Source organism: Anolis carolinensis, chromosome 5 (genome assembly GCF_035594765.1).
Source record: "Anolis carolinensis isolate JA03-04 chromosome 5, rAnoCar3.1.pri, whole genome shotgun sequence".
In the NCBI taxonomy this organism is placed as follows: domain Eukaryota; kingdom Metazoa; phylum Chordata; class Lepidosauria; order Squamata; family Dactyloidae; genus Anolis; species Anolis carolinensis.
The window spans coordinates 112,385,761-112,457,849 of NC_085845.1; the positions used below are offsets into that span (position 1 = coordinate 112,385,761).

The window sequence follows — 72,089 nt, forward strand, 5'->3', positions numbered from 1 at the left end:
CTTCCCGCCAGAGTGGTACCTATTGATCTACTCACATTTGCATGTTTTCGAACTGCTAGGTTGGCAGAAGCTGGCGCTAACAGCAGGCACTCACTCCGCTCCTCGGATTCGAACCTGGGACCTTTTGGTCTGCAGGTTCAGCAGCTCAGCGCTTTAACACACTGTGCCACCGGAGACTCCAACATGCTAAATATAGGCAAAAGGGCAAAGCAAGAGAGGTAGAGTCTCCAGAAAGATCCGCGGAGAGAAAGCCTTCAAAGGATAAACACAGAGAGGCAGTGTTTAAAGAAGGGTCTTCAGAGGAAACAGAGTGTCATCAGAAGATCTTCTTCACATTATTCCCTTCACCAAGAACCTAGTTCCCTGCCTTCTCAGTGCTGCTGATGCATTTTCAGCCATCCAGCTTACTTAGACATTTCTTCATGTTAATTCACTTGAGAAAATCCATGTGTCTCTTAGTTTGTAGTGTCTTAACCAGGGGTCCCCAAACTAAGGCCCAGGGGCCAGATGCGGCCCTCCAAGGTCATTGACCTGGCCCCTGTCCTAAACTTTAGACTTAGGGTTGATCTAAGTTTACCTGGTCTTTGGAGGTCTCTTTGCTTAGCTATGGTCTTATGAGATCGTCTAGATGGTCTTTGAAAGTCTCTTTGCTTAGCTACGGTCTTTTGAGACTATCTAGATGGCTTTTGGAGGTCACTTTCCTTATCTATGGGCCTATGAGACCGTCTAGATGGCCTTTGAGGGTCCCTTTCCTTACCTATGGTTTAATGAGATTGTCTAGATGGCCTTTGGGGGGCCTTTTCCTTCTCTATGGTCTTATGAAACCATCTAGATGGCCTTTGAGAGACCCTTTCTTTACCTATTGTCTTATGAGACCATTTAGATGGTCTTTGGAGGTCCTTTGCTTACCTATGGTCTTATGAGATCGTCTAGATCAGGGGTCCCCAAACTAAGGCCCATGGGCTGGATGCGGCTCTCCAGGATCATTTACCTGGCCTGTGTCCTAAACTTTAGACTTAGTGTTGACCTAAGTCTACCTGGTCTTTGGAGGTCTCTTTGCTTACCTATGGTCTTATGAGATCATCCAGATGGTCTTTGAAGGTCTCTTTGCTTAGCTACGGCCTTATGAGACCATCTAGCTGGCTTTTGGAGGGCCTGTTCCTTACCTATGAGACAGTCTAGATGGCCTTTGAGAGTCCCTTTCCTTATCTATGGTCTTCTGATGGCCTGATGAAATCATCTAGATGGCTTTTGAGAGTCCCTTTCCTTACCTATGGTCTTATGAGACCATCTAGATGGTCTTTCAAGGTCTCTTTGTTTACCTATGGTCTTATGAAACCATCTAGATGGTGTTTGAGGGTCCCTTTCCTTATCTATGGTCTTCTGATGGCCTGATGAAATCATCTAGATGGCCTTTGTGGGTCCCTTTCCTTACCTATGGTCTTATGAGACCATCTAGATGGCTTTTGGAGGTCCCGTTCCTTACCTATGGTCTTATGAGACCATCTAGATTAGGGGTCCCCAAACTAAGGCCCAAACTAAGGCCCCTCCAAGGCCATTGACCTGGCCTCTGTCCTAAACTTTAGACTTCGGGTTGACCTAAGTTTGAAATGACTTGAAGGCACACAATAACAACAATACTAATTTTGGACTATTTCATCCAGTCCAGCCTCCCAACAGTCTGAGAAACTGTGAATCGGCCCTCCACTTAAAAAGTTTGAGGACCCCTGGTCTTAACCTTAACTGCATCCTTCTAGCCCCCTTAAAAATAGGATTTTTGGGGGTATTTATACAGTTTTCCTACTTATTCCTTTGAGAAACACCTTATTTTGTATACAAACTGTTCTTTTGGGTTTTATTGTTATCTGTAATTGGTTTTCCTTCAAAATCAGCTTGTATTTTTCCCTTTTCCCTTTGGGAGTGACTCTGGTTAATTGTCCATTTTCAAAGCCTTTAGCTTGTAAAGTCCTGCAGGGAATTAGTACATAAGACAGCTTTCCATCCAAAACTGCAAATCCACATACTGCTGTGATTAGAAAATACTTGCTCAGAGACATGGGCAATAGTAATATACTGCACGGAGACTGCTCCAATTGGGTTCCCTGCACACACAGAAGCAAATTCATATGTGACACCCAATTGGAGCCCCCGGTGGTGCAGTGTGTTAAAGCGCTGAGCTGCTGAACTTGTGGACCAAAAGGTTGCAGGTTCGAATCCAGAGAGTAGAGTGAGCTTCCACTGTTAGCCCCAGCTTCTGCCAATCCAGTAGTTTGAAAACATGCAAATGTGAGTAGATCAATAGGTACTGCTTTGGTAGGAAGGTAATGGTGCTCCATGCAGTCATGCCAGCCACATGACCTTGGAGGTGTCTACGGACAGCACTGACTCTTCGGCTTAGAAATGGAGATGAGCACCAACCCTTATTTATGGAATGTCTTGCCAGTTGAAACTCGAACTATCCGAGACCTACTTGCCTTTCGAAAAGCCTGTAAAACCTTTCTCTTCCGACAAGCTTTCGATGGGTGAAAAACTCGGGGCTATCTCTGTTCTTATTGTTATTTAAAAGCTAATTGTATTGTTTTAATCTACTTCTGTAAACTGCTCTGAGCCAAATTGGGAGTGGCGGTATACAAGTCCAATAAATAAATACATAAATAAATAAAGTTGGACACGACTGGACTTAATGTCAGAGGAAACCTTTACATTTACCTACCCAATTAACATGTACTCACTTGCCCCATACTCAGCAGCTGCCATCCTAGGGAAACAACTAGGACCTATAATGGAATAAATCAATTTTGATCCCTTTGTATCAAGCAGCTGGATCAGGGGTCCCCAAACTTTTTAAGCCAAGGGCCGGTCCACAATCCTTCAGACTATTGAGGGGCCGGATTATTATTTGAAAAAAAATACAAACAAATTCCGATGCACACTGCACATGTCTTATTTATAGTGCAAAAACAACAACAACAACAACAAGAACAATACAATATTTAAAAATAAAAACCATTTTAACCAACATACATTTATCAGGATTTCAATGGGAAGTGTGGTCCTGCTTCTGGCCAATGAGATAGTCAAGTTAATTGGGGTTGTTGTTGTTGTTGTTGTTGTTGGGTGAGCCTAAGTCTAAAATTTATTTATTTATTTATTATTTACTGCATTTATTTACTACATTTGTATCACACCCTTCTCACCCCAAAGGGCACTCAGAGTGGCTTACAAGTTATATGTACATACAATATATTACATTATTAGCATAGCACAATATTAGCATTATATATTACTATAGTGAACTATACCACTATACTGTAATATTATTAGTAATATTATATATAATATAGAATATAAAATTAATATTATTATATGGTATTGTTATTAGTGTTATATTGTATTACATTATAATATTATTATCAATATTATATGTGTATACAATATATTATATTATAAAACTGAGGGCGGGGGCCAGGTAAATGGCCTCGGAGGGCCGCATCTGGCCCCCGGGCCTTAGTTTGGGGACCCCTGAGCTGGATCGTGTCTCTCCACTTATAGTAGCTCAGGTGCTGCTATGCATTTTAGGAAAATATAAGATTTCAGTCTCTTTTGAAGTGCTGTTGTTATCACTGCCTCTTAAGTCTGAGGGCCTACCAAACTTTGGACTAACTCAACAGTTTCATTTATAGCACAGTAAATGGAGTGGGACATAGTGGGGCATATGATGGAGACCATGAGTTGGACCACACCAAGTTGTATCTCTGGACAGTTCCCAACCAAGGCATTATTCATTCCATCTTCTAGCAACTGAACAATTCCAGGTAATAGCTATTGATAGAACTGTCCTCCAAGAATTTACCTAATCTTTTAAAAAAGCTGATGTCATATAATCTGGCAGCAAATTCTTTTAAGTTAATGATGTGTTGTGTGGAGATGCTTTGCCAATTAGCTTCAGAATGTGACCTCAGGTTCTAAGCAACTTGTTTACTATCATTCTTAATTTGATAATCTTCCCTCGTGTTCCCATTTAAGCCTTAGCCCCAAATGTCCAGTCATTCCTCGTGGGAAAAGTTCTCTCCTGAACAAAATGATCTAATGCAGGAGTTCTCAAAGTGTGCTGCGTGGACCCCTTGGGGCTCCGCAAGTGATAGTGAGGAGCTTCACAGCATCATGCTGCATCCTGCCTGTTTCATCATCCTCATCATCCTTCTCCTCCTCTTCCTGAGAAATGCAGGGAAATTAAGTTTTGAACTTCCAAAATAGCAACACCAGTGTCCTCCAGGGAAACAGGCCCTTCCCCTCCCTTTATGGCAGAACAGAGTAGAACAGGATGGTCCAAAGGCTTTCTATTATTATTATTATTATTATTATTATTATTATTATTATTATTATTATTATTATTATTATTGACACAAAGACACAGCATGACACAGCAAATCACAAGTCGAACACTTCCCAAGCATTTAGAACTGTGTGATGTATTTTCAGATGATACATGCAGATCCCAGTAAGCTTGCCCTTTGCAGTTGATAGATCGTAATTTTGTCAATGTTTATTGTTTTCAAATGCCGGCTGAGATCTTTTGGCAAGGCACTCAGTGTGCCGACTACCACTTGGACCACCTGTGCTGATTTATTCCAGAGCCTTTGAAGTTCAATTTTGAGGTCCTGATAACGGCTGATTTTTTCCTGTTGTTTTTCTCAATGCGACTGTCACCTGGGATGGCGACATCAATAATCCAAACTTTTTTTCTTTTCCACAACCATGAGGTCTGGTGTATTGTGTTCCAAAATGTCAGTCTGGATTCGAAAGTCCCACAGTATTTTTGCGTGCTCATTTTCCAATACTTTTGCAGGTTTGTGATCCCACCAGTTCTTTGCTGCTGGCAGGTGGTACTTGAGGCATAAGTTCCAATGAATCATTTGGGCCACATAGTTGTGCCTCCGTTTGTAGTCTGTCTGTGCAATTTTCTTACAGCAGCTGTCAAGGACAGAACGCCACAAGATTCAAAGTAACAGAGTTTATTAGATTACAGAACTCAAAAATGCCCGTAAAACACAAGGGCCAGGCAGTTTTTGCCTTTAGGAGCAAAAAGGGGCAAAAGTAAATGTTCAAAAGATAAACCGGATTAAACCGGAGTTTAATCCGGGTAAAAACAAACTGCTTGCTTCAGCCTGGGTATAAACGAAACGAAAGCCAAGGAACAAAAGATACAAAGAATGCAACTAATTGGCAGCAGATTCCTCTCTGCTGCCAACACTGTGCTTAGAGTAACTTGCGTCGCTCCCCCACACACACAGCAGACAGGATCTCCAACACGAGTAAATCAGCCAAGGATTGTAGCAGTTGAGTAGACCAGTTCCGTTCCGTAGATCAAAGCCAGAAGCAGACGTTTGTAGTTTTTCCAAGTCCAAGAAGGGGGGAAGACAAGCCGTGGTCAGTTCAGTCCGAGTTCTCAAAGCAGGAGATGGCGTCCGTCAAGAAGACGACGGAAGGTCAAGCTAATAAGAGTAAGCACAGGTTTGCACAAACAAATGCCCACACAATCCCTCCCGCCGTCTGACCCTGGATTCCAATCAACTTACGTCACAGCACAGGAAAGCACACAAGTCTTCAGGGAAGCGTCCCACACACACACGGATCCCAAGCGTTTGCCCAGATTACCTTGCCCAACGCAATTTGCAATTGCTCTCAAGCCCCATTTTATGCCAGTTACAAATCTTCATCACTGTCAGCTGTCCTCCTTAACCCGGGCGTTTCCTCATCACTTTCCTCGTCAGAGCTGGAACACCTCTGACTACGCCCAACAGCATCTCCAGCTGTGGATCCCGTCCCATCCCTCCAGCTAAACCATGGGTCTAATCCTGAAGGTCCCCATTCATCTTCTGTCCCATCATGGCCAGTGGCACCCACTTCCTCCCTTACCCGAGTCCAATCCATCTCATCCTCCTCTGAGCTAACCAGCCCCTCCTCCATTCTCTCCGTAAACCCTTCGAAAGACTCCTCGTCAGATGGTGCTGCAAATATGTCTCGCAGTCTTTTTCTCTCTCGCTCCTCGAGAGTATCTGACTCTCGAGGAGTCTTACGCCCACGTCTGTCAGTAACAGAGCCATGAGGCTCAATCATAACACTATCCCCTCTCACAAAGGCCTCCTCCCCCGATGGCGGAGAAGTGGCAGTGATACCCTCCGCTATAGCACCACGACGACTAGAGGTATCAAGTTTCAACAGCGAACGATGAAAGACTGGATGGACCTTTAAACTAGACGGTAAACGCAAACGAAACGCAACAGAAGAAATCTTTTTAACGATAGGAAAGGGACCCAAATACCGAGGCGCAAACTTTCCCCCAGCCTGTTTAATATGTTTGGAAGATAACCACACCAAATCCCCTTCTTCCAACTCCTCCCCTGCCTGCCTGTGGCGGTCAGCCTGAGTCTTCTGCGTTGCCTTAGCTTCCAACAGTAAGCGACGGGCAACATCATGCAATGCAGCCATTTCCGAAGAGCGGTACACAGGGTCCGAAGAGACCACATTGGTCGACGGCGCCACACCTCCCCGTGGGTGAAAACCATAAGTTAGCTCAAATGGCGTATGCTGACTAGACGTGTGCACCGCATTGTTGTAAGCAAATTCCGCCACCGGTAACCACTTTACCCAAGCCGTGGGTTGATCTAAACAAAAACAACGCAGATACTGCTCTAAGAGCCCATTAACCCGTTCCGACTGTCCATCCGTTTGCGGATGGAAAGCTGAAGACACGTTTAACTTAGTCCCCAAACACTCATGGAAGTGTTTCCAAAAGCGTGACACAAATTGCGGAGCCCTATCTGAAATAATCACCTCGGGTGCTCCGTGCAAACGATAGATGTGCTTTGTAAATAGTAAGGCCAACGTAGGGGCCGCCGGAATGGTTGAACAAGGAATAAAATGAGCCAGTTTACTAAATAAATCCACCACCACCCAAATACAAGTATAACCCCCAGACTTAGGCAAATCTGAAATAAAATCCATGGAAATGATTTGCCATGGCCTCTCCGGAACAGGTAAAGACGATAACAACCCTCTAGGGCGCCCAACAGGCGTCTTACTCTGCTGACAAACGGCGCAGCTGTCGCAAAAGCGCAGAATGTCTTGCCGCATCTTTGGCCACCAGTAGCTCCTGGTGATAAGCTGTACGGTCTTGAACCTGCCAAAGTGCCCAGCCATGGGTTCGTCATGGTGGGCTCTAATCACCTCCAACCTGAGGGTCCCTACTGGTACGTAAACCTGCCCCCTACGCACCAATACCCCGTCTTGATCCTGGAGATGCGGCAGTATGGTACGGTTACCTGCAGAGAGCAGCATCAGTTGCTCCTGAGTCCACACATCATCCTTCTGAGCCTCAAGGATCTGGTCATGTAACCCAAGCTCATTATCTACAACACACAGAGAGGCAGTAGGCAAGATGGTCTGACATACTACCTGCTCATTGGTCTTAAATTCCGGCTTGCGGGATAAAGCATCGGCCCGCAAGTTTGCCTTCCCCTCCACGAACTGCACCTTGAAGTTAAACCTGGAGAAAAACAAAGCCCAGCGGATTTGACGCTGGTTTAACTTCTTTGCTGTTTGCAAGTGCTCTAAGTTCTTGTGATCAGATCTGACCACGATCTGGTGCCGTGCCCCTTCAAGCCAGTGCCGCCACACCTCAAACGCCACCTTAATCGCCAACAACTCCTTCTCCCATATGGTATAGTTCTGCTCGAAGGGTGTTAGTTGCCGCGAGTAAAATCCACAGGGACGCAAGGTCCCTGAGGAATCCTTCTGAGACAATACAGCCCCCAACGCGTAGCTAGAAGCGTCCGCTTCTACCACGAACGGTCTGTCAACATCAGGATGGGTTAGTATGTTGTCCGATTGAAAACTAGACTTTAGTTGTAGAAACGCCTCGTGAGCTTCCCGCCCCCACACAAATGGCTGTTTCTTGCGCAGAAGCTGCGTCAAAGGTACCGTGAGCTTTGCAAAATTCGGAATAAACTCCCGGTAGTAATTAGCGAAACCCAAGAACCTTTGTACATCCTTCTTAGTCTTCAGCTCCTGCCATGAGTTGACGGCGTCAACCTTATGTGGGTCCATTTTAAGTTCCCTACCTGACACTACATGACCTAGGAACTCCACTTCAGGCACATGAAAGACGCACTTGGAAGCCTTGGCGAAAAGCCCATTAGCCCGCAGTCGGTGCAGAACCTGCTTGACATGTTGACGATGTTCTTTCTCGTCCTTAGAAAAAATCAAGATATCATCCAAATAAATCACTAAAAATTGGTCAATTAGGTCCCTGAACACATCGTTCATGAACCTCTGGAATACCGCAGGAGCATTACAAAGCCCAAAAGGCATGACTCGGAACTCGTGGCATCCGAAACACGTGTTAAATGCCGTCTTCCATTCATCCCCTTCCCGTATACGGATTAAGTTATAGGCCCCCCGCAGGTCAAGCTTGGTAAAGACCTTAGCCCCTTGCACCCTTGATAACAGTTCCGAGATTAAAGGCAGCGGGTACCTATCCCGAATGGTGTATTTGTTTAGGATCCGATAATCGCAGACCAACCTAAGTTCCCCAGTCTTTTTGGCTACAAAGAATACCGGTGCCGCAGTTGGAGAACTAGATGGGCGAATAAACCCCTTGGCTAAATTTTCATCTAGAAACTCCCGCAAAGCTTGCCTTTCCGGTACAGTCAAGGCATACAGCCTCCCTGCTGGCAGTTTCGCACCTTCTGCCAACTTGATGGCGCAATCATATGGCCTGTGCGGTGGTAATTTGTCCGCTTCTCTTTTACAAAATACATCAGAGAACTCCCCATACTCAGCAGGCACTCCCTCCATATCAGAATGAGTAACATTTAGAGTGCAACAATCCTGCCTCTTTAAGATCACTTTACGTGTTGCCCAATCTACTTGTGGGTTTACTACAGCTAGCCAATCCATCCCCAGGATCACATCATATCTAGGCAAGCTCGTAATATCCCACACAAACGTTCCCGTTACTCCCTGCACCTCCCACGTTACTGCTGAGGTTTCATGGTTAACCACCCCAGTCTCCAGCAGTCTCCCATCTGCTCCTTCCACCCACACGTCGCATGCCTTGCGCACTCTAGGAATGCCATGCTTCTTAGCAAACTCAATATCTACATAGGAGACCGTAGCCCCTGAGTCCAGCAGTGCCAAAGTAGAAACAAGTTCCCTTCCCCCAACAGATAATGTAATGGGTACGAAAACATGCTTCCTCCCCTCAGTTGACTGCTTGAGGAGCCCTAGTGCGTTGGACTCACGTCGCACTAGGGCTGGCCTTTTCCCGAAAGCTGGGAAGGTTTCACATTACAATTTTTGGCAAAATGCCCAGCATTCCCACAGTACAAACACAAGCCCAGCTGCCTCCTACGGCTCTTTTCCTCTGTAGACAGCTTTTTAAAGACCCCAAGCTCCATGGGCTCTTCCCCCATCACCACAGGTGCCCTGGTTACATGCATGGGTGGCGCACACATTGCTTTTGAGTGTTTACGAGCCTCGAACCTTGCGTCTAAACGCAGCACCTTAGCTACTAAGGCGTCCCAGCTTTCAGCCGGCTCCAAGCGTGCTAATTCATCCTGGAGCATATCACTTAACCCGGCAGTAAATAAAAGCATGAATGCATTTTCCCCCCAATCCAGCTGGTGGCGATACAGGTTAAACTTATTTAAGTAATCCAAAACAGTCCCCTTTCCCTGTTTCAACCGATACAGAGCCCACCCAGCGTTCTCCGTGCGGAGAGGATCCCCAAAAGTATCAGTTAACAACTTTTTGAAATTATTCAAATTGTCCTTGACTGGGTCATTTCCCAAAATTAAATTAGTGGCCCATTGTCCTGCGGGACCGGTCAACAAACTCAAAATAAAGGCCACCTTGCTAGTGTCTGTAGGAAAAGCATGAGCACTGAGCTGAGAAAAATAAAGCTCCACTTGTGCCAAAAAGGTTGGCAACTTGCACCTGGTTCCGTCAAAGCGTTCAGGAGTCAAAACATGTCCTTTCACAGCCTGAGCTGTTTGGATAACGGTAAAAGCCGTTTGCAATTGGTCTACTTTGGCCCTTAACTCATCCATCGTCTTCCTGACGGGTTTATTGCTGCAATAAACTTTTTATGGGCGTTGGGCAATCTGTCAAGGACAGAACGCCACAAGATTCAAAGTAACAGAGTTTATTAGATTACAGAACTCAAAAATGCCCGTAAAACACAAGGGCCAGGCAGTTTTTGCCTTTAGGAGCAAAAAGGGGCAAAAGTAAATGTTCAAAAGATAAACCGGATTAAACCGGAGTTTAATCCGGGTAAAAACAAACTGCTTGCTTCAGCCTGGGTATAAACGAAACGAAAGCCAAGGAACAAAAGATACAAAGAATGCAACTAATTGGCAGCAGATTCCTCTCTGCTGCCAACACTGTGCTTAGAGTAACTTGCGTCGCTCCCCCACACACACAGCAGACAGGATCTCCAACACGAGTAAATCAGCCAAGGATTGTAGCAGTTGAGTAGACCAGTTCCGTTCCGTAGATCAAAGCCAGAAGCAGACGTTTGTAGTTTTTCCAAGTCCAAGAAGGGGGGAAGACAAGCCGTGGTCAGTTCAGTCCGAGTTCTCAAAGCAGGAGATGGCGTCCGTCAAGAAGACGACGGAAGGTCAAGCTAATAAGAGTAAGCACAGGTTTGCACAAACAAATGCCCACACAATCCCTCCCGCCGTCTGACCCTGGATTCCAATCAACTTACGTCACAGCACAGGAAAGCACACAAGTCTTCAGGGAAGCGTCCCACACACACACGGATCCCAAGCGTTTGCCCAGATTACCTTGCCCAACGCAATTTGCAATTGCTCTCAAGCCCCATTTTATGCCAGTTACAAATCTTCATCACTGTCAGCTGTCCTCCTTAACCCGGGCGTTTCCTCATCACTTTCCTCGTCAGAGCTGGAACACCTCTGACTACGCCCAACAGCATCTCCAGCTGTGGATCCCGTCCCATCCCTCCAGCTAAACCATGGGTCTAATCCTGAAGGTCCCCATTCATCTTCTGTCCCATCATGGCCAGTGGCACCCACTTCCTCCCTTACCCGAGTCCAATCCATCTCATCCTCCTCTGAGCTAACCAGCCCCTCCTCCATTCTCTCCGTAAACCCTTCGAAAGACTCCTCGTCAGATGGTGCTGCAAATATGTCTCGCAGTCTTTTTCTCTCTCGCTCCTCGAGAGTATCTGACTCTCGAGGAGTCTTACGCCCACGTCTGTCAGTAACAGAGCCATGAGGCTCAATCATAACAGCAGCTGAGGATATGATCAATGGTTTCGTCGGTTTCCTTGCACAGTCTGCATTTTGGGTCATCAGCTGATTTTTCGATCTTGGCCTTGATTGCATTTGTTCTGATGAGTACTATTATTATTATTATTATTATTATTATTATTTGAAACACAACAAGATGAGTCCACAGCAGACACTCTGCTGGCTGTTGTACTGGATCACATGCCGGACACTTCCCAAGTGTCTAGGGTTGTGTGATGTATCAGCGAATAATGCGTGCAGATCCCAGTAAGGTGGCCTTCTGCAGCTGGCAGGTGCCAATTTTGTCAGAACCGATTGTGTTTAAGTGCAGGCCAAGGTCTTTAGGCACTGCACCCAGTGTGCCAATCACCACTGGGACCACCTTGATTGGCTTGTGCCACAGTCTTTGCAATTCGATCTTTAAATTCTCATATCCTGCCAGCTTTTCTAGTTGTTTCTCCTCAATCCTGCTGTCACCTGGGATTGCAACATCATCATCATCATCATTATTATTATTATTATTATTATTATTATTATTAGGGATGGCAGATCCTTATCATATTTAGGAGTTACTATCACATTAAGGGTTTCACCACAGAAGTAACATTAAATCAGCCCAAAGAATTGGTTCTGCTCTTCAGGAAGATAAGGCATGATTACATGAGTATCTTGAAGGCTTTCATCTGTAACGAGTCTGTTAAATTAAAGACTAATGCCTATTAAAGCCTGGAAGTGCTAAAAGTTATAAACAAAAAGCAACCCGTCATACATGGACAACTCAAGATTATTTCCAACAAAACCATCTTCACTTATACTCAATAAAATGTTCCTGGAATTGAATCCCTAAGGTAGCAAATAACCTGTTATTTAAAGTTAACTTTGCCTGCAGCCTTTAATTAAAAAGTCCTTTGCATAATGCAGAAAGCAAAATTGACTCCCTGACCATTGAATGAGTTGCTTAATTAAAATCAAAATCTTGAGGATTTCTCATTACTAGCAGATGCAAATGTGTAAACACAAAGCACTTTGGAAGAAGGGAAACTCTTACATTTAAAAAGTAACATAATACAATGTTCAAAAAATTACTGTGTTCTAAGTTGAATAAAGTAACGAATCACCCATGAAAAAAATTATAACAAAGACACTCCTGGGATTGGTACTATATTACACTTTCATTCTGATGTTCCAAGTATGACAATTACTTTGGTTTTTAAGGACTCATCTTGGGCTTGTTTAATGTGAAGAATGAAGCTGTTCTGGAAACGGCCAATGTTTCCCTCCAATACCTGCATGATATCACTTCTGTGCTCAACCACTGTATCCAAAATGACCACACTTTCAAATGTAAGGGGATCCACTGAAGCTGTTCTTACCACCAAGACATCCAGAAGAAGCAATTCCCTATTTGCCTAAATAGTATGCACATTTTACACGATGTGATATGTGTCTCCAAGAGACAAGGTCTGAAAAATGTAACTGCTCCAGCATGCCATGTATACAATTTGTATTTATGAGGATGCTAAGACACTTTTTTCTGCTAATTTCCTCCAAATATCACTCCGCCTCCATTGCAAACAGGCTTTCAAAGAAGACTCACGGATGCTAGTAGAGTCTTTTTCAAAGCCTACTTCCAAATGAGTCCATATGAGAAAGAGATGGGAGGTATGGGAAATCACAACAAAATCACAAAACAGGAATGCAATGGAGCTGTCTACTTGTGGAATCTGGCTTATTAGAAAAGTTCACAGAATACAAGGACATTATGCATAAATTTCATTAAAATGGAGGCTATAATGTGTATTTATTCCAAACAGGACTCCAACAGTAGAACTTCATGCATACTCATATGTTGTGTTGATTGAAGAAAGCAAGTGAAACAAGCAGAAATGTCTAAAAAATTAATGAAACATTCGAGCCCAGTGGATGTGTGCTACTTTGGGAATGTGGCCACCACTGAAAATTAGAACTTCGTGGGTACAATTCCATATGTGAAGTGAGTGAAGCACAATAGCACCGAGTTTATCTACATCAGCTAAACACTCTGAAAACGATACGACCTGAAGCAAGATCTCACAAATTTGGAATATACAATTAATATCTTGGAAGGTATTACAAGTTATAGCTGGGCTATGACTGGCAACAGACCACCACCCCTCCCCCAAATGCTCATAAGAGCTTGAAATTATGAATTTGGAAGACAAGGACTGTAAATATATGTGTGTATATAATATATGTATGCATGAAAAAACACACTGTACAAGCAAATACTTCTTCCATGGAACAGCACCCAAGCAATGCAATTTATTGATGATGATTACACTGCTATAATCAAATAAAATTATGTATTCAGTTCAAACACAAGTTGAAGGTCTGTCCCTTTAAGCATATCTCATCCTTCACTGATAATTTGGAGTCAGATTTGTATGGATTTCACACAGTAGGAAAGGTATATGCTAGATTTTCACCACTGTTAAAATATTCTCCAGTTAGAACACTCCCTATAAACACAATCTTGTGGGACTGATTTTTTTTAATGTCACTAAAATGAATAAGACTTGAGCTGCAAATTTGCACAGCTCTTATTCGTTTCAGAACAAAGTATGTATTATAAAGATTGTGCCCTACATCATTTACCTTTTGTGGTTTTTTATTACATACAATATGGTTTTAATATAAGCTTTGCACATTATAACCTAATTTTCGGTGTCTCCTTCAGCTATACTGCATTTTCCTATATCAAAGACAGTATCTTCGTTTGCTACAAGTGAATATTTTCCATCATCTTTTCCTTTTCTGAGAGCTTTCAAACACTTATCAAGTCTTTTCAGGAACACGTCAACGTCTTCTTTTGTTATTCCAATGGCTGAAGCAGCATTGAGGTATGCACAAGGATATTTATTTGTGTGGGCCATAAAACCTTCAAAAGTGTAGCCGCTCACTGTTTGGACAGTCCCAAGTGGAACAACCCTGAAAATAAACAAAGCAAGATTAAAATAGTACTTGAATACATGCAGGAAAAATGCAATAAGGTGAACAATAAGCCAATTAGGGTTACAGGTCAATGGTGAAATACATACTCTTTGACTCCTCAGCAACATGAAACCCTGCAAGCCATAGTCAATCGGTGTCAGCAAGAGTGTAGACTAGTGGTTGTCAACCTGTGGGTCCCCAGGTGTTTTGGCGTATAATTCCCAGAAATCCCAGCCAGTTTACCACCTGTTAGAATTTCTGGGAGTTGAAAACCAAAACAGCTGGGGACCCACAGGTTGAGAAACACTGATGCAGACCAACAAATGGTCTGATTCAGTACAAGGCAACTTCCTAAACCAGTTCTGCTAACTGTTCTCACTAATTCTCACTGCTTACAGAGAGACTTATTCCGTGCACTTTCCTGGGACTAAGTCTCTCTGTAAGCAGTGAAAATTCGTTTTGAGTAAAGTCTAGGATCAGCCAGTATATCCATTTAGTTCTGCCAGATTCTAGACACCTTGGCATCAATTTGGAGACTACCTTCTACTGCTCAAGGGATTTAGACTCAATGCATATGTTTCTGATCTCAGAAAATCAACAGAGGTACTCACCTTGCCCCAGAAACTTGTCTGGTGAAAAGCATTGATCCAAGTTGTGTAACAGCTGTGCCATTCTGTTCAGATAGCTCTTTCAATGACATTGCTGAAAATACATAGCTATGTTACTTTGACATATTACACTGGCCAACACACATTTTGGTGCCTCAAATGTTAGACCTGTTTCTGGGAATATTTGACCTGTTCATTTCAGAAATGACACCAGTTTTCTCTAGTTTTTGATATACAGAGCACATGTCATATACTAGTCTTCATCCGTTTGCCTATAAAAAAGCATGATAACCATTTTCTAAGAAACCAGAGATGGTGCAGTCTATCCAATGCAATTTTCTGAATCAGCGCTGAAAGTACCCCAGGAACAGGCCTACAAACCAAGACATCAAGAAACTTATTTTTAAGTTGGGCTGTGTTATTCATGATGATTTCTAACAACTCAAACAGGGGTCCCCAAACTAAGGCCTGTGGGCCGGATGCGGCCCTCCAAGGTCATTTACCTGGCCCTTGTCCTAAACTTTAGACTCAGGGTTGATCTAAGTCTGAAACAACTCAAAGGCACACAACAACCACAATCCTAATTTTGGACTATTGTATCATAGTCCAGCCCCTCAACAGTCTGACGGACCATGAAACGGCCTTCCACTTAAAAAGTTTGAGGACCCCTGAACTAAAATATACTTTAAAATGGTAAACAAAGCTGCCGGATAAGTTATCTGAATTAAATACATTTAAGTGAAATGCAAAATATCAAAGGCAGACAAATTATAGCACAGAATGGCCAGAGTAGATGTGATATATAATGTAACAATAAAAAACTATTTCAACAAGGCAATAATGAAACAGCAGCAGAATCTGAAATACAAGACCAGCAAAAAGACTGGAATACCAAAAAGGGTTAAATCGAACAGTTACAAGCTTGATAGATAAGGGGAATGCTAAAAAAATGTAGCATATCTTAATTTCAGTAAGATCCCACATAATAAACTTACAAAGAAGCTAGTAAAATGTAGGTTAGACAATGCTACTATTAGGTAGATTGGGAATTGGTTGATGGCCCAACCCAATGGGAAGGAATGAATCATTGGAGTGCCACAGGGGTCTGTCCTGGATCCATTGCATTTTAACATCTTTATCAGTAACTTAGACATTGGAATAAAGGGCATGTTTACAAAATCTGCAAATGAAACCAAATTGGGAGGGATAGCTAATAGCCCAAAAGACAGGATCAGAATCCAAAATGACCTCAACAAATTAAAAAACTGGGCCAAAACTCACAAAATGAATTTCAACAAGGAGAAATGCACAGTACTACACAGACAGAAAAAAAATGAAATGTACAGATATAGGGTGGGTGACACCAGGCTGGAAAACAGTACACGTGAAAGGGATTTGGGAGTCTTAGCAGACCACAAGCTGAACATGAGTCAACAGTGCACTGTAGCAGCTAAAGAAAATCAATGCGATTTTAAGCTGTATCAAAAGCATAGTGTCTAGACCAAATATGCGCAAATTTTGGCCCTCCAGATGTTTTGGACTTCAACTCCCACAATTCCTAACAGCCCACTGGCTGTTAGGAATTGTGAGAATTGAAGTTCAAAACACCTGGAGGATCGAAGTTTGCCCATGCCTGGTCTAGATCAAAGGAAATCCCACTACCACTCTATTCTGCTTTGGTCAGACCTCATTTGGAATACTGTGTCTAGTTCCTGCATAGCAGGAGGTTGGACTGGATGGCCCTAGGGGTCCCTCCCAAATCTAAGAGTCTAGGATTCTTCTACATTGGAGCAACCATCCCATGATGCTGTCATTACCTAAGGAGATGGGATTGTGGGGTGTATCCAGCAATCTTTCATTGTAGGCCTCTGCTAATTTCTTCATCTCACTTGAAAGATAGGAAAACATTTCCTAAATGTAGAAGAAATGAAAACTTTTAGTCTTATTTGCTGCTCTTTACATCAGGTTTCACTGTTTTCATTAATACTATCAAACATTCCCTTTACAATGGATAACTGAAACAAAAGCTACAGCAAAGTTCAAGGCGCATCTGAACACCAGAAAGCAGAGGTCACGAGCTATTTTAACAGGTTCGTGCACCCCAAGGCAGATGGCATAAAAGAGACAACTAGGAGCCTGATAATTAGGAAGTTTGCACTAAATGATTTTGCCAAACAAGGAAGTATGTGCCATGAAATGAGAAGGAAAAAGAGCAGGGAAGAAATAATGATCCGCACCGTAAGCCTCAAAATCAGAGTCAACATTCATAAAAACCAAAAACCATCTCTCTCCCTGTCACACACACCTATACCCCCTTCTCTACACAAATTGTGAGCAAAACTGCTACAGGAAAACCTGTCCAAAGGAGCTACAAGGCACTTACAGTGGTAAAATACACTAATATATGTCTAGGGTATTAAAACTACAAATTTACAATATGCACTTGGGCTTGTTGAAGTTATTGTTGGAAATAGCAACTGCCCAAGCCTTTCACTATTTATTTGTTAATGTATTCTATGTGCATGTTGATTTGACTGTACCTCTTTGGTGTGGGAGGGGTTATAGGCATGTGATTGGACTGTGCATATTCAGACTCAGGACTCCATTTTGTATTGAGTTTGCTGACCACCTCAGTGGAGGTGGATGCATGTTGCTGTTAGGACTTCTGTAGAGAAGTGTAACTTATGGACTTCAATAAGTACAACTATATCTAAAGACTATGGACTATTGATTAACAATGATACCCTTTGTACTCAACACACAGAGAAACTACATCCTATCTATAACTGAACTTTAATAAGAAATGTGCCTGTATGGTGAATTAATACAAGATGTTCGTGAGTAAACAAGAAATGTTCTTTTTCAAAGAAGACTTTTCTTTATCTCCGAGTGCATATTTTAAACAGGTTTCAAGGGAGTGTATATCTTTTTGGACAATTACAACCGCAACTGCAATTCAACTTCAAAGAAACAACCATCCTCTGTATTTTTGTAGTGGCATATCTTTGCTCTTGGCAGTTCAAAGACATGGTTCTTCAGTTTAACAGCTGAGTTACCTGTGTGCCAATGCATCAATGCTTATGAATATCACTTGTTCAAAGGATTGACTTCTAACAAGGTCATGTTTTTCTTGACTAGTGGTTTTTAAAAGGTGGTCACTACATGTTCATGGAGATTCACATTTGCCAAACAGATATGACATCATTTTTCCTTTTCAATAAGGTTATGATTGTCATTTATTTCCAAAGGGATATGTGCCCAGAGACTGGGTGCAGTTATTTCCAATAGTTCTGTGGTAAAACAATGGAAAATAAAACTGCACACCCCTGGTTTATTAGCTGGTTTATTAGAATTATTTTCCCCACTTTTAATAAGCTTTGAGATCATACAAGCAGTTATCCAAGCAGTTTGTTCTACTACAAATCAACAGTACTCTAGGTTGGCCAATACTATCAGATGCAAATGTGTCAAATCCATAGCTAACCTCCATTTAAAAATCTGCCATTTAAGAAGACTCAAAATAAGTTTTTTTCTGTATTGTCAGCACTAAATTTAATGCAGATACAAAATAATCTTTTCATACTAGGAAAGTATTGAACGATGTTATACACTATAAAGTCATTTAAGTATCTAGAGTTAAACCCAAAATGAAACAATGCTTTAAGCAAGGCTGATATCAAGTCTGGAAAAAGCAAAACACATACACATGCACAAAAATCTTCAAATTTTCCCCCTCTATTCTTTCACAACTACTATGATTATAAGGAATGCATTCCCATAATAGAAGAAAGAAGGCTATGCCCAGATTGCTAGTAGCCATTTTTCCATCTCACAAATGGAAACAGAACATTTAAAATTAATCTGTGATACTTGCTATACTACTTGTGTGTGTAGATCTCTCCAGTGTATGGAGTGTTCAGTCATGTTTATAACACCACCTTGGAGCTATTCAAATATAATGTCAAACCAAGGTTTGGTGTCATAAGAATGAGATTTGGATTTCTCATTTCTCTTCTGGTTTTCCTGACAAACATCTGTTCTCACCTTGAGGGATCCAAGCAGGACTGGAAGTTTCCAATCTTGGCATGTAAAGCGACAAAGGAAGAGGAAACAGAGCCTGAGATTTGTGCTGGCTAAGGTAAAAGGTAAAGGTTTTCTTCTGACGTTAAGTCCAGTCGTGACCGACTCTGGGGATTGGTGCTCATCTCCATTTCTAAGCCGAAGAGCCGGCGTTGTCCGTAGACACCTCCAAGGTCATGTGGCCGGCATGACTGCATGGAGCGTCGTTACTTTCCCGCCAGAGCGGTACCTATTTATCTACTCACATTTGTATGTTTTTGAACTGCTAGGTTGGCAGGAGCTGGGGCTAATAGTGGGCATTCATTCCGCTCCCGAGATTTGAAACTGGGACCTTTCGGTCTGCAAGTTCAGCAGCTCAGCGCTTTAACACACTACCCATAATGTCAACCATGATTTGATGTCACATCTAAGTATTCCTCGGTCTCTATATTTGTGAACAAGAGGTACAACTTAAGCATTCCTTATCTGAAATGTGTGGAAACTAGAAGAGTTTTGGATTTCAGAAGACCTGTATTTGCATTTTAGTACAAGATCTTGAAGATGGGATGCAAGTCTAAACATGGAATTTATTTATGTTTTGTATACATCTTGGTATGTTGAATAAGAGGCTTCTCAGTGGTTTAGCAACCAGGGAGGGCATTTGGGGTATAGTTATTTGATGATAATAGGAGAATGGGGTATCACGGCAACATCGGGAAGTGAAGTGATAACTGCTCTTTTCTCTTGGATGCAGAAAAGAAGATGTGCACTGTCCAAATTACCCCCATTTGCAATATCCCCTGTTATTAGATGCCTTTGGAGCCATGAGTAAATGTTGAGAAGCTGTCTTAAATGTAGGAAGAGAGGAGAAAAGGAGCACTGTAACTCTGCTTGTGAAATGTCAACACTCTGCAGCCATCAGGCAGGACTGTGACCCAGATACAGCTGGACTTCAGCAGAATAGGTAATGGCAAATCACAGAAATTGCAAGTGGGAGGATTTTACTTTCCCTATCCTTGTGGTAAACAGAGCCTTGAACCCCTATAGCTTGAGAGGACAGAGAGGATGAGATATTTTTCTTTGTGGCGGGCGGGAGGAGATGTGTGTTGTCAGGTTCTGCTGCAGAGATAACTCTCCCCTCTGCAAGATATCGGCTGGGCTCTTTTTTGATATGAGCTCAACTAACCTGCAATAAGGTTTGATGTGAGGATAAAGCAAGAAAAGGGAGAAAATTATTCTGGGGTTTTTTTTAGCCTGCCTTCTTTTTTGAGTAGGTGTAGTGGAACCAATATAGAAAAGAGCACTCAATGTCAAGCTATAAATAGCTCCTGCTGAGAACATAATAGCTCTGCCTCCGCCTTCACGGAGCAAAAGGCAATAAACCACCACTATTAAATTTTACCATTCAGAAATGTGCACATTTGAAGTATGCTACCAAAAAAAAAAGAGAGGAGGGGGTGGTGGTTCTTATCTCTAAAACATACCCAGTCACAAAAACATATTTACAACATTTAGAGAGTCGTGTTTGTAGAGCAGAACATCGTCTTCAGGAAACAACTCCGCTTCTCGATTTAGGGGGTTAAATATTGAATTCTTTCCTCAGTCCTTAGTATTATGCAAGCCGAGACGCAGTGCAGCTTATTTCTTATAAAAAGAAATGCAAGTAAAAGCCCATATCAACAAAAACATATGCGTAAAATGCATTAAACTGGCTGTAGAATTCAAATAGTTTAAAACATCTATTTGGAAGCAATTAGATAAAAATCATACAGAATGCTAAGACAAGCCCTTTTCTTATAAAACAGTCAGTTCCCAAAGCCTGGTTGGAATACAAAAGTATTCCCATGCTGATGATAGGAAAGCAAGGATGGGCCCAGTTTGACTTCCCTAGGAAGAGAGTCCTATAGCCTAGGAACAGCCACTGAGGAGTGTCCCCATCCACCAAATATAGTTGCAAGTGGAAGGACCAAATAATACTGTACAACCCCTGTATCGACAGGGGATATGTTTCAAGACCACCCTCATCCCTGAAGATAACTGAAACTATGGATAATAATGAACCCTATATAGGCAGTCAGAGTTACAAACATCCAATTTACATACATGATGCCACAAGAATGTGAATGCATATTAATGTTGATTAAAACTGTTTATTTTATGATGTTTTATACTTTTTATTGATGTATTTGAATTGTTGTTTACATTATTTTAATATGTTGTAAGCCTCTGAGGGAAAAAAGCGCTGTATAAATAAATAGTTATTTTATTATGACACAGCAAACAAGATAGATATGCTGGATTTCGTATCACAAAATCAATAAATATTTATTATTATTAGTAGTAGTATTACTACTACTATTATTATTATTATTATTATTATTATTATTATTATTATTATTATTCGACTCATAGTTAAGGACGGTGGTGAAACAACCAATCCTTGTGTCCACAACAAGCCATTTTTTTCAAAATCCAATTCTGACAGGGACAGAAAGTGAGATTTTTTGAAGGCACAGGGCCAGTCAGTAAAGCTTTATAATCTAGCCAGTAAATCTAGCTGTAAATCTGATCCTCCACTGAACATGTGCAAAATCATGTATGGCCAATGTATTTTATGTCTTTCTAGAAGAGGTAGATGGGATTGGCACAGTAAAATCAATTTGATTTTTTTAATATGGCCACCAGTCCTCCCATTTTCACATTCTTGGGAACTATTCTTATTTTTCTGGAGAAATTGCAAGAGCTGTTTCTACTTGAAAGTAGGACTGCCAACTATCACACAGATTTCTGGTGAGACTGCTCAGTCTTCCCTCTTCTGTACTGAAGATTAAGGAGGAGCTACAATTCATTCTACCCCCTGAAAAGTCCTGTAATGGTTGTAGAAGAGCCTTCCTCCTTGGTTTCCCCCTTCGCAGAGCTTATTAATGTATCTGTGTTTTCGAAGTTAAAAACCAACTTTTATCTTAGCGGAGATGAAATGAGCAGCATCCATTCCATAACCAAAACAGTCCAAGTAAAAATGTGTTGCTGAAAGCTTTCATGGCCAGAATCACTGGGTTGCTGTGAGTTTTCCAAGCTGTATGGCCATGTTCCAGAAGCATTCTGTCCTGATGTTTTGCCCACATCTAAGGCAGGCATCCTCAGAAGTTGTGAGGTCTGTTGGAAACTAGGCAAGGGAGGTTTATATATCTGTGGAATGTCCAGGGTGAGTGAAGGACTATTGTCTGCTTGAGGAAAGTGAATGTTGCAGTTGGCCACCTTGATTAGCACTGAATGGCCTTGCAGCTTCAAAGCCTGGCTGGGGGGATCCTTTGCTGGGAAGTGTTAGCTGTGCCTGATTGTTTCCTGTCTGGAATTCCCTGTTTTTTGAGTGTTGTTCTTTATTTACTGTCCTGATTTTAGAGTTTTATTTTATACTGGTAGTCTGATTTTGTTTATTTTCATAGTTTCCTCCTTTCTGTTGAAATTGTATACATGCTTGTGGATTTCAATGGCTTCTCTGTGTAGTCTGACATGGTGGTTGTTAGAGTGGTCCAGCATTTCAAAGAAAGGGGAATTCCAGACAGGAAACAATCAGGGCCAGCTAACACCTCCCATTAAAGGATTCCCCCAGGCAGGAAGCAGCCAGGCTTTGAAGCTGCAAGGCCATTCCATGCTAATCAAGGTGGTCAATTGCAACATTCACACTTGCCTCAAGCAGACATGAGTTCTTTCTCCCACCCTGGACATTCCACAGATATATAAACCTCATTTGCCTAGTTTCCAACAGACCGCACAACCTCTGAGAATGCCTGCCATAGATGTCAGCGAAACGTCAAGAAAGAATGCTTCTGGAGCATGGCCATACAGCCTAGAAAACTCACAGCAACTCAGTCCTAGTAAAATCTTCCCTTCCTCATAAACTAACGGGAGGTAAGTTCAGCATAGCAGCTCATGCACTGATCTATCAGGTGGCCTCTTAGATGTATGTTATGAGTAAATGGGGGAATATTTTGGTCAAAGTGTTTGATTATTTATTTCACCTGATATGCTACTGTGTCCTGCTGCAGCCACTATTTAGGAATCACTGGCCTGGTATCTTGAGATTTCTATAGCAGCCTGAAACAAGGAGATGGTACAATGTGAACTGGTTTTGTTCTGCTTCAAAAGTAGCAATCAAACAATGGCACTGAGCCATCAATCAAAATGATGTACATTTCAAGTAACATCAAATCACTTTGCTTCTGTTTAATTACATCCAAAAATAGCCCTATACCTGCAAGAGAGAAAAAAACCTTCCAGATTTAAAGATGCACAAGAGTTGAAAGATGTGAAAATAGAATTAATAAGAATGTGACTAACATCCCTCAAAGAAGCAATCGCAACATTCCTCTCAACACACTGAAAAATCAATGATGCAATATTAGTTGATGTACTGTCAAAGTAAGTCAATTATGAGGCTACGCTAAGTTCCACAAAAGCACTTCAGTTATAACAGGGGGGAAACTCAGTGTACAAAGTAAAACTACTGTTGTTATTGCTTCCCATCTTATTGCTGTGTGTCCTAACAGCATTTTGATCTGCAACATTAAGTGAGGCTTCTCTGAACTATCTTCATCCGTTCAACACGTTGTTTATTTCCTGGCTGCCAGACAAGAGCTTAAAAAATGATTATCTTTCATAGACCCTTTTGACTCTCTGCTTCCCTAGCTGCCTATCATTCTTCATTTTACGTTCCACAGGCTCAAGGAGTAGATCTCAGTGTCAACAGATAGGGAAATTTGCACCTTTTGAGATATGCTGACAGAACAACCATATCTTCCTTTGACCGGTCACAAATATCTATGGCTTTCAGGACAATACAAAGGAATTCAGTGGAAACACAATAACTGGGAAAGAACTTTACACATTTGGGGAAAATGTACAAATTATGTTCACAAATCAGAAATACACAAAACAGAGAAATGTATTTTCATTATTTCACCATGGGCAGAAACACTGGTCTCACAGCCCAACATGAAACAAGGCTTCAAGTCGCAGAAAAGCCAAACCTGCGAGACTATCGCATTTTTAGAAGTCTGGTGATTGACTATTTAAATCAGTGGTTCTCACCTGTGAGTCCTCAGATGTTTTGGCCTTCAGCTTCCAGAAATCCTAACAGCTGATAAACTGGCTTGGATTTCAGGGAGTTGTAGGCCAAAACACCTGGGGATCCACAAGTTGAAAACCACTAATTTAAACAGTTTCTTCAATTTAAAAAAAACAATAAAAAAACTAAATTGTAGAAGGAAGAGGTCTACAATAACCTTCTCCCCAACATGCTAGTTTTCTATGCTAAGAAAGTCTTTCTTTCTGTAGAGAAGCCCACTTTTCAGGCATGAAACTCCACTTTGATGTGGTATAACCCAGGACAGGCTCATATCTTCACTAGATTCTGCTGTATTAAATGAAAAAGTCAACTGCAAATATGTAAGTAAGTGTCACAAATGTTGAAAGTTGTAGATAAATAGAAGCTTTACCACTGTTTCTGAATCAGAATAAACCCTGCAGTATAATAAAGTGTCACTCAGGTTTGTGTAACAAGTAACAGTAACTTTACTTCAGTCCAAAAGATCAAACAGGGCAACAATATATACAGCAGTCTCCCTGAATTCACACAGAGAACATAGGGAATAAATAGTCCCTTTAAAGAGTCTTTAAATATGCCTTATTTGCCTTATAAATAATCAGACTTTGGAGAGTTGGCAGCCATCTCCTTCCTGGCTATTTCCAGTCAGCACTCTCTTCACTCCCCGAGGTGAAAATGGCAGTTACAACCGTTTGTCTCAGCACCAAGCTAGAGACAGCAGCCAATCAAAATTCTGGCTCCTGGCTGGCTTAGCCAATTAGCTGTCAACACATGCCTTTCCAGTCAAGTCATTATATCATGGTGCCTTTTTACAAACCCTCACAACAAACATTTGCAACAAGTTACAAACACATTAAAATGCATTGTGAATGACACACATAAAAGGGGTGTAGAAGTAATGCTGTATTTCTAAGTGTAATTCTAATGCTTTCTGAGGATTCCTCCTTGAGTAACAGAGTGTTGACCAAGTCATGGTTGTGCAGCTTCAAGTTCATCTGAGTTATTGTTCATCATGTAAGACTGGATGTTGCACTGTGGCTGCACTTGTGGTCATAACTGATTATTTTGTGTCAGAGATCAATAAGGGGAATTGTACCTTATTGATCTTATTCTGTCTAGTGGCACTCTCATTCATCATAAAGGTGATGGCATCTCAACTGTTGGACTTTGGTGGTTGATTGCAGAAATAAATAATTCTACTCGCTTTTGGCAGGGAGGTCACCAGGGGTGCTGTCGGAGGATTGCTTGAAATCTCTTGGAACTTTAACTGGAGGATCAAATTCCCTGACCGTCTTTTGATCAATGAGTAAGGGACATGCTGCATAATAGTGTACAGAGTGGTCAATATGTTAACATCTAGCTTCCTCTTCTCTATGGAAAGTCTCACAGATTTAGGGACTAGTTGGAATTTTTTACTATAGAAAAACCAACCTGACAGTAATTCAAGACACAAATGAAAAGATGACAGAAGCTGGCAGTTTTGGAAATCCAAGGCTAACAGCAGATAAGTCATAGGGATTGTTATGAATGTGGATCCCTTCATTAGCCTAACTGACAACACTGAAGTTCGATGGGGAAAATAAAATGGAATCACTCTATGTTCAAGAGCCAAAACTCCAAGGGTGAAAACCAGCACAGAAATCTTGAACAAAACAAAAAGAAAGCAAGAAGATGACAATGTCGCAGAGCAAGCAAGGGTTCTTAATGCATGTACAACACTCCTGCTGCTGGCCCTAACAGCTGCAGCTCTATTACTGTTGGCTGCAACTTACAACTGTAATTTGCCATCAGTTACTTTTGAAATATTACCTTTCTCTCTTTTAGCAGCCGTTGATACCCTTTTGTGCCCAAGGTCAACAATGTAATGAGAACATCTAATGAAGGAGAGGCTGAGGCTCTTCCTGGGGAAGGGAAACATAAGATATCCATCAATTCGCTTCTTACTTGAGAGAGTAAGCTATTTCAGTTTCTTTTGAGAATTGTTTTCCTAAGAACAATCAATTTAAAAACTAGGTACCTGGGTACATTTTGCTGATCTCCTGTATGAAGGAGTCATTGAAGCCAGCAATGATAGCACCACCTACTGGAACCATAAAATTCTTGTCCAAACTTTGCACAAAAGCATCGATTCTGCCTCTTCTTGCTCCCTAAATGACAGAATGAAGAACGGATGCAATACATATAAATACAGAGAAAGAACTCAGAAATCCAGCAAAACACCTGAACTGAGCAGTGTTAATCAATACTAGCACGAGCCCCCAAAAGACTCTTATGCAAACCTAACTGACAAATGGGAAAACGGGCATGTATTTCACACTTCTCATTTAGTTCAAAGGACTTTGTACAAGATAACTTTTCAGTGTCTTTTGCCTTAGTTTCATCAAATATTTTTTCTACTGTTGTTGATTAGTGTTTGGAAAATAATAATAAGTGATAAAGACAAGAACTGAAACAGGTAAGCCTTTTTCAAAACATGGAATTTTAGCTATATAATTTCTATTTCACAAGAGTAGGGTAAGACCACTAACACTGATGACATTGCATCTTATTAGGAGAATATGTGACTCAAGCTGAGAGAAACTCTATCCAAACACAACACAAAGGTAATTGTGGGGGTGGGTGGAGCTGAGTATTGTATGGATTCCCCCCATAACACCCTCCACTGCCAAATCAGATTTATTATTTTCTGATATTAAGGGGAAAAGCTGTACAATGGAGTCTAGATGAACACATTGTATCTTTATTCCCAGCTTCCAACAGAAGAGCTCTATCCATGTTTATTTAGACAATCTGCCACATTAAATCAAACTTTACTTGAGAAGACACACTGAATCAATGAATTTTAACAAGTCTTGATTTAATAAATTTCCACTGATTTAATGAGTTTACTTGGGACTCACAGTTGGATCTAGACCTCTTCAAGAGAATTTACTTCCTGATGGGCAGCTTAGACTAACAGAAGTATGAAGTTATTTTACTTTAACTATATTAAGAGAATTTTCAAGTCATTGCAAACAACAAACAATGCTAGAACAACAGAGCAGCACAGTAAAACATCCTACTAAAGATACTAAAATCAAATGCCTAGATTATATGCTAACATCTAAAGCTAAGAAGTACAGGCATTAGGAAAGGACAATTAGAAAATATATTCTGCAGGCATGTTTCCATTATGAATAAGGTGTGTTCTTCTGTTCCACGGGTCCTGGTAAAGAACCTGGAGAACTTTTCTAGATAACTTCAGGACAGCGACATGCTTGTTTGAGAGCAAGCTTCTTTCAAGGTAAGCAATAAGGCTGTATATTGCTTGGGTTCAAGGTAAACCCTGACCTGTACTCAGAAGTATACAGGAAGCCTACAAGAGCTACATCTCAAAGCAATCCCTGTTATGAAACTTATTATAAGAGAATACTAAGGTTAAGTCACACACACTCAATCCTAGAAAACCCCTGAGGAACACCCTAAGTGAGAAATAACAGATGAGCCCAGAAATTCAGTCTCCATTTAATCTAAAGACATATGACCCATATCTGAAGTCAACTTCTCATCTTACCTGCTGAATGAGATGCATGCATTTGGAAGACTGAACTCCATAGGCATTATTAACTATATGAGGGATGTCATATTTTGCACATATCTCAGCCAATTCTTCCAATCTGCAAATATAAACAAGAGTTTAGGTCAAATAAAGGCAAAAACAGAAAAAAGGGCATAGGAATAGATAGGTAGATGAGTCAGAAATAAATGTAAAGGAGGAACAAAGAGAGAGACAAGCAGACCAGCTAATGTAAGAGGCCCCCATTATTATCCTACAATTTAGGATGGGACAGAAACCTAGGATGGAATTGAAATAGATGATTAAACTACAATGAGTTGTTACAATAACCCATGAACAACTTTTAATCCAGAAAGATCACTATTGTGTCATATCACCAACAGCTTCTCTTAGTTGTAAAACTCTGTTGGGCCAACGCTATGAAATAAATTTCAGGTTTTGTGGTGTTGGTTATTACTGAACAGTTCTTAGCACTTTTTACTAAACAATTTTTTTATTCAAACAAATGATTCATACATTTCTCTAAAGCTCCAAGTGCATATTATGTTTTGATGGCTGAAACAGCGGTTATTATTTAGAAAAACTGAATATCTTGCTGTTGTTGATAACCATCCCATTAATCCATAGTTTAATCTGTGTTAACCAAAGTCATTCAGATAAGAATGGACCAACTTTCTAATTCAGATATCTTCTCAAGATGCGCACAGACATGCAGTGAACAAGTAAATTATCTATGTGGAACTAAGTAGCACGTCTGTCATAATACCTAAAAATCTCATGGTACAGCCTTTTGCCTTGTCTGAAAATTCTAGGTTTACTACTGGTATTCAGTTAGGAACTTTCCTGATTGCCACATGGTAAACATGTAAGGATACATTTATTTTACTCCAGAGAGTGAGATTTGAAGGGTTCCTAAGAAAAATGCTCTTTACAGCCACTGACACTAGCACCGTTCACCCAAAAATGAATGCAGTAGCATTTGTTCATCTGTTATTTTTTTTCCTGCTCAGAAACCCATCTCTGACATTGTCAAACATTTCTTGTCCAGAAGAGAAACTTACCTGGCTAGTTTGTGAGCAGTGCAACAGAATCATTATGATAGAGTCTGAATATGTAAGGTGTACATATTGAACACTAATGTACAACTTTAAACTAAACTAAGCCACTATAAAGGATAAACGCGCAAAAAAACGTATTTTTTAAAATGAGTTTTTAATCCTTCTGGGCCAGGAAATGAACTATGGCATCTCTTAGCTATACACCCAAACTGAATTTGGCAGCAATTAAAGCCATCCTCTCCCTACAGACTTTGTTGAAATGAGTCTGTAATCTTTGTACACATTCTAACAATTAATCCTGACATAATAGATTCTGAAACAGGACTCTGCTACTAGAGCAAGGTGACGAAGAGAAAGAAGAGGATAAGGTGGAGGGTGTGAACTCCAACTGCAAGAACCAGACTATTATATTATGGTTAGTGGATAGCATGTTGGACCAAAACCAAAGAGTCAAATATTTATTCTGTTGGAAAACTCACCGAGTGACCTTATAATAGTGAGCATGGCTGTATTCAAATATAATACAAACAGAACAAACTAAGAAACTTCTTTAAGAATCAGTTGGTTTCTGTGCTAAGAAAGGTATTGGCGCTAAGAAAGGTATATGCAAATGGAAGACTGTAACAGGAAACCTGTGCAAAGAACTTCAGTTGAATTGGATCCAAACGGGTTAAGTTGAATCTGGTTTCAAAACCCAGGTATGCCTGCCTAGTCCACCATTTTATTTCCACAATGACCAACCAATTGCTCACAAAAACATGAGTGCAACAGCAGTAAGAACTGCACTGCATAATGCTTCTGATACTGTAAATAATATGCAACCATAATGGCTAAGAACTTTATTCGATGTTCTTCAGGCTCCATTTCTATGTGTGTTGTCGAAGGCTTCCATGGCCAGGATCACAGGGTTGTTGTATGTTTTCCGGGCTGTATAGCCATGTTCTAGAAGTATTCTCTCCTGACATTTTGCCCACATCTATGGCAGGCATCCTCAGAGGTTGTGAGGTATGGACTTCCCACAGATATATACAGTAGAGTCTCACTTATCCAACATAAACAGGCCAGCAGAATGTTGGATAAGTTAATATGTTGGATAATAAGGAGGGATGAAGGAAAAGCCTATTAAAAATCAAATTAGATTATGATTTTACAAATTAAGCACCAAAACATCATGTTATACAACAAAGTTGACAGAAAAAGTAGTTCAATACGCAGTAATGCTATGTAGTATTTATATTACTAATTACTAATATTATTGATTACTGTATTTATGAATTTAGCACCAAAATATCACAATGTATTGAAAACATTGACTACAAAAATGTGTTGGATAATCCAGAACGTTGGATAAGCGAGTGTTGGATAAGTGAGACTCTACTGTATAAACCTTCCTTGCTGAGTTTCTCCATACCTCACAACTTCTGAGGATGCCTGCCATAGATGTGGGCAAAACGTCAGGAGAGAATACTTCTAGAACATGGCCATACAGCCCGGAAAACATACAACAATCCATTTCTATGTGCTTAGGAAACAGAGCCCCACGGGAGGGCACTTCTGGTGGGAATTTGTGTTGTTTCCTAAGCACATGGAAATGGAGCCTAAATCCCATCTTTAGGAGTTGGGCATTACCCAACTTCAAATAGGTTCCAGACAGGAGAAAGGAGTGGGAAATTGGTAAGTACATAGGATGGCTGGCCATCCCTCAAGATAGGGAAAGATGGAAGGGAACAGGTTAAGACAGTTCCCTCTGTTTTCTCCCGCTTTTACCTCAGTCCGCCTGATGAAGTCCCAAGTCTATGCCAACATCCTAAAATTAATGACAGTAGAGTAAAATGTGAGAAGAATGCTGCTGTGTGATCACATCAAAGACCTGTCTGCCTAGGCCAACATACTGTTTGTAGAGTCGCAATGCAAGCCCCATTAATTCATGCACACATGGCCTCTCTTTCAGAGGACCAGACAAACTGAAATAAATAAACCTCATTTACTGCATATACTCATGCACAAATTGAGGTCAGATTTTAAAATTATGGATTTCATTTTGAGCTGTGGATAAATTGAGGATTATTCTGTGGAGAGGAGAAAGCACCCAATGCTCCCTCAGGGACCAGTCACCCTGATCACTATTTTCCCTCTAAACAAAGAAGTGGTGCTATGGCAGACAGAGTAGAGAGTTAGCAAAAGGAAAGCTCTTTCCTTTTGCCACTCTACTAAGAGAATGCGGTGACTCCTTTTTTTGTAAGAGTCAAGGCACAGTACTCCTACGGACTCGTGGATAAGCTGACTCGTTTTTTGGTGAGTTGATTTTTTTACAAAACTTTCTAGACATACATGAGTATATATCAGGTATGGGCAACCCTCGGCCCTCCAGGTGTTTTGGACTCCAACTTCCACAATTCCTAACAACTGGTAAGTTGGTGGGTATTTCTGGGAGTTGAAGTCCAAAACACCTAGAGAGCCCATGTTTGCCCATGCCTGGTATATAGGGTAGTTTAAGATGCTGATGTTCAAGAGTGGGTTCCCAGATGTTGGATTTCTCAGAAGTTTCAGCCAGTATGATCAAAGGTCATGGATTGTGGGAGCTACAACATCTGGAGAACTATGTTCAAGAACCTTTAGTTCAAGGTAAACTATAATTTGTTGGTGCCTGCATAACAAACCAACGAAACTGCTGTTATGGTCAGTTTGCTGAACATCTTCAGACTCACAAGTTAATACAAAGTCAGATACTTCAAGGGTAATTGAATTCAGAGAACAGCCTTCAAGTAATGTTTAATTGGCAGGCGCCTCATGCAGTGATCATGGGTTTTCATCAAAAGATGTCCTTATTGCAGTGACATCAAATCCTTTTGTTCTTAATTACTGAGGTTCTGTATATCAGTGTTGGAACAAATATACCACAAGGAGTGGAAAACTTATTAAGAGTCAAATGCAAAACCTTGAGCATATTCAAAATGAAATGGTAAAAATGGTTGCTTCAGAGGGTAGTTTTGTATTTGACGTGACAGCAATGTTATTAGCAAACACTCCCTTTTCTGCACCCCAATGTAATGCCCATTGGTTTTGTTCTTTTTCAAGCTTAAAAGCCTAAAAAATAGGGTCTTTTCGCCATAAAGAAATAATGATGTCTAACTAGGCAACCTAGGCCAGATGTTACCCTCAAAATGATTTTTATTTCCAGTGGGCCTAGCAATTTTTAAATTAAGCTACCCAAATTGCATTTACTCAGTTTTCAGTGGTAAATAAAAGAATAATTAGTCTTTATGAATACGTCCCATGGAATCTTTTTTGCACTCCTGTCTCATACTTGGGAAAGGTAAGGGGCCAATGCCAACTCCCTCAGTGGAATTCTTCCAGAAGTATGTTACTCACTTGGCTCCATTCCTGACTCAAGATCAATAGCTCCATACCATATGTGCACCTGTGCTCTGTATTTGTAAGTGGTAGGTAATGCCAATTTCATTACAAAACCTGTGAGGGGTCAAAAGGTTCCAGCTACTGAGCCAGAATCTCCAGCAGATGAATATGGCTGCTAATTTCTCCTGGTTTATGTTTGAAGGGCATCTTCCAACATGAATTAGACTCATTTAATACAAGTGTAATTATCAGAATGAATCATCCTAACTTGAGGCTGTATTATCAATTAGAAGTACAATTCTATACACTCAGAAATAATGTGTTTTGAATTTAATGGAAGTATACTTTTCAGTATGGAACAAGTGAATCGGTTGAAAAACTGATCCTCCTGAAAAAAGGTTATGAAAAATGCCCCTCCCTATCACCATCCCTCAACACTACTTCTGATTTCAAAGAAGTGCAGTTTAGATGCTCTTTGCATCCAAAGGGATACTACCTAAAGAAAGTAACTACTTAAAATTTAAAGGAAAATGTCATTTCATCTGGTACTGAGACAAAATGTATAATAACTAAGTTGGATCATAAAAAAGGCATATTCTAAGGTTGCAGGAATGGAGGCAATCTCAACGAAAAGATAAATGTGTGACCTTCAGGGGCTGACAGCAGCCCTTTAATAAAAAAGGCCCTTCAAATGTCATTGAATATTTTAAATTCATAGTTTCAGGAATAAGACAGAGCACAACACTGTACTGAAGAGACAAGGCAGCAGCAGAGAAATGAAAGGCAAATTGGAATGGCCTAAGATCAGGTCGTTTTTATTTTCATAGCTGTGATTCAAGTTAGTAAATTTTCCAACTCAGTTTAGGCAACGCTCATGGTACAGAGACAGAATTATTAGTCCTGCTTTATACCTTTCCACCACATACCTGTACAAATGTATATCAAACCGATAAATCAACCATATATTTAAAAATTCAATTTACACTAGCCAAACTAATTTAAAGTGAAAAGGGAAAAATAAGTCTTCACTTGGAATTTTAACTTTTATGTGACTATATTTCTAAATGCAAAGACCTCCAAAGGAACATTGAAGCTTTTAAGCAATAACAAAGCTGGAGATAAAAATGCATCTAGAGGTCAAATTTCAGTAGCTCAGTAAGCAAAAGGTGGCTTACAGAGGCTCTCTTGGTAGTATTAAATGCTACTTTTACCTTTATACAAAGCAACTGTGACAGATTGGGGCATCCAGTGTGCACCAAGTTCTCCAACCCATTTATTTATTTATTTATTTCATATCAAAAGCATTGCATAAATTAGTATAAAATGATAAAAAATAGAAGGAGCACAAGTGGCTAAATATCTTTTGACCAAAAATGGGCAACAGCAATTGCATTGTCTTGTAGCCTCAAACAATTCTGGAGCAGACAACTCCAACCCATGATGATATGCCATGGAGTACAACTGTACACAGAGGTGGGAGGAGCATAAAAAGAGTAGGCTGCTTACCAGTGACTGTAGTTCTCTGAGTAGTCACCTGTGTGCTCAAACAAATGGGTCTCATACCTGGGAAGATCTATGTTCCAGAACTGAGTAGCTTTGATGGAAAACCCATCCCTTTCAGGCACAAACATAAATAGCACAAAGAGCTATTTCTCTTCTATTCTGCTGTCTGTTGATAGTAAGCCAGACCGGCAGAAGGACAGTGGGGAGGGAGGGTTGTGTGAGGGCTCAGATAACTACTCAAAGAATCATAGTTACAGGTCTTCTTCAAGCAATGTCTTCTTCATGGTCTCTGTGCTTCACACACATGGATAATTAGCTAGCATGCCCTAGAAAATGATACATATCAGCAGAAAACACATGACTACTGTTCTTCCAAAGGATGGAACTCAAGCGTTGAAGCTTACATGATATTCTTGATTAAATATTGGAAGCAGAGTCCAAGTAGGTGCTCTACAGACATCCCAGCATGGCTACAGTCTATGTATGGGTCAGGTGGGACCTGAAGGCTAATGGTTCAGGTTTCTTGGCAATCTGGTATACCACATTGATCAATTCAACTGCACATTTGGAGAGCCTCTGCAAAAAATGAGCAAACCCAGCTTCTGACTGCCATAGCACTGAAACAGTTGATGAGACGGTATAATGAGTATAGTAGGCTAAAGCACGCTGAACATCAAGAAAATGCAAGGTCTTTTCCAACACAGTATCTTGGTTAAGGTGGAATGGAGAGAATGAATGAATGAATGTTGGTTCGAAGGATAACAATACCTTGGATAATCATAGAGGGTTGGTTTGATCAAAGAGCAGAAAAGATCGCTGTCCCATTTTGAAAAGCTGGTGAGGGAGGGATTTATGCTTACAGAAGGGAGGGATAGCTTGTTGGAAACCCATTATCTTGGCTGTGGTACCACCCCTGAAAAAGGGGATCTACCCTTTCATCTGTGTTAGTATTAAAGGAAAGACAGTTACCCTGCAATAGGGTAACTCTTTAAAAAAATATTTCAGATCCAAATGAAATAAAAATTTCCCCAACTGCAGAAAAATAAAATGGAAATGAAAAAGAAGAGGAAGGATAAAGACAGATCAAAAGACAAAATATGAAGGCAATGGTAAAATGAGATGGGAAGGTGAACTACAACAAGATAGGAAATGATTCTGACCATTTCTATAATGTGACAATTGGAAAGTATGTAAATATGCTAACCTAACAAAAACTTGTAAAACCAAATATTTGACTGAGTATATACCAGATCTCATTTCACTACTGCTTTAAAGACCTTTCCCAAGTTCCCAATATGGAAAAATGTTCTATTACTGTGTAATTATAATCTGTTTTTAAATTATCATGTTGCCTCCCATTCATAAGCTCAAATAACTTATGGATAAAATTGTAATACGATTTGACCTTATTCAGAGTAGCAGAGGTGATGTCCTTGTATGTAGAATATTCCATGCAAATATAACTGTCAACTAAAGATGTAAAGTTCACTAAATATTTGTTTTACTGAATGCAAAAAAAATCTTCAAATATTTTGGTTTTAATTGCTCAGAACAAAATGGCTAAGTAGCATTTTGCATATGCTTATCAAATGAGAAGAATAAACCATCTGTAAAGAGGAAGCACTGAAACATGTATCAAGGAGGCTGCATATCAACTAATAGTTCAAATAGCAAAAGCTGAAAAACCCATCTGAAGCCTTCAGATGAACAGTTTGTAACACATGCCATCCTCCAAGCTGGAGTCATGGCAGGACCATCAATATAAACCAAGTAAGTTTTCATTTATGGAACTTACGGTACTTATTCTTCAGAATAACATTCCCTTCATATTACTTCCAGATTACTAGCCACTTTGCCTTTCTATTTTGCGAATATGTGGGAGAAAAATTGATACCAAAGTTTGTTCAGATCATCCTGATTGGTATCCAAAAATATGGTCCCACTGACGGAATCCTTTTCCTCAATGGATTCTCTTTCCCTCAATTTAGGATTAAAACCATGAGTAGAATGATCTGCCACATAAAATCTCCCCAAATATAAAACTAGAAGTAATTTCTCCTCCTCTCTGGAGCTTTTCTCAGAACCTGCTCTGGAGAGCTGGTGTTTTCTGATGATGTGGGTCTGCAAAGAAGGGGAAAAGGTCTAGCAGATACTTGCTAGTGCAATATGGCACTGAAACTCTAGCTGAACACACAAAATCCTGAATATGAAGGTATCATGGCAAGGAAGAGGTTAGACTAGAGCCCTTCTCTCTGAAATAATAGTTTTCTATATGGAGAAGGATTTATCTTGATGTAGGAGAGCCTTCAAACATACAATTCCATACTTTCAGTCAGAAGTGGTGGAAGAGCTATACAAAGTGAATACAATGATTGTATAGCTAAGCTCTTATTTCATCAGGAATACAAGATTATTTGAAAGCTGACCATAAATGTGGCAATTATTTGTGTGTTAATTACAAGCTAACATTAAATATTTTGCAAGTTACAACACATACATTTGTTAATGAATTCTTGGTCACATGTATCACAAGTTTCTGCGAACTGTGTTATTGTTTTCATTCCCAAAGAAAGCATTTTCCTCTTGTTAACACTGTTTTGGACCATTCCCTTTTCCAATATTTATTTCCTAGCCCCTTCTGCTCTTCTATCAACCCTACCCCATTCTAGGATTTGAAAAATTAAGTGACTTTGTTCTAATTGCCCCAATTCTCTAGATTAGTGAAAATTAACCAATCACTGCCAGTGGTTTAACCACCCATAAAGGAAATAGATTATCAGTATCCAACATATACGTATGGATTTATTTACCTGTCAGGAACTCTTGGAGCAAAACATGAAGTGGTAGAATGAACACAGAGAATATTATCAGCCCCAAGATCCTGGATTTTAGCTTCCACCGCCTTGAGGTCCGTACGTAGCTCATCACCTTCTAATACATTTTCTATCACCACAGGCTCAAAACCTAGTCAGGTCAACAAAAAGAACATAAAAACATCATAAGACTGATATCAAGAATCAATCTGCAATTAAAGCTGGAAACTGTATTGCTTTCTTTATTTGCCTCCTTCACTGATTTGACTTTTATTTCAACAGTTGCCTTCCAAACTAATTTTAATCAGCACAGATATCACTAAACATGTACATTTACATTATATCACCAAGCCAGGAGAATGACATGTGGGCACATTCTAGATGACGTAATGGAAAACGTATATGGACAAGGATAGAAAAATATAAAGATTTTAGTTGTCTATCTAATTGACCCCTCTATTTATCCCCCTCTGTAGATGAGATGATGGTGGCGAATTTGAAAATAATATAACCTATAATTCAACCATAAGACTCATATGATAATGCGAGCAGTCCCCGAGTTACAAAAGTCCATCTTACAAATGACCCCAGTTAATAACAGGAATGAGACAACAGGAAGTGGGAGAAATCTACTCCTAGGAAGGGAAATTCACTCCTGGAAGAGTTATCATGGGAGAAAAGTGTCTCAGCTAAAGCTGTATCACCAATCCTTGTTTCCACAACAAGTCAAACCTTTCAAAATCCACTTATCACAAGGACAGGAAGTGAGGTGAAGTCTTCTCAACAGGAGCACAGACAGCAGAACAAACACCACAGGGGTGTTAACCCTTCCCTATGTGATCCAAAACATGGATGGAGTTACACTTAAACAATATGCCTGCTCCGACATATGAACAAATGTAACTTAAAAAAAACCCTATAGAACTGATTTTATTCATAACTTGGGGACTGCCTGTATTATACAAAGTTAAGTATTAGCAAAACTCTTCAGATAGAAAAAATGAGTTTCTACCATTTTTAAAAATCTTTTTTAAAACAAGCCCTGATCCCTTATGCAGTCCCAGATCACCTCTCAGTTTACCTGACATCTGTGTTTATTAAGGGAATGTTTGTAATATTTTAAAAGACCCTTCATATTATCTAATAATAATCGAGAAAATGTATTATGTTCCCCTCAACCTGTTTTAGGTTAAGTTAATGTTTGATGTTGACAGTTGTTCCCGTGTTAAAAACTGATCAGGTGAGGAAATACGTGGCAAAAATTAATCCTGCATCAGGGCTCAGGAGTGGTTTTCAAGGTCTTTTTTGGTTTGGGTTTTTTTCTTTTTGCATGCAACCGACAGAACTCTCCAGTTACCTAACCCTCTATACTAAACAAATCATAGTATTATAGATCAAAGAGATCTCTGTAAAGGAAGTGTAATGTTTGCATGACTTCATCAAAATCCTTACATAGAGCCCAGAGACAAGTGGCTGAAGAATGAGTTGTGAACCTAGAAGACTGTAAACAAAGAAGAGAATGGAAGAATCGGAATATTCCACATCACCTTGCTATTTATAATAGAATCATTTGTTTCAGGCCTCCAGTATGCTATAATTATTGCAGGTTCTGGTTGAGAAACAACACTGCTATCTGCTTGCATAACTGCACATTAACAAAACAAACATTTAATAGGTCAACAATTGGTCTGATGAAGGCTATCAGTACCCATTTTTACCTCCAGTGATCATTGACTTGAAACAAGACTTCTGGTCTATACGGGGCCAGATGATGTATTTTGCTTGTGGTCTCTTATGCCGCAGGGTTAAGAAACACAATGTCAGACTCATGCCTGTTGCCATTGGGACAACAAAGCAGCTATTTGCTGTCTTGACACCTGCAAGTGAAAGGCAAGTAAGACGTGAACACCAAGGACTTTTCAATCCTGGGGGATATTTATTGAAAACAACAACATGCGCTTGACTCCTGAACTTACCAGCAAGTTTTATAATATCCAAGACAAGTGAATTAGTAAGTTTGTTCAAGAGACTAGAACCTGCAGCTTTAGGTTGGACAGCAGAAATATCTCCTGACCTTCCAATCCCATGGATCAATCTGGAAACAAAAAAGAATGGTGGGACATAAAATATTTCATATATATATATTTAAAATGCCATGGGCTGTATCCCATGTTTTTAAAAGCTATGAAATGCATCCAATTAACCCCTTTCTCTAACATAACTGCCTCTCTTTGACAGTGGAAAATAATGCCTTGGAGGGTGATTGATTTGTTTCCTTGGAGGTCTTTAAACAGAGGTTGGGTAGGCAACTTTTAAGTGTGCTTTAGTTGTATATTCTTGCATGGCCAGGGGTTGGACTAGTTGGTCCTTGCAATCCTTTCTAACTGTAAGATTCTATCAAAGATGGGATAAGAAAAGGGTGCTCTCCCCCTCAATATCTGCTCTGAAGTGTTTGAGGCTTGTTTGTTGGGAATAACAACTGAAAAAAATGTTGTGAGTGGGATTTTGAGGGAGCTATCTAGCTTTTAAATGCAATTTTAACTGTATTTTAACTGTATTTTATCTTTTACACTCATGACACAAATACTCTTAAAATTTTGTATTCATACATATATTTATTACCTTTTATTTAAAAAATCTATTGTATTGTATCACGTCATTGTTAGCGACCTTAAATCCCTATGTGTAGAAAGAGAGGATAAAAATATAGTAAATAAATAATAAGAAACAATAAGAAAATGTCAGCTTATGTGACATTGGCTTCCTCTCTCTATAGAAAGGTTATGCAAGAATCATGACCATATTGTTTTGGTATATGGCTTCATTAAAGCCAATATCATGAATTTTACTGTTAAAAAGTACTCAATTAATTAATACGAACCACAGAACGTGTGACTCTTTATTTCATATGCAGCCAATAAGCTATAATATGGAAACTCAATACTTTCTTGCAGTGGTGGCTGATGGCTCCCATGTCAGCGGGTCAGCGAATCTATGGCAGGCATTTTAAAGAATCTCTCCAAGGTGCTGAATCTATTTAACCCCAGCATTCAGCACCTTGAAGAGATCCTTTAAAGCCTGGATTAAAATTTAGACTAACCACCAGCTGCCACTGTTTTCCTGGGACTGCAGCCAGAGAGGGGCTATTGAACACTCAGTGGGTCTAGGACGGACATGAGCAAACTTTGGCTCTCCAGGTGTTTTGGACTCCAACTCCCACAATTCCTAACAGCCAGAAGGCTGTTAGGAATTGTGAGAGTTGAAGTCCAAAACACTTGGAGGGCTGTAGTTTGCCCATGCCTGGTCTAGGAGATTTCTTATGCTTTGCTGACCTGTCATAACAGATCTTTGAGCCCTACACTATTCTTTTCCTTGAGCAAGCAACAGAATGCAGAACTGTGCATACTGCTCTAATATTTAGTGCAAAAGGACCTCTAAGTGCTGATAATTGCAACACAGGATGTCATAAGGAAGAGGGAGCAGACCTGTTTTCTTTTGCCCTGGAGACTAGGACTCAATGGAACAATTGGTTCAAATTACAGAAAAGGAGATTCCACCTAACTTCCCAACCATAAAAGTTGTTCAACAGTGGAACTCTCTGCCTCAGTGTGATGGAAGCTCCTTCTTTGGAAGTTTTTAATCATTGGCTGGATGGCCATCTGTCGGGGGTGCTTTGATTGTGCTTTTCTTGCATGGTAGGGAGCTGGACTAGATGGCTCATGTGGTCTCTTCTAACACTATGATTCCATTATTCTTAGATCTTCCCTGTGCCCTTTGTGCGTGTCAGAAGTACTGGAAATATTGAATGCTGGTTACCTTATTTATTAAGGCACATGGTCTGTCCTGGTTAATACTTGAATGGGAGACCCCCAATGGATACCATGTACTGCGGCCCATATTTTAGAGGAAGGAACTACCTCTTGGAATTCCTTATCTAAGAAAATCCCATGAAATTAACAGTCGACTTGAAGGCAAATACAGACATATGAAATGGTCTGATTTTCTTTCAGGTATTTAAAGACAGGTGAAGGATAGGCATACTACAGGAAAATAATTCAGAATATGAAAAGGAGCCCTAGTGGCGAAGTGTGTTAAAGCACAGAGCTGCTGAACTTGCAGACTGAAAGGTCCCAGGTTCAAATCCCTGGAGTGGAGTGAGCGCCTGCTGTTAGCTCCAGCTTCTGCCAACCTAGCAGTTCGAAAACATGCAAATGTGAGTAGATAAATAGGTACCGACCCGGTGGGAAGGTAATGGTGCTCCATGCAGTCATACTGGCCACATGACCTTGGAGGTGCCTACGGACAATGCCGGCTCTTTGGCTTAGAAATGGAGATGAGCACCAACCCCCAGAGTCAGACATGACTGGACTTAACGTCAGGGGAAAACCTTTACCTTTTTATGAAAAGGAAATAAACACTACATATAATTGCCGATTTCTATGCTAGACAAAAATTGTGCTCAATCTATTGCCGAGAATTGTTCCACCAACACTTTAGGAGTATTTGCTGATATAAGAGCTGGAACAAAAGTTACATACTGTTCAGGACAGCAAAATAAGCATATATTTTAAAATGCACTGTTTATAGCATCTCTAAATTATAAAGTAGTCTAATCAAGTGCCAGCTGACCCAGGACTTCAGGTTATTAAAAGTTAAGTTTACCCATAAGCTCTGCTTCATTTGAATAAAATCAATTTTAATACAACTTTGTTCATGTTAGCAACAATTAATCTGTCATAAGGGTCACTTAAAAATGCAACTCTTATAATTCAACATCTCTGCATGCAACTGACGTTCACTATATTTTTGGTTTAATATATGGAAAGGAAAGGCAAAATTCTGATTAGTGTTCCACTGTAAAATTAATTAAGTTGAAGTGGAAAAGAGAAATACATGATTTGTTTCTTCACCCACAAATGCAATTTCAGTAAGCTAATATTTGTTAACATGGCAGCAACAAAATTATTTTTAGATTTTTATCAAACCAAGAAGCGTTTCATAAGTTTGAAGACATGGGTGATGAACATTTATTTCCTCTGAAGATGCCAGCTACAGGTGCAGGCGAAACATCAGGAGAAAATGCAGATAGAACATGGCCATACAGCCTGGAAACCACACAACACCCTATTTATTTTCCCATTTCCTATAGAACTGCAAACCCTAGCTTGACCAGTGGCTATGTTGGCTAGGAACTGCTGAAAATCTGAGATCCAACAACGTCTGGGTTCCTTCCACACTTCACAATTAAGGCATTATGATTCCATTTTATCTACCATGGCAGTATCCTATGAAATCTTCTACTCTGTTTTTGCTCTGTTCGTTGATAAGTCTCAATAACGCTCTAGAGAATACCACAGGATTGAACCACTGCAGTTAGAGTGGGATCACAATGCTAAGTCTGAAGGTGCCCTCACAAAGCCACGAGTTTCCCACCATATTATATTATTATTATTACTATTATCATTATTTCTATCTGGAGCCCCTGGTATCGCAATGGGTTAAATCTTTGTGCCAGCAGGACTGCTGACCGAAAGGTCGGCGGTTCAAATCCAGGGAGCGGGATGACCTTCTGTCTGTCAGCTCTAGCTCCCCATGCAGGGACATGAGCCTCCCACAAAATGATAAAACATCAAACATCCAGGCGTCCCCTGGGCAACATCCTGGCAGACAACCTATTCTCTCACACCAGAAGTGACTTGCAGTTTCTCAAGTCGCTCCTGGTACACAAATATATATATATATATATATATATATATATATATATATATATATATTTCTAACCCATCTCTCCCTCCACAGGAACAGAAGGAGGCTAACAATCATATAACACAAACTAATAAAAATTTAAAATAAGACAAATACATTTTTTTTAAAAAAATAAATATTTGTGACTAGATATAACATTAAAATACAGTTAAATATTATTATTTGCTCTAAGAAGTATGCAAAATTACACAAACTATCTGATCACCTACAGAAGGTAAGATGAGAAAATGACCTATGTAATTTCATGATCTCTAATTTTGGCAACCATGAACTAGCTCTTATCCAAGGACACTATCAGTTCCCTAAGATGTGAGCAATTCTGCCAGTTCCGGCAGGAATTATCAACTGTGTAATGGAAATATGGCAAGCTTGATCCCTAACAAATGCTGATCGTCTTTCAAGCAATTCACACAATGTGACCAATTACAGCACAGACCAATTACCAATGCTGTGTGTGTTTCCTATCCCAACTTTTTCCTTGAATAAAGGGAAGATTTTAATGAAGAAAGTTATGTTCACTCATAAGCTTCTGTCATTTGGTAAATGAGCATTTTTCAGGGGTTTGCAAATGGACATAAATCTTTTAACATAATGAAATTCCACCTGCCATCCACAAACTGTGAGTGCTAAACAAACAACCAAACTGCACTTTGTGATACAGCAACCAAGAGCCATCTGTTACACTCCTATTTAGAAATGTATCCAACATCATTGCAAATTTTAGGAATGGACAATAAACGTGAAGTACCAATCTTTTGTTTTAAGCGGTACTTGCCTAAGCTTGTTCTGTTACTTGTTTTTAAAATATTTAAAATATATTTGTATATTTTGTGAGATCTATTAGTACTTACCTGTAATGTCGCCGGGCTACTAGTCCTGAGGCAACTCTTCCTTCCCTTTCACCTACACCACAATTACCCAGGAAATTGTTGCTATCCATAATAGCTAGTTCATGAAGGAAAAGCTCAATCGTGCTTTCATCCCATCCATCTTCAGGACATTTTCCCTTCAAAAAGAGTACAATGAAATAAAATAGTTAAAACATTCACAACATAGTGCCATTATTCCTTTGTTTGGATTGGATGTCAGAAACCATATTGTTGGCCTTCCCATCAGCCCGTCAATAATTCAATGGCTAGAAATGATGGGAATGCTGTCCAAAAATACCTAGAGCAGTGGTTCCCAAACTTTTTTGAGCAGGGACCACTTGACTAGGGATCACTTTGAACAGGTACCACTCTCCATCATTAGTACCAAAAGAATTATGAATAAGTTTTTGGTCAACTTTAGATTCAGTTTGGTTATTTGGGGTGCCAATTCAGAAAATTGCATTGGACAGACCACATCAGCTCTAGTTTCCGATTTTATTTTATTTTTTTCGTGTCAGGAGCAACTTGAGAAACTGCAAGTCGCTTCTGGTGTGAGAGAATTGGCCGTCTGCAAGGATGTAGCCCAGGGGATGTCCGGATGTTTGATGTTTTTATCATCCCTGTGGGAGGCTTCTCTCATGTCCCCGCATGGAGCTGGAGCTGATAGAGGGAGCTCATCCACGCTCTCCCCTGGTGGGATTCGAATCTGGTAGCTTTCAGATCAGCAACCCAACCTTCAAGTCACAAGACTTTAATCCACTACGCCACCGGGAGCTCCGCTTAGTTTCTGATACAGAACATATGCCATCCACTAGCCGCCATCTGCTCACCCACTGAAAACCATATTTAATAATCTAGAGCTGATGTGGTCTATCCAATGCAATTTTCTGAATCAGCACCCCAAATAACCCCAGGAACAGCCCTAAAAGTGAAGACACCAAGAAAAACAATTTAGTTGGGCTGTTATTATCTGTAGTAGTAACAGTGAGGCCGCAGACCATATTTTCGTTCTTGCAGACCACTGGTGGTCCATGGACCACAGGTTGGGAACCACTGACCTAGGGGGTCACAGGCTACTCAGCCCTGATTAATGAAAGCCAAACAACAATACAGAAAAGTTACATTGTAAACTAAAATATTCAGGTTTTTGGTTGAATAGTATCCTATAATTACAATTCTGTATCCACAGATGGCATTTTCCTGGACTTCACAAAGACTAATGAGATTATCTAACTCCATTAAAATGAAGTGTTTCTAGTCCAAGAATGCCATATGGTAACTCTGGAATATTTAGAGGACATACTTTCTCAGACATGGTCCTGCAGATATGGTGGCTGTATCATATCTCAAATGCTGAAGCTATCCAAATATTCATTCAGTGTTGCTGAGATTTTGTTTTTCAAGCTGATGAAATGGAAACAATATCATGACTTTGGGTCCCGAACCTGCTTAAGTTGGCTATTACTTTCAATTAAATTTAATCATAGCTAACAACAATACGTTGTATGTCCAAAAGTATATAATTATGACACACAAACATCTTCAAGGGAAGGCTTGTTTGCTGCTAGATTTACACAGACATCTGTTTACTTGATCCAAAACCTCATCCCCAACTCTTCAATTCAAACATTTCACTCCAAAATCACCAACAGTGCTTCCCAAGCCTCGGAGGACATCACCTTCTATTATGTAAAGCAGAAGGATGGTATAGATAGCCCTTGTAGAGGACCATTAAATATCAGCAGCTATTTTGGGGAAGATTTTTTTTCTATCTCCCAAATAAGATTGTCTTCTCTGAATCTTTCCATTGGCTGTAAATAAGAAAACCACTAGAAGCCAAAACCCTCTGCATTTAATCTCTTCATTTGACTCTATATTCTCCATGAAGATTTTCTAGGCAATCTTGATATGTTAACCATTTCTTCTTACCTTGTGTCTCTTTTCTATAAAATGCCTCTCGCGCAGACACCCAAAGCCCACACTAGATGCTTTCTTAAATTGATGTGCTGACTCACATTTTGTACTGGATCACACTCTTCAGCTCAAAGAGTGCATCTCTACACTAAAGTTCGTAACCAAGGGGGGCAGTTTAGGGGTTCAAATTTTTCAGGTAAAAGAAAAACCTGGTTTACTCATGAATTTTAACAGGTTAACCAAATACCCCTGCCAAGTATATGAGAAGCAAAAATTAAAGTCCCTTCAGAACTGCACACACTATCTCAACCCAATTTTGATTAGTCACACTATCATTACCTAACTTTCTACCAATTTACACTGAAATAGCAACAATAACTGAAATAATGAAAGCAACCATAGTGGAAGCCCTGCCAAAATGTGGTAGCCAGCAGTAAAGCCTAAGGCGTGGGATGGGACCTGGATTGCAGGTGTAAACTGTGGAAACTGGGGTGTCCACCACTGGCTCATCTAATTCAAGCCCTGCCAAAGAAACCATGGAACAGGAGCAAAGAGAAGAAGCTGTGTCGTTGTTAGACCTTGCACTTTATATGAACAAAACTGTTTCTGTTGACTATGTGAAAGTTCAATTAGTGGAAAATCCATAGACTCCATTGCCAAGAGATGTATTTCCTGTGGATAAGAAGGGGCACCTAAATTTTCAACCCAAATAGTTCAGTGAAGTTCCCTGGTTAGCCTACTCATTTCATTACAAGGTGCACTCTGTAAGTACTGTGCGGTGTTTGGAGAAGTTGGAGGTAAAGGTGCTCATCAGCAGCTTGGTGCATTTGTGTGACGGAAAAATACAACAGAAGTCTTCAATAGACACCAAAAACAGTACCATCAGGAAAAATTGTGCTTGGCTGAAAACTTCTTGCTAATTCACAGTGGAAAATGTCTTGATGATAAAGGAAATAAGAAGAAAACAGAAGAAGACAGAAATAAATTTCTTCCAATTGTAGAAACAATTGTCCTTTGTGGCCGAAAAGATCTGGTTTTAAGAGGGAGCAATGATTCAGGACATATTATCTGGGAAGAACCTTATAATAATAATATAATAATAATAACTTTATTTGTATACCCCGCCCCATCTCCCCGAAGGGACTCGGGGCGGCTTACATGGGGCCTTGCCCGATAAAACAATCAAATATCAAAACACAGCAATAAAACAGTTATCCAATAAAAACATCAATTACAGTAAAAACAATTGTTAAAATCAACATAAAACATACAATATTAACACTGGAGACTAATTCATAGAACCCAGGCAAAGTGCAACATGTGCCGAAATGGGCCGAAATGGGGAAGGTAATGATGGTAATTTCAGGGCCTTGTTGATAAGGAGACACTGACCTGCAAAGTCATCTTGGGGGGGGGGGGGGATTTCAAACTCTCCCAAAAAAAATCTGGTTACAGACCTGTCTATACTGCAGAATTAATGCAGTTTGATCCCACTTTAACTGTCATGGCCTAATGTTATGAAAGCCAGAGAATTTGAGGATTCACCAGCCCTCTTGGCCAGTGAGGGCTAAAAGTCATGTGAAATTACAGCTAGGATCTCAGAGCATTGAGCCAAAACAGTTAAAGTGGCTTCAAAGTTCCCAAACTGGCAAAGCAGGTCTTTGGACTTCAATTCCCAGAAGCCCCAACCACTTGGCCAACATTCAGGAATTCTGGGAGATGAAGTCCAAAACAGGAGGAAGCGCACGAGTCCTCGGGGAACGTAACACTCAGAGGGGCGTGGCCACAAGTGGGGGCGTGGCTTCGGAGTTGGGCCCCTCCCACTTTTCCTGCCCCCTCATGGCCCCCTTTCCGGCTCTACCTGCTCCAGCAAAGCGCTTAGGCGGAGTTCGTGGGCCCGGCGGCCCTGGGAGCCCTGTCGCACGTAGGCCGCGCTCACAAGCCTCTCGCTGGTCTGGAAGTTCTCCGCGTTCATGGCGGAAAACAAGCAAGGAGGAACGGCCCGGTGCTGAGAGCGAAGTTTTGTGCGCATGCGCGGTCGCTGGGAATAGTTGTCAGCCGTTCAGTTGGCAGAGAGCTACTGTTGAGGTAGCGATCACGATTAGCGCCCCCTGTGGAATAGGAGGACGAAGCGGACTTCTTCCTCAGGCACACAGAAGGTTGCAAAAGCAGTTGCATGTAAAACACACCTAGAGACATTAAAGAGAAATAAATGGAATTGGACATTTGCTGACAAAAAGGAGCTACTTTGGATTTATTTTTGAAGTTATTCCCTTAACTTGTCGTATTTATTTATTTATTTATTTATTTCTATCCTGCTTGATCTCTCCATCCGGAAACTCACAATCCAAAACATTACAGAGTTGCTGTGAGTCTTTTGGGCAGTATGGCCATGTTCCAGAAGCTTTCTCTCCTGACGTTTCGCCCACATCTGTGGCAGGCAACCTCAGAGGTTGTGAGGTATGCCTGCCACATGTGGGCAAAACGTCAGGAGAGAAAGCTTCTAGAACATGGCCATACAGCCCGAAAGACTCACAGCAACCCAGTGATTCCGGCAATGAAAGCCTTCAACAATGCATCAAAACATTACAGCTTAAAATATACAATAATAAAACAGTATATCATTATATATTATCAGTAGTAATTCTATTTAATATATTAATATTACTATATTAGTAAAGGTAAAGGTTTTCCCCTAACATTAAGTCTAATCGTGTCCGAATCTGGAGGTTGGTGCTCATCTCCATTTCTAAGCAGAAGAGCTGGCATTGTCCACAGACACCTCCAAGGTCATGTAGCCGGCATGACTGCATGAAGCAGCGTTACCTTCCCGATAGAGCCATACCTATTGATCTACTCACATTTTTATGTTTTCGAATTGCTAGGTTAGCAGAAGCTGGGGCTAACAGCAGACGCTCACTCCACTCCCCGGAATCAAACCTGCGACCTTTCGGTCCGCAAGTTCAGCAGCTCAGCGCTTTAACACGCTGCACCACTATGTTACAATATTGCTATTATATATTACTATATTGTATTATTATTAGTATTATATTGTATTACATAATCATCATCATCATCATCGGAGCCCCCAGATGGCGTAGTGGACTAAGTGACTGGAAGGTTGGGTTGCTGACCTGAAAGTTGCCAGGTTCGAATCCCACCTGGGGAGAGTGTGGATGAGCTCCCTCTATCAGCTCCAGCTCCATGCGGGGACATGAGAGAAGCCTCCCACAAGGATGGTAAAACATCAAAACATCCGGGCGTCCCCTGGGCAACGTCCTTGCAGACGGCCAATTCTCTCACTCCAGAAGCAACTTCGGTTGCTCCTGACATGAAAAAAAAAATCATCATCATCTTTATTTATAACCCGCCCTATCTCCCCAAGGGGACTCAGGGCAGTTTCCCAAAAAAAAAAAAAGTGGCAAACATTCAATTTATTTATTTTATCATGTCTGAAGCAAATTGAGAATACAGTTATAATGTATAGAAAAACCATAAACAAAGTTAAAAATTTGGCATTATACTAAGTTTCCTTTTTGTTACGATATGTAAGAAATCAGTTAATGTGTGTGTGTGTCAACTGCAAAATAAGATGCATGAAGCTGATTGGTGGAGCCATGTCTGGAGAGATGGTTAAGCCTTGGAGTTTTTGTAACTGTTATTTTCTTGTTCAGGCTTGAGCTAAGCAGGTTCAGAGTCTGAAGAGAGAAGCAGATTGAGAGACTGAGTCTGAAGTGTGTGCTCTTGCTGGAATTTCAGCAGCTCATGTGGATACATGGACAAAGGAAATACTATTTTAAATTTCTCATGAAAGGACATTATGTGAGTTAGTGCACCTGATCACATTGTACATATGTTGTTCTGGATTTAAGAAGAATAAACCACTTGCATGGTACATATCTTCTTTAGAAGTGACAAGTGGAGTGCCGCAGGGTTCTGTCCTGGGCCCGGTTCTGTTCAACATCTTTATTAACGACTTAGACGAAGGGTTAGAAGGCACGATCATCAAGTTTGCAGACGACACAAAACTGGGAGGGATAGCTAACACTCCAGAAGACAGGAGCAGAATTCAAAATGATCTTCACAGACTAGAGAGATGGGCCGAAACTAACAAAATGAAGTTCAACAGGGACAAATGCAAGATACTTCACTTCGGCAGAAAAAATGGAAATCAAAGATACAGAATGGGGGACGCCTGGCTTGACAACAGTGTGTGCGAAAAAGACCTTGGAGTCCTTGTGGACAACAAGTTAAACATGAGCCAACAATGTGATGCGGCAGCTAAAAAAGCCAACGGGATTCTGGTCTGCATCAATAGGGGTATAGCATCTAGATCCCTCTCTATTCTGCCTTGGTCAGACCACACCTGGAATACTGTGTCCAGTTCTGGGCACCACAGTTGAAGGGAGATGTTGACAAGCTGGAAAGCGTCCAGAGGAGGGCGACTAAAATGATCAAAGGTCTGGAGAACAAGCCCTATGAGGACAGGCTTAAAGAACTGGGCATGTTTAGCCTGCAGAAGAGAAGGCTGAGAGGAGACATGATAGCCATGTGCAAATATGTGAGGGGAAGTCATAGGGAGGAGGGAGCAAGCTTGTTTTCTGCTGCCCTGCAGACTAGGACACGGAACAATGGCTTCAAACTACAGGAAAGGAGATTCCACCTGAACATCAGGAAGAACTTCTTCGCTGTGAGAGCTGTCCGACAGTGGAACTCTCTCCCCCGGGCTGTGGTGGAGGCTCCTTCCTTGGAGGCTTTTAAGCAGAGGCTGGATGGCCATCTGTCGGGTGTGCTTTGAATGTGATTTCCTGCTTCTTAGCAGGGGGTTGGACTGGATGGCCCATGAGGTCTCTTCCAACTCTAATATTCTATGATTCTATGATTCTGTGATTATCTGGCAAGGAAGTGCATGGAAATGCATTTTGATCTTCCGTTCCATCACACTTTTGACCAGAAGCTGGCCACGTTTGAGTGCTTCTGGTGTCACCGTAAGATCATCCATAGTGCATATGGTAGGGCTCAGACTGCATTGTAGTAAGTGCCTGTGGTTTGCTCTCCTCCACACTCACATGTCGTGGACTCCACTTTGTAGCTGCATTTCTTAAGATTGGCTCTACATCTCATGATACAGACCTCAGTCTGTTCAATGCCTTCCAAGTCGCCCAGTCTTCTGTGTGCCCAGGAGGGAGTTTCTCATCCCGTCTCAGCCACTGATTGAGGTTCCGTGTTTTTACCTGCCACTTTTGGACTCTTGCTTGCTGAGATGTTCCTGCAAATATCTCTGGAGATCTTAGGAAGCTGTTTCTTGATTTAAATCATTGGCATGCTGGCTGATATCCAAACAGAGGATGGGCCAGAGATGTCAATGCCTTGGTCTTTTCATTGCTGGCTGTTCCTTCCCGGTGGCTATCAGGTGGTGCAATACCAGCTAAACAGTATAATTTCTTCAGTGGTGTTGGGCGTAGACATCCTGTGATAATGCGGCATGTCTCATTAAGAGCCACATCCACTGTTTTAACGTGGTGAGATGTATTCTGATTCTCTCACACCAGAAGCCAACTTGCAGCACACAACAAAACAAATGAATTATGGTAAATGTATATCATAAGTTCCATCACATCATTTCATTTGTAACAGGATCAAGTTTTTAGCTAAATTATAAATTAATTAAATTGACATTTTAACAATATTTTTACATTACTCACTTGTTTCTCAGAGCCTAGCTTTCAATGTGGTTTACAGAAAACTTTCAATATCAATAAACACGTTTTTGTTTGCTTTGTGATGTACTGATATTTCTTGGTTTCCTATCTTACATACAGCCTATTAATAACTGCACTGGAATTGAATCCGATTTGGTTTACTTACAAGTGTAATTTTTAACTACTTCACTAATGTTATGTTGTTGTTGATTGGTAATTAAGATAAATTTAGATCCTGAGGTTGCAGTTTTTAAATTGCCTGGAATAGTGGGATTTTGAAGACAACATTCAGATTCCGATCTTATGCTTGTTTACTTGGAATTGTAAACTAAACTCAATGGGAGTTTCTTCTGAGTACATGTTGAGGTTTCTCATTCATGGTAAATAATAGTAACATTTGTTTAACTTTATGGGATCCAAGATAAAGTCAAACAAGAACTTCAGCAAAGAATAGGGGGATTTAAATTCCATATTTTAAGAATCCGATTGCTCAATCTACTCCCAGCATTAAAATGACAACAGAATAATATGGTGCAGATCTGACATGCCTTTCCATATCTGCTAAAAATAAAGTGTTTTCCCATTTTAATTGACTGGAAGTTGGTTGAGCTTTCAACAGAAAATAGAAATAAAAATAAGAACACATCCTTGATGTCCTATTCTTAAAATGTCACAAGAGGGCGCCAATTTACAGCTGAAATCACAAGAATTTATTTTCATTGCTCTCAAACTGGATCTACACTGCACTATATCCCAGGATCTGATCACAGATTGTCTGATTATCCCTGATTATCTGGCAATGTAGATTCAAAAAAATAACCTGTGATCAGATCGTGGGATATAATGCAGTGTGGATCTAGCCTCATACTTCTCACATGAAACTCCTGGAAATGATACTAGGAACAAAACTTAACATATTTAAGTGAAAAACATTGAAGGTGCTTTGTTTGAAGAACTCATGAAGTCAGAAACATTTATAAAAGAATGCATAGGATTATTTGTTTATTAATTACAAAGGAATAATTTATGCTTGTTGTTCTGCGCATTTGTTTCCAACCTATGGTAACCCTAAGGTGAACCAACATATCACAAGGTTTTACTCGTGAACATTCATTCATTCACAAGCAATGTGGGACCATTTCTTTTAGTATAATGCCTTTCTCAGTACTTGAATGGCTTCCAAAAATGAGCATGTAGTATTTACATTTGGTGAAGTTCTATTGTATGTGCTTTTATTCCTTATAACCTGTGCATTATTTCTAGTGCAGGCCTATATGTGTATGGTTTTAACTGACTCTGAGTTCAGTGGGGTTTTCCTCTTTTAAGCGAAATTGACATTGAGCAAAAATGGCTTCAAAAAGGACAAAAGACTCTGATTGAAAACCAGTGAAGCAATTGTAAATTGGCAAGTGTATTCCTACTAATCACTCTAGTCTGTGACTTCCATTATGCCTCAGACTGGTTTACACAAGGCCATTTTTAAATGCTACACTCTTTGAAGTAAAAGTACTGAGAAGCAAATCATCATAAACATACTTGAATCATCTCTGAATGCATGCAATAGGGTTTGTTTGTTTTTTAAGCTTTATCACACATTCAAAAGTGATATATAGCGTGCTGTTTACACACACAAATATACACTTGCAAGCTAAAAACCCTGGGTTCTACTTTTCAAGTGATTCCTTTTTCTGATAGCACTCTGGTCCCTGCCTTGTCAAATAAGGAGAGGCATTCTGAGCCAGTCAATCCAATGAAATCATTGACCAGCAGCAACTAAAACAACAGGACACCTTTGCAATGTGTGCAGATGAAATCACAAGATCCGAAGCATCATTGTAACGCCAATCCCATCTATACTGCCATATAGTTAGAAACTGCAATGTATGATCAGTGTAGACTCATATAGCCATTTTATTTATATCCTGATGGGGCAGGATATAAATAAAGTTTGTTGTATATAATTTGTCAACATCCTCTTTTTTTCAATAGAGTTACAAGCTGGGTCGATGCAGGGAACACCGTGGATGTAGCGTACTTGGATTTCAGTAAGGCCTTCAACATGACCTTCTGGCAAACAAACTAGTCAAATGTGGGCTAGACAAAACTACAGTTAGGTGGATCTGTAATTGGCTAAGTGAACGAACCCAAAGGGTGCTCACCAATGCTTCCTCTTCATCTCGTAAAGAAGTCACGAGTGGAGTGCCGCAGGGGTTCCGTCCTGGGCCCGGTTCTGTTCGACATATTTATTAATGACTTAGACCAGAGGTCCCCAAACTAAGGCCCGGGGGCCAGATGCGGCCCTCCAAAGTCATTTGCGTGGCCCCCGCCCTCAGTTTTATAATATAATATTTTTATATCAGTTTTAATAATATAATATATTGTATATACATATAATATTGATAATAATATTATGTTATACAATATAATACTAATAATAATACCATATAATAATATTAATTATATGTTATATATTACATATTATATAATAGTATAGTGGTATAGTTCAATATAGCAATATATAATGCTAATATTGTGCTATGCTAATAATATAATATATTGTATGTACATACAGCTGCTCTGAGTCCCCTTCTGGGTGAGAAGGGTGGGATATAAATGTAGTAAATAAATGCAGTAAATAAATTAATTTTAGACTTGGGCTCGGTCAAAGTCTGAAATGACTTGAAGGCACACAACAACAACAATCCTAATTGACTTGACGATCTCATTGGCCAGTAGCAGGCCCACACTTTCCATTGAAATCCTGATAGGTTTATGTTGGTTAAAATTGTTTTCATTTTTAAATATTGTATTCTTTCGTTGTTGTTGTTGTTGCACTACAAATAAGACATGTGCAGTATGCATAGGAATTTGTTTGTATTTTTTTTTCAAATGATAATTTGGCCCCTCAACAGTCTGAAGGATTGTAGACCGGCCCTCTGCTTAAAAAGTTTGGGGAACCCTGACTTAGACGAAGAGTTTGAAGGCATGATCATCAAGTTTGCAGATGACACCAAATTGGAATAGTTCACACTCCAAAAGACAGGAGCAGAATTCAAAACAATCTGAACAAATTAGAGAGATGGTCCAAAACTAAGGACTTCATCAGATTACGCTGGGAAGTGGTTGGAAGTGCTCAGAAGAAGAGAGTTCAGTCTACCTCCATTCTGTAATAAAAAGGAATTTTTCCCTACCTTGGGATCACACTGTTTAGTGCACTCAGTTGTCTTGCATATTTTTCAATGAAGAGGTTTCCACACTGCAGACATTTGGCCCCACTCACCATCCCTCTCAGTGCTCTTTGGTACTTTAACACCCACAATTCCCAACAGCAGAGAGGGAGAAAAGTGATGGGGGGGGGGAGGATTCCTGTTTAGAACACAGCACAGGCTGACAAATCATGACACAGACAAATCATGGAAGGAAGGAATAAAGGTACCTTAAAAGGCTATTTTATATTTTGGCAAAGTATGAGGTATGAGGTAGCTTACAACCAAACCTTCCTGCTTAGGGAGCAAAAGGAAATGATGGAAATTGCCCAAAAAAAGTTTATTTTGACTCCTCCCCCAAGTTGGGTGCTCCTAACCTGAGAGCAACAAAGGCCACTTCATTAGAAATTTGGCAAAACATCAAGTTTTGAGAAAGGAACAAGTTACTCTATTTTTATTCAGTGTTAGTGTAACAGTCTTACGTTTCATTGACCTCATTTGTGTTTGTATGTATGCATTGAACTTTTTTGTGTTTAAATACTTTTAGACTCATCGAGTTCGAAGAGACCTCACAGGCCATCCAGTCCAACTTGTGATCGAGGTGACCTCCCCTCCAGGACTTTGTAAAAGATAGTTCAAAAATCAAGACTTTATGTTCTATATTCCATATATTTATAGTAGAAGGTGATTGAGACTTTTTACTGGAGTTTACTGTGGATTATCCCTGCATTCTGAGGCAAGAGATAACAACTTCATGAATTGTAAAATCATGCTGCTAAAACTCCACTTCTATGACTTTCCATATTGGGTTCCCCAGATGTTGTAAACCTCGTTCTTATCAAATGTTTTCAATTGATTATATCATCCATGGTTCCCCTTTGGGCAATGTAACCCCCCCCCCCCTCTATGGATTCTCCCTTTCCTCCTTGAAATCTACCTATCTGCCTATATGTATTTATACTCTTTGGGATCCCCGGAAAATATGTGTTTTTCCCAGCTGGGTTTATGTTCCAACTTTATTTTAATTTTCATTCTATCCCATATAATTGTCAAATCATGAAATCAAATGGGAAATATTATGAGCCCAACGTGAACTCTAGCCCTATGACCCAGACCTCCCTTCCCAAAAACAAAAGGATAATCTGCCACAGTTTAATCCAATCTCATTCCGATCGCATGGACAATATAGGGTTTGAGTCACCAAAATTCCTAAAGGTGACTCGCCCCCAAGGCAAACATTGTCATATCCCAGGCCAGGACGCCGCAGGAAGGCACCCTGTGGGGCCGTCAATGACGGCTCATCACCACCCATCACCACTTCCCGTCTGACACCCCAAGGCATATCTAAAATCTGTGAACGTGACAGGACCCCGGACACCCTTGATGGGTGCCATTAATTCCTTTAGAAATCGGCCGGGTCAGGATTAATCTATCCGGTCACCTCATTGTTTTAATAGCTCCCGCCTCCTCCTCTCTGATTGGCCCGGGTGGGGACAAAAAGCGGCTCCCCATTGGGCCAGCAGAGCAAGGCGGGAAACGAAAGCCCGCCTCGTTCAACCTCCCAGCCTATCCGCGATCAGATGGGCGGGGAAGCGGGGCGGGAAATTCAAAGGGCTGTCAGACCGAAACATTGTATAAATATGGCTTTATTTGAAACATATGTTACGCTAGTAGATTGAATGATCGCTATTAGCGTCCTTTTCAGCTGAATTGCTCAATAAAGACTCCTTGGCGGATTTTTCCTTCACCCTTGGCGGACCTTCTTCATTTCAGGCTTCAGGTTGTATTGCGGCTTATATTCTCCCTTTGGCTTCGCCAAGGTCCGTTCCCTCAGGACCGGGTCGGGTCTCTCCTTAAGGGCCCGATCCCCCAAAGTGCGGTCGACAACATAATTTGGCTTTACCACGAAGGGACTTGCTTGGAAGTTCCAAAAATCAATTTTTTAGGCTAAAATTCCAAGCGGCGACCTTGGTCCAGATATTCTGGGACAGGTTGGGGAGAGAAACGGCTGCAAGGAGGGCCCTCCGACCAACAATTTGACCTCATTTCACATCCAAATTTCTCTGGCAGTCCCTTTCTCTCTCTAGATCTGATTCAGGGTACTGAACAAAGGAGCCAGATAGGAGGAAGCAGATTTTTAGCTCCTCGAAGGAAAGGCGCCAACGTGAAACAGGGGACGCCCTGGAAAAAAATAAAAGGGAACCGGCCCCGTTGTTAAGACCCAGGTGGGCGGAGCTCTGGAGGTATTGCACTTCGGATCAGGGCTCGGTAACAAATTCCTGGTGAGACGCGGGGAACATCTGGCACCCGGGGGGCGTGTGAGAACAGTCTGGCTTGTAAGATTACAGGTTCAAGGATCGTGGGGTAGGGGAACGATTGTGTTCCCGGGGCACCTGCGGATTCCACGAACGCCAGCCATTCAGCCTTGGTGTAGGGAAACTCTTGAAAGGACGAGTTGCATCCGGCCGGTGGGTGAGTCGTTACTCCATTAACTGTCAGGTACTGGGCAGGGGCTGAGCCAAGGATGGGTGTTTGTTCAGCACGTCTAGGGTGTCCCACCCCAGTAGACATCCCCAGGGATTCTCCATTGGGCAAGATCCTGGCCAATTGGGGTGGGCTTTGCATCGTAAAACATGGTGCAGGCCAGGTTGGGCTAACTCAGAGCACATAAGTGGCCCCTTGTGGCCCTTGAAGGGGGAACAGCTTGCCCCGCCTTTGCTCGAGTCGCCGAATTCGGAGTGTTGACCTAAGGTGACTCGCCAGGGGGAGGGCAAGTGGTCCCAACTTGCTTATGCTGCGATGTTCATGGCCTTAAGCCAGAGGGAGAGTGGAAGGGGAGAGGGGGTCCAAGTCTTCCCATGCAGGGACGTGGGCTCCAAACCTACCCTCCTCAGAAGCTCCTCTCTAGACCTACTTCCCCTTACCCCCTCCTCCAGAGGATTTTCTGGACACATTTGCTTGCCCTCTCCCCCAATCCCTATCCCTACTTTTTCTCCTCACCCTGAGTCCTACACTGATCCAGGACTCCCAAATTGGCCTTCCAAGGGAACCCTTACTTCAGGGGATCCCCCCCCCCCAAGAAATTCCCCTCCAGAGAGTTCAGCCCAGTCTAACGTGAAGGAGGGCTCCCAGCCCCCTCCCCTCTCACCCCGAAACACACCTGATCCAAAACACTGTTCCTCTTCTCAAGTCACACTCTCTCAGCCCCCATCCCAGCCGTTCCTTTGAAGCCTGATGCCCCCCCCCCAAATTGTATCTGCCCCTGCCAGTCAACTCCTGCCACATTCTGAGTTTTCCTCAGATGGGAAGAATCGCCCCACCATCCCCCTCCTTCTCTTGCCCCCACCAGGCTCTCTCTCTCTCTCTCTCTCTCTCTCTCTCTCTCTCTCTCTCTGCGCTCATTCCTCTCTTGGAGAGAGAGGAGAAGGAGGGGCCGCGGGGAGATTGTGTAAAGAGGACACTTTTTTCCTCTTCCTGTTTTTGGAGGGGCAAAGGGGGGGAGAAGATTCAGTCCTGAAGCCTGCCACCAAGATCTATAGTTCTCCAAGGATTGCTTCCTTCTTTCAAATCAAATCTTCTCCAACTTGATATTCTGCCTTGCCTACCCTCAAATTGTACCCTTTTTTTCTTTTCTCTCTTCCCCCGGCCTGAGTGAAAATCTCTCTCTCTCCCTCAAATCTCAAATCCATTTCTCCTCTCCTTCCTCTCTTCTCACCTTTTAAGATTCCTTATTTCCCTTTGTTCCCATTTTCTAGACACTATCCCTAAGATTTTACCTCAGTGTTGTCTTATATTTCCTTTGGTCCTTACAAAAGGGGGGAGGGGGGCCATTCCTTTAGCCGCTTCTATTTCTTAATTTCCCCTTTTTCTTTCTTTCCCATCTGGGAAGCATGGCAAAGGATTTGGGTGGGGGAAGGGGACTCCCAGAAAAGTGTTGATTAAGTTTTGTGTGTTTATGTAATGTGTGGGCTGTAAACTCTTCTCTACTCATCCCTTTGCCTTAAAAGCCACCAGTGATATATAGTTTTCTGGGAAGGAGGGCTGGAATGGACTAGCTTAGTGCTATGCTCTCTCTCTCTCCCTTTTCTTCTGTGCCATCTCACCTCCCTATTTTCAAAGGTTCAAGCCCTAATATTTTGTGAGACCCCCCCCCCCCCCAGAGAAAAACCTGCTGCTTCTGTGGTTTTAACTTTTTCTTGTCTCTCTCTCCTCAAGCCTCCCTTATCTTAGAGAGAAAAGGGGGGGGGGATGGAAGAATTGATGTATTTTTCTATATGTGAGTTTTTTTCTCTCTCTCTCTCTCTTCCACTTCATGTTTTCCTAGGCCAAAATGCACTTCAACATTCTCCTTTTTCAAAGCTCCCCCCCCCTTCCTTCCCAGCATCCCCATTTCTCCTTATAAACATTCAGTCAAAATCCTGGTTTACTTTTATAGTAAAGGCACTCTTTCACTCTCCACAGTTCCCCAACAATCTCCTTTCTTCCTTTCGGGTCCTTCTCCCTCCCTTTCCCTGAGTGCATGCGTGTGAATGTTTTAAAAATCCCTCTAACTGCCTTTAATTATGAGGGGGGGCAGTACAGAGTCCAGGGGACCTTCCAGGCACAGCTGAAGAGATCCAGAGGACCGGACCCAACCACCTGACTGAGGACATCAGACCAGACTGCAAGACCCATAATCCATACCTGCCACCATGAACAGTTCTAAGACCTGGGTAGGGGCTCTCGGAGTGCGCTGTGGATTTCATGCAGCAGCTAGAACCCAGAGGCCATTGGAGATGGTCCTGTGAGGGTAAGCCCGGACCCCCAGTCACCCAGAAGAGACAGCCCCACCTGTGGCTGATCTGAGACCCCTACGGGGGAAGCAGCCCCATCTGCCTGGCTCAGGGGCTAGAGACTAAGACACTGCTGAAAGGATTCTTGCACATGGCAGGCTTTTATGGCCAGACCACCGTATGGTGCCCTCCAGCTGGCCTGGTTCTGCCCTGGCAAAGGGCTACTGAGTGCAGGTCTGCCTTTGACGCTGCCAAGGAGGCCCTCATGACATCACCAGGGGACAGAATTGGCCGCCATGGCAGAAGATGTCCCAGAAGAAGTGAACAGGATTCTACCAGTGACCACCGTGAGGGAAGGATGTTCCGCCTTCACCAGAGCTGTGCCAAAGAAGGACCCCAGGACTGCTGGAGCCCTCACAAGGTATGAGTGACTTCCCTGACTAACCCCACCACGGGAGGGAGGGGGGCTTATAATCTGTCCTTAGTTTCCCTAGGCACTCTCTCCTTTCCGTCTCCTCTGTTGGAGTGCTGGACATGCCTGCAGTCACCAGGAGGCGCCGTGCTGTGAGGCGCAGAAGCTGTGCCCAGTTGCCCCCAGCTGCCAACTACAAAGGGGGGCCCAAGCTGCAGCCAAGAAAAGGCAGCCAAATGGGAGTACTGCATCACAGCCTCCATCATCCCCAGCCCTCACCACCTCCACCTTCATGCTCCATTTCCCATGACTCCAGACCAAGGGACATCTGCTTCAACACCATGGGATCACCCACCACTGACTGAACCTCAGCTTTCACCTCTTCAAGCTCCTGCCCTCCAACAAAAAGGCACAATCTGATCTACCAAGGCAGAGGCCCTGCATGCAGTGAAATGTCGGGGCTTTGGGAAATGTTCATAGCCATTTCCAAGCCCCGAAGGGGGGAAAATGTGATCGAGGTGACCTCCCCTCCAGGACTTTGTAAAAGATAGTTCAAAAATCAAGACTTTATGTTCTATATTCCATATATTTATAGTAGAAGGTGATTGAGACTTTTTACTGGAGTTTACTGTGGATTATCCCTGCATTCTGAGGCAAGAGATAACAACTTCATGAATTGTAAAATCATGCTGCTAAAACTCCACTTCTATGACTTTCCATATTGGGTTCCCCAGATGTTGTAAACCTCGTTCTTATCAAATGTTTTCAATTGATTATATCATCCATGGTTCCCCTTTGGGCAATGTAACCCCCCCCCCTCTATGGATTCTCCCTTTCCTCCTTGAAATCTACCTATCTGCCTATATGTATTTATACTCTTTGGGATCCCCGGAAAATATGTATTTTTCCCAGCTGGGTTTATGTTCCAACTTTATTTTAATTTTCATTCTATCCCATATAATTGTCAAATCATGAAATCAAATGGGAAATATTATGAGCCCAACGTGAACTCTAGCCCTATGACCCAGACCTCCCTTCCCAAAAACAAAAGGATAATCTGCCACAGTTTAATCCAATCTCATTCCGATCGCATGGACAATATAGGGTTTGAGTCACCAAAATTCCTAAAGGTGACTCGCCCCCAAGGCAAACATTGTCATATCCCAGGCCAGGACGCCGCAGGAAGGCACCCTGTGGGGCCGTCAATGACGGCTCATCACCACCCATCACCACTTCCCGTCTGACACCCCAAGGCATATCTAAAATCTGTGAACGTGACAGGACCCCGGACACCCTTGATGGGTGCCATTAATTCCTTTAGAAATCGGCCGGGTCAGGATTAATCTATCCGGTCACCTCATTGTTTTAATAGCTCCCGCCTCCTCCTCTCTGATTGGCCCGGGTGGGGACAAAAAGCGGCTCCCCATTGGGCCAGCAGAGCAAGGCGGGAAACGAAAGCCCGCCTCGTTCAACCTCCCAGCCTATCCGCGATCAGATGGGCGGGGAAGCGGGGCGGGAAATTCAAAGGGCTGTCAGACCGAAACATTGTATAAATATGGCTTTATTTGAAACATATGTTACGCTAGTAGATTGAATGATCGCTATTGGCGTCCTTTTCAGCTGAATTGCTCAATAAAGACTCCTTGGCGGATTTTTCCTTCACCCTTGGCGGACCTTCTTCATTTCAGGCTTCAGGTTGTATTGCGGCTTATATTCTCCCTTTGGCTTCGCCAAGGTCCGTTCCCTCAGGACCGGGTCGGGTCTCTCCTTAAGGGCCCGATCCCCCAAAGTGCGGTCGACAACAAACTCCCTGCCAAAAACAGAAAAATCGCATTTAAAACAGCCCTGACAGATGGCCATCCAGCCTCTGCTTAAAAGCCTCCTTTTGCATCACTGCAATTAGTGGAATCTGGTCTTTCAGTTCTAAGGGAACCCGTTTTCTTTTTCAGGATTGCTCAAGCCTTTCCTGAAACCTCCCACCATGGCATCTCTCTGGGCACAAAAGGCATGTCTACATATTAGGAAATATGTCCTACTGAAGGGGGAGAAACCTTTAAGTGTGTATTTTTCTCTATCTCCTTTTGGATAATGTATGTATTTTTCTGAAACTTAATAAAACATTTGAGAAAGGCAAAAAAGGGAAGATGTTTGACCATCTTTCAGGAGTGCTTTAATTGTGTATCTCTACACATGGCTGGAGAAGAGGTTTGGAATGGATGACCAAATCTATGAATCCATGATTCTGTTTTCCTCTGTCAAATGGAAGACATCTCTTTCTCACACAGAAAACCACAAGAAAAAAACCCCAAAACCCCAATATCAAAGAAAAAAAGAGAACAAAAATAAAATGGCATAAAATAAAAAGGCCTCTACTTGAAAAAGGCACACACCCGAGGGTCAGAGGCAGACAGAGAAATGAAGACAGAGAAATGAAGATACTCATCTTTCTTTCAAAGTAAGAAGACAGATGAAGTTCAGGAGTCTCCCAAGTCGATCTGAGTCAGCAGCTCCACTGTGCATGCCTACGTACGACAAGACAGCTTTCCTCACACTCTCATTTCTGATGAATGGGAACACACACACTCACACTCTTTTAGGGAACCCGTTCCTTTGTTTCTCAGAGGTTTTTCGTAGTGGTGTTTTTACCTTAACAGCATTTTCCTTCTTGTCTCACTCAAATTCATTCTAGAGCCTCAACCTTGAGTTATAGCATCTTAATGTCCCTTTCCTTCCTTGACCCCAAAAGCCCAGTTCCAAAGTAAGAGGCTCACTCAATGAGGATGAGTTCTGGTAGGGAGACTGCATCACCAGGGAGGCCATCAACCTCATTGGATGGGGCAATTTGCCCATCATACGCTGTTTACAGGGCCCTCTTTCCACGGAGCCCATTACACAACACACAATTACTTCTTCCGGGCCCATAGCAAAAGGGGACAGTAAGCCTGGGCAGCGAGGGAGGTGGGGGGAGGGAAGGGCCTAGAGATACGCTGCCAATGGGGGGGGGGGGGAGTCAGGTGGCGACGCTTCCCCCCCCCCCCCCCCGAAATGGCTCAGAGGTATGTTGGGCAATGTGGGGCGTGGAATGACTGGTTCTCCAGGCCGACTCCCATCCAACACTTAAAATTAATATCACATTGCAACATTTGACAACACGTTCTACTGATAATGTTGTTTACCTAATACAATGCCCTTGTTTACTGTTATATATTGGAATAACCACCAGACCCCTTAAAACTAGGATAAACAAACATCGTTCACGCATAAGGAATGGATCCACTGACTCTTCACTGTATTTACATTTTAATGAAAAAGCCCATGCGTATCATAGCTTTAAATTTTGTGCTTTAGAAAAAGTACTGCCCAGACCAAATGCAGATGTGAAAAAACTTCTTCTACAAAGAGAATCCTTTTGGATTTTCAAACTACAAACATTAATTCCTCAGGGGCTAAACGATAGAATTGAATACACCTGTTTTCTGTAACATGTAACTTTACTTAAGAGGCATCCTGGAAATCTTTCATTTGCTCGTTATAGAACTCCACTTAAAACAGAGCCAGAGCTACTAATAAGAATGTAAGTAGAGAAGCGTGTTTTTTTACCATTTTCTTTTAAAAAACATTTTCCTTAGTAATGTTAATATGGGAGTTTCATATATCTATTGTGTATGTTATTTTTACTCCTTTATCTAGCGTACTAAGCACAATAAGATTAAAACAGACACAACACCCGAGGAAGTGATAACGAAACAAGGGGAACAACCCGGGAGACCTTGTTGTGTACTAGTTCTTGGCGTTGCGAAGCAAACGAAGAATTCCTTTGAATATAGAAACTTATCTTGGACACTGAATATCTTTACTACAATTTAAATTGGCCCAAGATGCTACGCGACTCCAGGAATAATATGGACTTGGTTGTCTCGTTATGTCTGTTATTTACTCCTGATATAGTATATTTTGTGAGATTATGACATGGATATTGTATCTTTGTTTAAGATACCCTGAAAACAATTTTGTTATATGCAATATAGTTTGAAGAGAATTACTTTGATATAGAGTTGTAGAAACCTAATTTGTATTACATTTATTGGGATTTTTACAAGAGTGTATATACACATACATTTTGGTTCTCCAGACCCCCCGCAGGGACCCCACAAATATGCCATGATACGTGGCAAATCCTAACATCAGTGTCATAAGATTGCATGTCTCTCTCATTCGGTGCAATATCAAAAAGTTTGTCATCATCCATGGCGCTCACAACAGTCAAACCGTGTGTCAAAAGGGTGGAAACATCTAATGTTTGGATAATCTCTGCTGCAGCAGGCAGAAGCATAACTTCAGGAAAGGGTGAAAGTTGGACCCTGTGAAGCTTGCCAAGTGGCAGCGAAGGCTGAGGGAAAGGAGGCACAGCTATAGAAGCAGCAGGAGGAGGGTCCCACAGAGTCAGGGTGACAAGGATGGGGAAACAATGATCAATGGCTTAGGATCACAGAAATAGGAATGGGACTTCAGGAAAGGTGGCTTCAGGGTGGACTCCCAGGGAAGAAATGTCCCTCAAGAACAGAGGCTAAATTGCTTTCCTACAAGTAGGCAATGTTTTCCCACAGACCCAAGTCTTCTATTGTTTTGAATGCTTTTTCCATGCGTCGACTCTGAATCTTCCAATGGCCTCCAGGGTCAGAGATCCAGTTGAGGCAGATTTTAATTCCTTTTCCAGCAGCTGTGTAACTAGGCCACTTCTTGTCAGATATTTCCACAAAGCAACATTGCTGCATGCCAGTCTAGGTGAGCAGCTGACCTTCCTCCCACAACTGGTACATCCATCCCATGGACCTGTTTTGGCAGTGTTTCCTATGCACTCTCACACCTTTCTTAATCTGGAGCCCACAATTTAATGCTTAGTACACTCAGGAAATCCCCCCAAACACCACTTCCATGAAGATGGCCAGAAGAAACACCCAAATCATGGCATACCCAATTTTGAAGACATGGGTATGCCATGGCATCGAAATTTGAAGACTTGGATGTTCCAACCTGCTTTTGAATATTAAGTCAGTTCTTATCACCACCCAGTCTTAATTGTTTACTACCCTAATCTCCTTTATTATCACTTTATTCCTATTCTTAATTTTATTACCCTGCGTTTTTGCACATGCCTGCCTTCCCTGGCAATCTTTAATAGTTCCACCATTTTCGTTCTGATATCTACTGGTGTACCTTATGAATGTTTATTTTATTGTTCATTGATTTAATTATATAATTATATATGTTGTTATTGTAGCTTTTATCTGTTTGATTTTTGGACTTTATCCCCATGTCATAGAATCATAGAGTTGGAAGAGATCTCACAGGCCATCTAGTCCAACCCCCTGCCAAGTAGCAGGAAAATGACATTCAAAGCACCCCCGACAGATGGCCATCCAGCCTATGCTTAAAAGCCTCCAAAGAAGGAGCCTCAACCACACTCCGGGGCAGAGAGTTCCAGTGCCGAACAGCTCTCACAGCGAAGAAGTTCTTCCTGATGTTCAGGTGGAATCTCCTTTCCTGCAGTTTGAAGCCATTGTTCCGCATCCTAGTCTCCAGGGCAGCAGAAAACAAGCTTGCTCCCTCCTCCCTATGACTTCCCTTCACGTATTTGTACATGGCAACATGTTTCCTCTCAGCCTTTTCTTCTGCAGGCTAAACATGACCAGCTTTTTAAGCCGCTCCTCATAGGGCTTATTCTCCAGACCCTTGGTCATTTTAATCACCCTCCTCTGGACACTTTCCAGCTTGTCAACATCTCCCTTCAATTGCAGTGCCCAGAACTGGACACAGTATTCAAAGGTGTGGTCTGACCAAAGCAGAATAGAGGGGAAGCATGACTTCCTTGGATCTAGACACTATATTCCTATTGGGTATTTTTGCTGCCGCATCACATTGTAGGCTCATATTTAACTTGTTGTCCACAAGGACCCAAGATCTTTTCACACGTACTACTGTCGAGCCAGGCAGCCCCCATTCTGTATCTTTGCATTTCATTTTTTCTGCCTAAGTGGAGTATCTTGCATTTGTCCCTGTTGAACCACTCCAAGTCCCCTGGGAGAGATGGAGACAGGTTATAAATAAAATAATTGTTGTTGTTGTTATTCCCAGTATGCACAAGTAAACATTCGAAGAAAGCAGGTTTGGGCTGATCTGTCTGCCTGCGTTTGTTATATCTGTTGCACCTCAGGCTAAGTTCACCTTGCTATAGATACCCAGTCAGACACACAGGTAGTCTTTTGAGGTTTTTATTAAGCAAGCAGAATATAAATCAAGCAAGCAACCAAAAGGTAATTCAAAGTTGTAGTGAAAGAGTCAATAGGTCCAAGAGATTCACAAAGTACATAAATGTCTAATAATCCAAAAGGGCTAGGTCCATAGGTTCAAAGAGCATGGCAAGAACAATAATCCATAAGGCAAAGAATTAGTCCATAGAGTCCAAAGAACAAGGGCCAAGGATCCAAGAACGCTGGCAAGGTAAAACATCCACACAGATGAAGCGATGAATTGCACTGACAAAGAATAGTCTGTGAAAGCATACTTTAATAACAACTCAGGAATGCATTTCTCTTCCCACAGCTAGACTCCCGTTTGCGCGCTAAACGCTCACTTCTACGGACCTGGGAACCCATCCAAGACAAACGGTCCTCTCTGGATAACTCATTGCTTGTGCTACCGTTATCTTGCACCTGGTCAGGAGCTAAACTGTCACCCTCATTATTTTCCAAGGCTGAAGTCTCTCCCTCATTATTTCTCAAGGGAAGAAGAATGTCAGCCTAACCGTTAGCTGTTTCTCCTGAAATCAGCAGTTCATCCTGCTCAAACCGAAACTGCATGTCTGAGCTGACTTCAGCCTCAGACTGCTGATCTTGAATCCCAAACCCAGAATCCCCTTCATCTTCATCTAGAATCTGGCCAGCCTGCGGCTGGGGTACACCACTATCCCAGACAAGCCCCCGACTGAAAAATTAGACCTGCTACAAATCATCCTGTGGACACACAGATTCCGAATAACAACAACAAAAACAATCATAATCATAATCTTTATTGATTGCCCGCCTCTCCATTTGGCCCAAGGCAAAACAAAGTCTAGTTAAATACACGTATAAAACCACATAAGAAAACTTAGTTAAATGCAACCAGAAAAGCATATTTTAAAACATGTACATATTACAATACAAAACACAGAATATGATGTAAAAGCCATAGTTAAAAGACAGTGGGTAGGCTTTCCAAAAGAGGTAGGCAAGCAGCAGAATCGCTCCTAGATGTTCCTATAACTAGTCTTGCTGCCTTGTTTTGAACTAATTGGAATTTCCAAACTTAGTACATTATTTAGAAGACAGGGGATTGAAATGAGACTTGTACAAAATTCGAGAAACATTCTGGTTGCAAAGTTTTTCTGATACATAAAACATTTGAACATCTCTGGATGGCTTCATTTTCTCTTGTGCTTTTTTAAAACATCAGCTAAGCATATATTTGGAGCAGCATGTTTGAATAAGATCTCTTTTCTGGTTTTATGAATTACATCTTTTGGACCAATTCAGTTATTGTAATATTGTTTAAGTTAAAAAGAGTTGAAACTCCCAATGATGTGGGACTATACTTTGTACTATTTATGAAGCTTAAAAAACACTCTGTTTACCAGCTTTTCTATGGCTTTTTGTTGTTTTGCAAATTTTGTCTCTTCTAAATAGCTTCACAGGGTTCTGATACTAATGTTTGGCTGTTTTCTCTCCTCCTTCTCTAGTCCTCCAACGAAAGAGGCCTCCTCCTCCGAGGCGATCACGGAAATGGAGATGCGTGGGAGGAAGGGCCCCATTCCACCCGATGAGTCCTGGGTAAGGAGAGAAATGCAGGCGCCCTCTCTTCCTGCAAAGGGTGTTGTCGACCGCACTTTAGGGGATCGGGCCCTTTAGGAGAGACCCGACCCGGTCCTGAGGGAACGGACCTTGGCGAAGCCAAAAGGAGAATATAAGCCGCAATACAACCTGAAGCCTGAAATGAAGAAGGTCCGCCAAAGATGAAGGAAAATCCGCCAAGGAGTCTTTATTGAGCAATTCAGCTGAAAAGGACGCTAATAGCGATCATTCAATCTACTAGCGTAACATATGTTTCAAATAAAGCCATATTTATACAATGTTTCGGTCTGACAGCCCTTTGAATTTCCCGCCCCGCTTCCCCGCCCATCTGATCGCGGATAGGCTGGGAGGTTGAACGAGGCGGGCTTTCGTTTCCCGCCTTGCTCTGCTGGCCCAATGGGGAGCCACTTTTTGTCCCCACCCGGGCCAATCAGAGAGGAGGAGGCGGGAGCTATTGAAACAATGAGGTGACAGGACAGGAAATATCAGATTAATTCTGGCCCAGCCGATTTCTAAAGGAATTAATGGCACCCATCAAGGATGTCCGGGTCCTGTCACGTTCACAGATCTTAGATATGCCTTTGGGGTGTCAGACGGGAAGTAAAGAAGGGTGGTGATGAGCCGTCATTGACGGGCTCCACAGGGGTGCCTTCCTGAGGCGTCCTGGCCTGGGATATGACAATGTTTGCCTTGGGGGCGAGTCACCTTTAGGAATTTTGGTGACTCAAACCCTATATTGTCCATGCGATCGGAATGAGATTGGATTAAACGGTGGCAGATTATCCTTTTGTTTTTGGGAAGGGAGGTCTGGGTCATAGGGCTAGAGTTCACGTTGGGGTCATAATATTTCCCATTTGATTTCATGATTTGACAATTATATGGGATAGAATGAAAATTAAAATAAAGTTGGAACATAAACCCTGCTGGGAAGAATACATATTTTCCGGGGATCCCAAAGAGTACAAATACATATAGGCAGATAGATAGATTTCAAGGAAATAAAGGAGAATCCATAAAAGTGAGTTACATTGCATAAAGGGGAATCATGAATGATATAAACAATTGAAAATATCTGATAAGAACGAAGTTCATAACATCTGGGGAACCCAATATGGAAATTCATAGAAGTGGAGTTTTAGCAGCATGATTTTACAATTCATGAAGTTGTTATCTCTTGCCTCAGAATGCAGGGATAATCCACAGTAAACTCCAGTAAAAAGTCTCAATCACCTTCTACTATAAATATATGGAATATAGAACATAAAGTCTTGATTTTTGAACTATCTTTTACAAAGTCCTGGAGGGGAGGTCACCTCGATCACATTTTCCCCCCTTCGGGGCTTGGAAATGGCTATGAACATTTCCCAAAGCCCCGACATTTTACTGCATGCAGGGCCTCTGCCTTGGTAGATCAGATTGTGCCTTTTTGTTGGAGGGCAGGAGCTTGAAGAGGTGAAAGCTGAGGTTCAGTCAGTGGTGGGTGATCCCATGGTGTTGAAACAGATGTCCCTTGGTCTGGAGTCATGGGAAATGGAGCATGAAGGTGGAGGTGGTGAGGGCTGGGGATGATGGAGGCTGTGATGCAGTACTCCCATTTGGCTGCCTTTTCTTGGCTGCAGCTTGGGCCCCCCTTTGTAGTTGGCAGCTGGGGGCAACTGGGCACAGCTTCTGCGCCTCACAGCACGGCGCCTCCTGGTGACTGCAGGCAGGTCCAGCACTCCAACAGAGGAGACGGAAAGGAGAGAGTGCCTAGGGAAACTAAGGACAGATTATAAGCCCCCCCTCCCTCCCGTGGTGGGGTTAGTCAGGGAAGTCACTCATACCTTGTGAGGGCTCCAGCAGTCCTGGGGTCCTTCTTTGGCACAGCTCTGGTGAAAGTGGAACATCCTTCCCTCATGGTGGTCACTGGTAGAATCCTGTTCATTTCTTCTGGGACATCTTCTGCCATGGCGGCCAATTCTGTCCCCTGGTGATGTCATGAGGGCCTCCTTGGCAGCGTCAAAGGCAGACCTGCACTCAGTAGCCCTTTGCCAGGGCAGATGGTGTTGCTTCCCCCGTGGGGGTCTCAGATCAGCCACAGGTGGGGCTGTCTCTTCTGGGTGACTGGGGGTCCGGGCTTACCCTCACAGGACCATCTCCAATGGCCTCTGGGTTCTAGCTGCTGCATGAAATCAACAGCGCACTCCGAGAGCCCCTACCCAGGTCTTAGAACTGTTCATGGTGGCAGGTATGGATTATGGGTCTTGCAGTCTGGTCTGATGTCCTCAGTCAGGTGGTTGGGTCCGGTCCTCTGGATCTCTTCAGCTGTGCCTGGAAGGTCCCCTGGACTCTGTACTGCCCCCCCCCTCATAATTAAAGGCAGTTAGAGGGATTTTCAAAACATTCACACGCATGCACTCAGGGAAAGGGAGGGAGAAGGACCCGAAAGGAAGAAAGGAGATTGTTGGGGAACTGTGGAGAGTGAAAGAGTGCCTTTACTATAAAAGTAAACCAGGATTTTGACTGAATGTTTATAAGGAGAAATGGGGATGCTGGGAAGGAAGGGGGGGGGGAGCTTTGAAAAAGGAGAATGTTGAAGTGCATTTTGGCCTAGGAAAACATGAAGTGGAAGAGAGAGAGAGAGAGAGAAAAAAACTCACATATAGAAAAATACATCAATTCTTCCATCCCCCCCCCTTTTCTCTCTAAGATAAGGGAGGCTTGAGGAGAGAGAGACAAGAAAAAGTTAAAACCACAGAAGCAGCAGGTTTTCTCTGGGGGGGGGTCTCACAAAATATTAGGGCTTGAACCTTTGAAAATAGGGAGGTGAGATGGCACAGAAGAAAAGGGAGAGAGAGAGAGCATAGCACTAAGCTAGTCCATTCCAGCCCTCCTTCCCAGAAAACTATATATCACTGGTGGCTTTTAAGGCAAAGGGATGAGTAGAGAAGAGTTTACAGCCCACACATTACATAAACACAAAATTTAACCAACACTTTTCTGGGAGTCCCCCTCCCCCACCCAAATCCTTTGCCATGCTTCCCAGATGGGAGAGAAAGAAAAGGGGAAGTTAAGAAACAGAAGCGGCTAAAGGAATGGCCCCCCTCCCCCCTTTTGTAAGGACCAAAGGAAATATAAGACAACACTGAGGTAAAATCTTAGGGATAGTGTCTAGAAAATGGCAACAAAGGGAAATAAGGGATTTTAAAAGGTGAGAAGAGAGGAAGGAGAGGAGAAATGGATTTGAGATTTGAGGGAGAGAGAGAGATTTTCACTCAGGCCGGGGAAGAGAGAGAGAGAGAAAAGAAAAAAAGGGTACAATTTGAGGGTAGGCAAGGCAGAATATCAAGTTGGAGAAGATTTGATTTGAAAGAAGGAAGCAATCCTTGGAGAACTATAGATCTTGGTGGCAGGCTTCAGGACTGAATCTTCTCCCCCCTTTGCCCCTCCAAAAACAGGAAGAGGAAAAAAGTGTCCTCTTTGCACAATCTCCCCGCGGCCCCTCCTTCTCCTCTCTCTCCAAGAGAGGAATGAGCGCAGAGAGAGAGAGAGAGAGAGAGAGAGAGAGAGAGAGAGAGAGAGAGCCTGGTGGGGGCAAGAGAAGGAGGGGGATGGTGGGGCGATTCTTCCCATCTGAGGAAAACTCAGAATGTGGCAGGAGTTGAGTGGCAGGGGCAGATACAATTTGGGGGGGGGGGGCATCAGGCTTCAAAGGAACGGCTGGGATGGGGGCTGAGAGAGTGTGACTTGAGAAGAGGAACAGTGTTTTGGATCAGGTGTGTTTCGGGGTGAGAGGGGAGGGGGCTGGGAGCCCTCCTTCACGTTAGACTGGGCTGAACTCTCTGGAGGGGAATTTCTTGGGGGGGGGGGGGATCCCTGAAGTAAGGGTTCCCTTGGAAGGCCAATTTGGGAGTCCTGGATCAGTGTAGGACTCAGGGTGAGGAGAAAAAGTAGGGATAGGGATTGGGGGAGAGGGCAAGCAAATGTGTCCAGAAAATCCTCTGGAGGAGGGGGTAAGGGGAAGTAGGTCTAGAGAGGAGCTTCTGAGGAGGGTAGGTTTGGAGCCCACGTCCCTGCATGGGAAGACTTGGACCCCCTCTCCCCTTCCACTCTCCCTCTGGCTTAAGGCCATGAACATCGCAGCATAAGCAAGCTGGAACCACCTGCCCTCCCCATGGCGAGTCACCTTAGGTCAACACTCCGAATTCGGCGACTCGAGCGGGGGGGGGGGGGGGGGGCAAGCTGTTCCCCCTTCAAGGGCCACAAGGGGCCACTTATGTGCTCTGAGTTAGCCCAACCTGGCCTGCACCATGTTTTTCGATGCAAAGCCCACCCCAATTGGCCAGGATCTTGCCCAATGGAGAATCCCTGGGGATGTCTACTGGGGTGGGACACCCTAGATGTGCTGAACAAACACCCATCCTTGGCTCAGCCCCTGCCCAGTACCTGACAGTTAATGGAGTAACGACTCACCCACCGGCCGGATGCAACTCGTCCTTTCAAGAGTTTCCCTACACCAAGGCTGAATGGCTGGCGTTCGTGGAATCCGCAGGTGCCCCGGGAACACAATCGTTCCCCTACCCCACGATCCTTGAACCTGTAATCTTACAAGCCAGACTGTTCTCACACGCCCCCCGGGTGCCAGATGTTCCCGCGTTTCACCAGGAATTTGTTACCGAGCCCTGATCTGAAGTGCAATACCTCCAGAGCTCCGCCCACCTGGGTCTTAACAACGGGGCCGGTTCCCTTTTATTTTTTCCAGGGCGTCCCCTGTTTCACGTTGGCGCCTTTCCTTCGAGGAGCTAAAAATCTGCTTCCTCCTATCTGGCTCCTTTGTTCAGTACCCTGAATCAGATCTAGAGAGAGAAAGGGACTGCCAGAGAAATTTGGATGTGAAATGAGGTCAAATTGTTGGTCGGAGGGCCCTCCTTGCAGCCGTTTCTCTCCCCAACCTGTTCCAGAATATCTGGACCAAGGTCGCCGCTTGGAATTTTAGCCTAAAAAAATTGATTTTTGGAACTTCCAAGCAAGTCCCTTCGTGGTAAAGCCAAATTATGTTGTCGACCGCACTTTAGGGGATCGGGCCCTTTAGGAGAGACCCGACCCGGTCCTGAGGGAACGGACCTTGGCGAAGCCAAAAGGAGAATATAAGCCGCAATACAACCTGAAGCCTGAAATGAAGAAGGTCCGCCAAAGATGAAGGAAAATCCGCCAAGGAGTCTTTATTGAGCAAT

The 72,089-nt window shown here is 42.0% G+C and overlaps 1 protein-coding gene and 1 long non-coding RNA gene across 2 annotated transcripts in view; both read right to left on the bottom strand.

Annotated features, from left to right (window-relative positions):
* Positions 1-13,580: 13,580 nt before the first annotated feature.
* Positions 13,581-46,970, bottom strand: sepsecs (Sep (O-phosphoserine) tRNA:Sec (selenocysteine) tRNA synthase). Its single transcript, XM_003228525.4, has 11 exons — positions 46,757-46,970; positions 42,964-43,118; positions 38,323-38,441; positions 38,065-38,223; positions 36,344-36,497; positions 27,613-27,715; positions 26,077-26,206; positions 25,869-25,960; positions 16,711-16,804; positions 14,897-14,987; positions 13,581-14,282 (listed from the first exon to the last, which is right to left on the bottom strand). Exons 1-11 carry the CDS (start codon positions 46,925-46,927, stop codon positions 14,009-14,011), a joined length of 1,542 nt encoding a protein of 513 aa, XP_003228573.3. The 5' UTR covers positions 46,928-46,970; the 3' UTR covers positions 13,581-14,008.
* Positions 46,971-60,530: 13,560 nt separating this feature from the next.
* LOC107983833 (uncharacterized) overlaps positions 60,531-72,089 on the bottom strand; it is a 195,574-nt gene continuing 184,015 nt past the window's right edge. Inside the window, exon 5 of the long non-coding RNA XR_010006618.1 lies at positions 60,531-61,509. This is a non-coding gene — a long non-coding RNA (uncharacterized LOC107983833). The remainder of the gene's footprint in view (positions 61,510-72,089) is intronic.

Excerpts from the sequence above, each read along its gene's own strand:
- sepsecs (XM_003228525.4), bottom strand. The coding sequence starts at position 46,927 with ATGCGCACAAAACTTCGCTCTCAGCACCGGGCCGTTCCTCCTTGCTTG. Across the intron at positions 38,442-42,963 it reads GTAGCCCGGCGACATTACAG|ATTGATCCATGGGATTGGAA; the intron begins GTAAGTACTAAT and ends TTTTGTTTCCAG. Across the intron at positions 25,961-26,076 it reads GATCAGCAAAATGTACCCAG|GAAGAGCCTCAGCCTCTCCT; the intron begins GTACCTAGTTTT and ends TCCCTTCCCCAG.